General features: G+C 48.0%; 1 protein-coding gene across 2 annotated transcripts; it reads left to right on the forward strand.

The window, feature by feature from the left end:
- Positions 1 to 21,155: 21,155 nt before the first annotated feature.
- Positions 21,156 to 51,823, forward strand: PDPN (podoplanin). Of its 2 annotated transcripts, none has more exons than XM_066375107.1 (6): positions 21,156 to 21,500; positions 41,463 to 41,599; positions 44,280 to 44,406; positions 48,552 to 48,578; positions 49,153 to 49,264; positions 50,151 to 51,823. In XM_066375107.1, the coding sequence occupies exons 1-6, from the start codon at positions 21,434 to 21,436 to the stop codon at positions 50,155 to 50,157; spliced, it is 477 nt and encodes a 158-aa protein (XP_066231204.1). In that variant the 5' UTR covers positions 21,156 to 21,433; the 3' UTR covers positions 50,158 to 51,823. The 2 variants fall into 2 exon arrangements, with proteins under 2 accessions (XP_066231204.1, XP_066231205.1); XM_066375108.1 differs by having other exon boundaries at positions 49,153 to 49,258.
- The last annotated feature ends 19,533 nt before the right edge of the window (positions 51,824 to 71,356 follow it).

Below are 71,356 nucleotides of genomic sequence, written 5' to 3' on the forward strand. Positions count from 1 at the left end.
AACGGACCGTTTTCTTACAATAATTAAAAAAAAAATTACGTTAAAAAAAAAAGCTGAAAACCCATGAAATCACATAAGGTTATTTCTCTACATGGTACAATAGTTTCAATGTCAACCACCCTTTTCTGCGTAGTTTCTGAATTTGGAGCACTAGGTGAGGCTTTTCCATATGCTGTTGAATTTAGTTCCCAGCCCTAGTGGGTTGGCTCAGCCATAGAATGTCGGCCTGGCATGTGGAAGCCCCAGGTTTGATTCCTGGTCAGGGCACACAGGAGAAGCGACCATCTGCTTCTCCACTCCCCCTTCTCACTCTTCCCCTCCCGCAGCCATGGCTCGAATGAGGAAGTTGACCCCGGCTACAGAGAATGGCTCCATGGCCTCACCTCAGGCACTAAAATAGTTTGGTTGCTGAGCAACAGAGCAGCGGCTTCAGATGGGCAGAACATCAGCCCCAGATGGGGCTTGCTGGGTGGATACTGGTCAGGACACATGCGAGGAAGTCTGTTTCTCTGCCACCCTGCCTTTCCCTTGATAAAAAAAAAAAAAGTTTTTTTAATTCCCACGACAATCCTGTGATTTAGACATTATTTTTCCATTTATTTTTTTTGATGCAATAATAAAGTTTAAGGACATTATATAACTTACCCACATTCATGGATTGGAAGTGGCGAAGCTGGAATCCGAACTAGGTTTCTGGACGACTCTGAGCTTGGTATACTTTCTCCTCCCTGCCTGGTTTAAAGGTCTAAAGTAAGAAACCAAACAAACAATTGTGCCAACAACAACCTCAGCTGCCAAGACAAAACAGAACAGAGCCCCAGGTTCTAACAGGTCCCTTCACGGGAGTCCTTTAGGATGGGGAGAGACCAGGCACACCTTTTGCTGTGTTTGGGGAGGGAAAATTTTCACTTCTTCCCTCCTGGGTACTTTGGCAGGTTTAATAATTAAATTGACATAAGACAGATTAACAGGAGAAAATCAAATTTTATTTTATAGGTATTGAAGCCCCCAAAATATGGGGCTCAAAGAGGCGACTAATGCAGGCAGCAGTAAAATATACGGCTCACAAAAATTAGGGGATCAGGCCCTGGCCGGTTGGCTCAGTGGTAGAGCGTCGGCCTGGCATGTGGAAGTCCCGGGTTCGATTCCCAGCCAGGGCACACAGGAGAGGCGCCCATCTGCTTCTCCACCCCTCCCCCTTTCCTTCCTCTCTGTCTCTCTCTTTCCCTCCCGCAGCTGAGGCTCCATTGGAGCAAAAGATGGCCCGGGCGCTGGGGATGGCTCCTTGGCCTCAGCCCCAGGCGCTAGAGTGGCTCTGGTCTCAACAGAGCGACGCCCTGGATGGGCAGAGCATCGCCCCCTGGTGGGCGTGCCCAGTGGATTCCGTTCGGGCGCATGCGGGAGTCTGTCTGACTATCTCCCCGGTTCCAGCTTCAGAAAAATACAACAACAACAACAACAACAAAATAGGGGATCAGGGACCGTGCAGATACTCCAGTACTTTCAGCCTTTTGTACAGTGCATTTTCTCCAATGAAATAAAAGTTGGTTTTGCATCTCATTTGCATAATTGAACAACTTTCTTTGACTTGTTTGCTTTTCTGATGTTCTTATTGAATAAAAAAAAATCAAATGATTCTTTTTTTTTTAACACTTCATAGTCATTTTGAAATACCCCCTAATTTCTGTGAGCAGTATATTTTAAACAAACAATAAGCTTGTGAAGACTAGACAAAACAATAGGGTTCTGGAGGAGCTAACTAGTGAAGACGGGACAAGGTCGGTTCGTGTAGCCTTCTCAGTCCCGAGTTCCCTGTCTCTGGGGACGAGGCTGCCTTCCACCCTCCCGGTCTAGAGAGGATACCTTTACGTGGGAGATTTGTATGCTGCTTTCAGGGGGACAGACAAGGATCCCAGTGTCCTTCTTGTACCTGCTGTTTCTTCAATACCTTTCATCCAAACTAACTGGTACGCCCAAGTGGCGCATTTTGGGGGTGGCATATTTGGCTCCCACATGCCATTTAGATCTCAAGTCCAAACCATGTTTGAGATCTGTTGGCTTTCATAACAGTTTAGGTGAGGCTGAATGGGTGATAAGGCAAAGACCCCACCGCTCAAAGCCCACCTGGTAAGGAACGAGAGGGGACCATGTCTGTGAACCACACCTCAGCAGTGAAAGGGCTCAACTTCTGAAGCCCCCCGCCCCGCTCCCCTGCCCCAAGGCCTGTGGATCTGGGGGCCCGAGCTGGGGGGTCCAGGTCTTAGCTCTGCCGTCGGAATTTCTGAGGATGCCAGCATTCCTGTTCTGTAGTTGTGTGGCAGCCAGCTTCCCAGATGGTCCCCAAGGGGCCCCCTCCTGGTAGTCACACCCTGTGCGGTCCACACTGTGCTGAGGGTGTCCCCGTGACCAATAACGTATGACAGGCATGTCAATATTGGTTTTAGGTTATGAAAAGGCTACAACTTCCTTCCGGACATCACCCTTGCTCGTGCGCTCCCTCTCAAAACTCTGGGGGAAGCCAGAGAGTAAGGACCCTCAGGCAGTCCATAGAGAAGCCCACGTGACCTCCTGCCAACAACCACATCCGTGCGCTTGAGTGTGGATTTCCCAGCCCCAGACAACTGCAGCCCATGTGACACCGTGACTGGAACCTCCAGAGAAACCTTGACCAGAACCACCCAGCTAAGCCACTCCAGCATTCCTGACCCACAGAACCCACGAGATAATAAACATTTGTTATTTTAAGCTAAGTTTGGGGGTTACTTGTTTTGCAGAAATTGAAAAACAAAAACAAAAAACAAATACAGGTTGTTTTCTTTTCAAAGTTTCCCCATGGTTGCCTGACCAGGTTGTACCCGTCCTTGACAATTCCTCTCCTCCTTTCTCCAGCTCATTTACCTGCTCACTCCTTTTATTTTAAATAACTTCATTAAGGCAACAAATCTAAACTCAGAGCTCCTGAATCCAAAAATACAATTAGCCTTTGCACCTCTTCAGGGGACAGCCGGGTATGTGAACGGCGCCCCCTGCTGTACAGTGGACAGCCTGCACAGCTCTATGCAGCCCTGCCTGTACCAGAAAAAGTGCCCGATGCCAGGTTTTTCTGCAAAGATTACAGACAAGGGTGGTACTGATAAGGTGATTCATTTCCACTGGGGCTGGAAGACTCATCTTGAGGTTGCAGGTGAAGCCCAAGGATTTAAGTCGTTATCTTCTTCCTGCCTCAGGAAGGCACCTGTGAGGCATGATGGGGTGGTGGCCATGAGCTTGGGCACTGGTGTGACACAGAAAGGGCCAGTCTCAACTGTCTATGGGACTCCACACATGGCTTCACCCCCCCTGCAGGACTCAGATTCCTCAGCTGTTTCAAATGGGAATAGTAGTACCTCTCCCGCCCCCCGCCATGAGGTGGCTAGAGGTTACAGTGACTTCAAAACCGTGATTATCTTTGCTTATCCCCAGAAAAGTCCCACATCCTGCTTCTCACAGAGCAGATATTCAATAAGGATTTCTTGACTTAATAGGGTGAAAGGCTCCATTTCTCCAAGAGTGACACAGCCCTTTAGTTCTGGGTAAAGTAACAACCAAGAACAATAATGATGGTGATGATGAAGTCACAAGTTTAACTGAACGGTACAAAGCATACAGGGCGATTGGACCCTTTGTCTCATAAACCAAAGCCTCAATTCATTCATTTTTCCCCCCTTGTGCTGGTGACATTTCAGAAGGAAAGAAACTTCATCTCTTGGCAAAAGACAGACCGAGCGGCAGCAGCTGTGCCGCTGCAGATGCCCTTGGAGGGCCCTGGATAATCCTAACCTGAGGACGCACATGCGAACATTTAGTCGATAGCGTGAGCCTGACTTAACTTGAGTCAAGCTGCCAAACGCCGAGAAGCTATAAATAGTCCTGCCCGGCTGCCCGGTCCTCCTTCTGTCTCCAGGGTGGTGTCCGAAAGGCTCACGTGGGAGAGAAGATGCCAGTTGTTTCTTCTCCGGCGTCGGGACACAGGCTGGATCAACCGCTGACGTCAGAGGGGAATTCACTCCCTGTGCGCTGGTCTGGAATGTCACAGCCCTTTGGTGCCAGGAAGGACCGTACCACAGACTGGACACGCAGACAGAGCAGAGCTGTGTGGCCGAGATGGTGGGGGGAGAGGACTGCCTTGCTTGGGCCCGCACACGGGTGTTTAGCAAAGATGTAGAAGAAAAGAGAACAAGCCTCCTCTTCACACGGCCTCTTGCCCTGCGCCATCGGGCTCACGGCCACCCACACTCCCGCCAACTCTTGCACCGGCGCCCACAGGGCCAGCTCTGTGCTCTGAGCGGCAGGGACACAGCCGTGGGCAGGAAGCGTGAGCAGGAGGAGACAGACAACAAACATGGGGGGACCCAACAGGAACGTCATCCCAGACAGACAGGCATGGCTGTGCGGAAAATAAAAACGACAGTTCATGACCGAGGCGGGCCAGGTGAGGCTCCGCTGGACAGGTGGCCAGCGAAGCTCCAAGTAGGGGACACTGGAGCGGAAAAGACCTGGTCAATTAAAGGAGCCAGATGTGCCAAGCAAACGCAAATGTTCTATTTAGAGGCAGGACCTGCTACATGATTCAGGGGTCCCCTGGGCAGAATAAACATTGGGGGGGGGAGTGCTTGTTCAAAACCTATTAAGAATTTCAAGATGGCACCAGCAGAGCATGAGGCCCCCCATAAGCTCAGGGCCCTGTGTGACTGCAGGCGTCTAAGTCCCAGGAACAGGCCTGGGGAGAAGGAGCAGTCAGTGTGAGAACCCTAAGGCTTAGATGGGCTTGGAAATTCCCAGAATTAGAACGGCCAGGGTGAGTGGAGGGCAGAGGACTTGGACTGGTAGTCGGAAAGGCGTGTGTGTGTGTGTGTGTGTGTGTGTGTGTGTGTGTGTGCGTGCGCGCGGGGGGGTTGGGGGGGTGGGGGTGGGCGGGGCAGAGTCTGGTAGCCCATGAGGAAGGTGTGACTGGGGACTTGATCTGATTAACATTTATAAAGATGCCACCGGCCACTAGGTAAAGGCTGGTTGTAGTGGGGTCTGAGGGGAAGCAGCGTCCCTGGTTAAAAGGCAGAGATGGTCAGAGGCAGATTTAATGGCAGGCACACAGGCTGTGCACCCTGGGCCCCGGCTTCTGAAGGGTCCCACAAAACTCCAACTTGACACTTTTTTCTGGTGACATCAAGCTTGGTTTCATATGTGCAATTTTAACATTAATAGTACACAATCTTTTTTGTTTATTTAAAAATATGGTTAACGTGTATTTTTATTTTCCCTGTCTCTCTCTCTTTTTCAAGGGGCCCAATATTTTCTTCTGCACCCGGGGCCTCAACCGACATTCATCAGCCTCTGGAGATGGTGGCCGTGGAGATGGATGGGTCAGAACGACCCACCATGGTGTCGTAGTGTCGGTCCCATCTAAAGGTCTTCCCAAAGTCTCTCCCCTCTCTCGGAAATTCCCCGGGGGCCTTGCCTCCTCAAGACCTCTGTCTGCCTTGCACACTCACAGTCGTCATGTAACTACAAAGCCAAACTCCACCCCTCAAGGAGGCCTGGCCTGCAGGCTGGCACCGCCCCTAGACTGCGCCCACCTCCCCGGCTAGCTGGGGACATCCTTGTGTTTCTGGGGGTCCATCAGGATGCCCAGCACATGGTGGTGGTTCATGCTCAATAACTATATAGTTGTCAAGTAAGTGAATGAATTTAGCCATTCATTTTGGAAGAAGCAGGGTCCTGCTCCCACCAGGCAAGTCTGAGCCTCGACCTTGACCTGGAGAAGAGGCTTCCACTGCTCAGCCTAGCATGTTCCTCTCGCATTAGAAGTAAAAAAAAAAAAAAAAAAAAGGAAGAAAGAGGAGAAGCTGGCATCTGAAACTGTGGCACCCAAATTGCAGCCTCTGACTATTGTTTATGCTATATTTGTCCTGTCTCCAGGCGTCATCCTGGGGGACAGGAAGAAACATGCCAACTGTCCCTCCCTGCGGCAGCACCCCAGGAGGAATGTTGCCTTATTCCGCCCTCTAGTGGCCAGGATGGATATCGCATGCTCCCTAAAGCGATGTTTCCAAAAACCAAAGGAAGAATTGGATGATCTGGACCCTGAACAATTTAGCCAGAAAAGAGGCATGAGCTGCTCAGAGAGGCTGGGGAGCTGAGGGCCTTTTGGGCTGGTGGCCTCCATTGACCCGAGCTGTTATTTGCCCTGGGTCGTTCCACGATCCCAGGATTGCCAAAATGCACAGGCACGTTGGATGAAAGCCCTCCTGGACAGACGGCTTGAGGCCCTTGCCAGAGGACAGAAACACTGAGACTTTACACGGCTTTTTATGGCCCCTTCACAGGACTGTTTTATTTACCTGCAGCATAGATGAGGCCTAAGAAAAACCCAGGTCCACCGTATAATTTGGAGCTAAGTACACGCTGGCTGCCCAGAGATTTAAAATTAGCCTGTCAACGTAACAGCGGGGCATTCTGCCTGCTTTCAAGCGCCTAGGTGTCTGTTAAGGAGGCATCACTTGGGAAGGGCTCTTGATAAAATAATCAGGCTCTATCTTCTCTAGAGATTAAAAAAAAAAAAAAAAAAAAGAAAAAGGACCTGCTCTGAAGGGAGCCAGTTGTCCCAAATGTTCTCCAACCAAATCAGTAAGTAGAGCTGGTTGTCCGCGTGCATGCACGTCCAGCCTGAGTTGGTTATTTTGTGGTTTATGCAAATAAAAGTGAGGCTCAGGGTGATTTCCAAAAGGTAGATGGGTATTTGCTGTTAAATAAACACATCCCATTTAGCTTTCCAAACCGAGGCTCCCCTCTTTTCCCCACTCCACGGCAGGGTGAGTGGCACGTGGGTCAGGGGGCGATGAGAGGCTTGTCGCTTGGCACCTCGTTGCACGTTCACGATATGAAAGGAGGCCAAACAAAGTCGCGTTAAGAGCTAGCCTGGGAGGGAACACTGGTCCTAAGGCTCTTGACGTGCGTGATTTCATTGAATTCTTGCAGCCACTTCCTAAGGTCGCTATTATTACCCCCACTCACTGACTAAGAGATGAGACTTTGAGGGGTTAAATGATTTGCCCAGGGTCAAGCGGGAGGGAGTAACTATAGGGCCGGGATTCAAACCCCAGTTTGCCTGACAGGGGCTCCAACACCCGGTTCCGTTTTCTTTCAAAGTAGAAAGAGTGGCGTCTGCCTAGTATTATGCCTCAGACCCTGTCATCCATTGGAATTGTGGGGAGACAGTCAATCACACCTTTTACCCACTCCCCCCATCCCCCACTGGAGAACCAGATGATATTAGTTACCTGTTGCTGTGTAATAAAGTATCCCCCAATTTAGCAGCATTTCAAAGCAATACACATTCATTGTCTCAGTTTCTGAGGGTCAGGAATCTGGGAGTGGATTAGCTGGGATTATGAGTGAGGCAGGGCCTCTCATGAGGTTGTGGTCTAGAGGTCACTCAGGGCTGTGGCCAGCTCAAAGCTCAGTTGAAACTGCAGGATTTGCTTCTAAGCTCACTCGCTTGGTCACACGGACCACCCCTGATACAGCATGGCGTTGTACCAGGCATGAATGCCAGGAGGTGGGAGTTCCCGGGCACCATCTTAGAGGCTGCCTACCATATGGACAGAGAAGTTGGAATGACGGAAAACAAAATCACAATGGCCTTCAAACCGTAAAAGCTGCATCTCAAAGGACGTGGTACAAGGGACGTTTTAAGACTTCACCCCTGAAACAGACCCACTGAGCCACCTGGTCCCAGGTCCCCCCAGCGGGTCAGGCGGGGTTAACATGGGGAGGTGCCGAGAACAAGACATTCTGCACAGGGAACGGGCAGAGCTGGGAGGCTCAGCAGCGTCTTCCAACCACCCGACCAAAGTCATTGTGCCTTTGCAGGAGGCTGGCAGCGACCCCCAGTAGCCTCGCCCGCCTATGAGCATACAGCTACGGAATGGATTTGTCACTAACACCTTTTCCGCTTCAATCAATGTTCTGTTCCATGACTGCCTGTTACACACAGTGGATGCTTTACAGACTCCCGTGGGCAAGGGATGCTTCTCACTGACGCTGGTGTACCCAGAACCTAACATGGTGCATGACAGGTGCTGGGATTGTCATGACCTCCACCACCTCATCATCCATCCCCGAGCATCTAGCATGCCGTGTGCTAATTCCTTCACCATCTCATCCCATCACCACAACCCTCTGCAGTACTGTTGCTATCTCCACGTAATGAATGGAGAAGGCAAGTCAGCCTTGGAGAAGTTAATGTGCCCATGGTCACCCAGATAGCTGGTGGCGGAGGTGGAATTTGAAGCCAGCCTCCTCTGACTCCACAGTTTCTGCATGGCTGTCCAGTAAATATTTATTCAAATAGATGAGTTCAAAAATAACTATTGGCTTTTTTTAAAAGTAGAAAAGAAAACCTGAATAAGTAAAGTTGTTGGACCATAGCAACTTCTAGCAAAAACCTAATCCCCACGATGCTTTTTCTGGGTTGTAGGAATAAACTTAAGGTTGACAAAAGGAACAACATCTTGCAAAATAAATAATTTGTTTCCAAAACGTAGAACTTTGGTCCTGGAAGTGGCTTCTTCTTCAGTGTTGAGTTGCTTCTCTCACTCCCATTCACTTCTGTATATGTTGCTTCCATGGTTGTTCGGCTGGCCGGCCTGGCCTGTGGTGGTGCAGCGGATAAAGCATTAACCTAGAACGTGGAGGTTGCTGGTTCAAAAGCCTGGGCTTTCCCAGTCAAGAGAAAGCAACCATGAGAGGTAACTATGAGTTGATGCTTCTCGTTCCTCCTACCATCTCTCTCTCTCTCTCTCTCCTCTCTCTAAAACTCAATGAATAAAATCTTTTATTTATTTATTTTTTTTGTATTTTTCTGAAGCTGGAAACGGGGAGGCAGTCAGACAGACTCCCGCATGTGCCCGACCGGGATCCACCCAGCACGCCCACCAGGGGGCGATGCTCTGCCCCTCCGGGGTGTCACTCTGTCGCGACCAGAGCCACTCTAGCGCCTGGGGCAGAGGCCAAGGAGCCATCCCCAGCGCCCAGGCTATCTTTTGCTCCAATGGAGCCTTGGCTGGGGGAGGGGAAGAGAGAGACAGAGAGGAAGGAGAGGGGGAGGGGTGGAGAAGCAGATGGGTGCCTCTCCTGTGTGCCCTGGCCAGGAATCAAACCCGGGACTTCCGCACGCCAGGCCGACGCTCTACCACTGAGCCAACCTGCCAGGGCCGAATAAAATCTTTAAAAACAAACAAACAAACAAACAAACAAACAAACAAACAAGGGTTGTCTGTGAGACCTTTAGGAGTAGGTCAGAACTTACTCCTCTGAAGTCTGACTATGGCCAGAGCTTGTTGGCTTTGAGCACCAGGAAACGGGGACCAGTTTACACTGCACTTCCCCAAGACACAGAAGCCTAGAGTTTATTTGTAAATGAGACAAACAAACGAAAGGCCAAGACACAAGATGCTCAGGGTCTGAATGCCTCCACTCAAATTGTTGTTCTGTCCGCCCGGGAGCGGCGGCCCATTAGCTGTTCCCATTGGTGTTCTGCCTAACCCTTACGCCTGCGCCCAATCCCCGCCAGCTGTGTCCTTCTGGTTACAGCAACTCACTTTAGTGTCCACCCCGTCAGAGTTCACCAACTGCCACAAGAGCACCAACTGCGTATAAGCCATAGTCAAGGCTTATGGGGAGACAGGGGGAGAGAAGGACTCGTTGGGAGACAAAGAGATGTAGGGAGTCACTTACCCTGCGGGGAGTTGGGTTTGAGTCTTATTTGACTGTCCTCAGGTGCTTGCTTGAGTCTTGGGGTGAGTTAGGGGACATGGCACAGAACAGAGCGGTTATTACCAGGAGTCGGGCTGAGAGACGCTGGCCACAATGCTTTAGTCACTCCGAGGGGGGGAGGGAGCCCGTTGAGGTTGGGCTGAGGGGGGACGCTTTGAGCGGGGACATGGGGATCTGAGGAATTGGGAAGATACACTCCAGTGTTTCCCAACCCTCATCCTCACATGATATTTGCAATATCTAGTTACAGTGTATACTATTGTTTAGTTCCCATTTCCTTTAAATGGAATCATTTTCATATGTAAATTTATTCCTCTTTGAAGGAAACTTCTCATCATTACAGTATATGAAATCCCACGTCACTTTCCCTCATAAACTGTAGCATAAAAATTTTAAATTCTAGCTAGATACCCTTGCTGGTGAGGTCTCTGGCTCTTCGCAGGTGCTACAGAGGTGGTAAGACCACAGGAACATTTACTTCAGACTTTCTCCTTGATGTGATCCACAGATTAAAAATGAGCTGAATTCCTCCTTTGGGAGGAGGGTGAACCCACTCCTCTGAAGGCCCCTCCCACTAGGCTATTCCTTGATCCTGGAGAAAATCACACTAGACATATTTCTGTGATCATGAGGCTTTTATGGGTCCCAAGGTAGGTGAGCGATGGGGGAGGATACCAACACGACAGCTGAGTGGGAATAGTCAGCAAATGTGACAGTGGAGAGGGTGTGAGTCCCAGCCCTGGGATGAGGACACTAAGCCTTGAGCTCTGTGCAAGATGGGAAGACTAAACCTGAGGCTACTGCCATAGCCCTCCTTCTCTGAATAGAGCTCAGGTGTGCCCAGTGTGGTGACAACCTGTGGCTCATGAGAAAAGCAAATATAAATCCTCCGGGGGGGGGGGGGATAAGACGTCACCAGTTTAGGATCTCTACAGGGTATGTTTGAACAAATATAAGCTCAAAATAATTTCTTTCTTTCTTTTTTTTTAAACCAAATCCTCAAGGAAATAAGCTTCATTGAGTGAGATCAGCAGAATTAATAAGATGCAGACTTACAATCATATAATTTTCTGATATTGGCATTGCAAGATACAAACTATAAAGGGGAGGGGTGGAGAAGCAGATGGTGTGTGCCCTAGCCGGGAATAGAACCTGGAACATTTACACACTGGGCCGACACTCAACCACTGAGCCAACCGGCCAAGGCCCAAACTTTCAAAGAGCAAATTATTGGAGGAAGCATTTCTCAACTTATTATGTAAGACAAACAAAGTTTTGACATTAAAGCCAAATAATAATAAATGTTAGAAAGAAAAATTATAGGTCAATTTCACTCAGGAACATCGATGCAAAAATTATAAAACAAATATTACCAGACTCAATCAACAATCTATAAGAAAGATTTTTAAAAACTGAGTTGGGTGTAATCTAAAAATACAAGAGTAGTTTAACATGAGAAAATTTTATAAACAATTTGTTACCTCAAAAATTAAAGAATACAATCATATGGTTATTGTAATGGATACACAAAAAGCATTTGAAAAAGTTAATACCTATTCATTATTTAAAACTCTAAGCAGATTGAGAATAAAAGGTAATTGCTTATAGTAAGCATCATTCTAAATGGAGAAACATTAGAAACATTCTCTTTGAAATTAAGAACAAGACAAGGAGGCCTACCATCATTGTTTCCATTTAACATTGTATTGGTGATACTAACCAGGGCAATAAGACAAGAAAAAGAAATAAGACCTTATGGCTTAGAAAACAAGGTATCAATATTCCTAAATAATATAATTATCTGCAAAGAGATAGTTCAAAAAATTTGCAGACTTAACTATTAGAATTAGTAAAAGGATTTAGCAAAGTAGCAGAAAATGAGATCAATATGTGAAAATCAATTGCATTTCTATACACAAGCAAAAGTGAAAATATTAATTTTTTAAAAAGATGGTATTTATAACAGCAATAAAATAGAAGGCACATAAGAATAAATATAACAAAAGATAAACAAGAAGTTGATAGAAAAAAATTAACTTTTTCGAAAGACATTTTTTAAACTCTCAAAACTGTATTATGGTTACAAATACATAATATGAAGATATCAAGTGTCTCCAAACTGATCTATAGAGTTGGTGTAATTTTATAATCCCAACAGGTACATTTGTTTGAGAAATTTGAGAACCTGATTTCAAAATATACATAGACAAAGGGAAATGGGTTTAAAATAATCTAGAGCCTTTCTAAATTAATTTAGAAGTAATCTAAATTACATCTCTGAACCACAGAGCACAGAAAGTGTGATAGTTTTCTTTGCCCTCCCAGAGATGATCGTAACTGCCCCCATCCTAGATGCCTAAGAGAGAAGTAATTCTTCACATAGAACAAGTGGTTTAGGACGTTAGGGTGAAGTAAAGTTTGCTGAAAGGCGAGGTTGGAAGAATTTGCTTGATTCCATATCAAGATTTATTATGAAGTTCTAATAATTTTTAAAAGTGTGATATTGATGTAATTACAGAGATACTAATCAAGACACTAAAACAGGCCCCTCAATTCTGTGCAAACTTGTTACATGAAAAGGAGATACAGAAATTCTATGAGTAAAAGACCATGGAAAAAGTCCTGAGACAAACTGGTTTTCAAACGGGCATGTGTCAATTATTAAATCATTTTTATCAAAGACTCTAAAGGAGAATAACTGTCTCACTCTGTGATTCATTATTATTTAATGGGATAGAAAACACTTATTAGCAGAAGTCAAAATGTAGACATTTTTGGGGGGTAGGTGGAGATGAAGTTTTCTTCATTTTTTAAAACAAATGTCTTCACTTTGGTCCAGATACTGAGTATTAGAAGAACTTAATCTAATTATCGCTAATGTAATCTCTTCCGGTTTAGAGTAGTTCCCTAACATGTATCCATTCTCCTTTTGGGAAATAGATTGTCAGGATTTCTCTCCCTAAATATTGAGGCACCTGGGTGCAGGGGAAGTTTTCATATCCCATGGGGGTAATGGTGAGTGGTGGTCGTTCTTACATATGCTATGACTGTTCTGGCTGTTCTTGGGTATCCTGCTTGCTTTGAGCACGGGCCTCTGTTTTTCACTGAATAAGCTGGTGATGTCATTGGTCCTGCCTGCTCTTAAGCCTTGAACGGACATAGGCTGTTGCTGCCAATTCTCAGCTCTGCTATTTGCTCTGGTCATCAGGCCACTGCTCTCTGAGGTCATTCTGTCCTGAAGAGGGCTTTCTCAGGACTACTGGTCCTGTTAGCATCTCTCTTTCCCTCCAGGGACATGAGGGACTTCTCACTGTGGGGAACCAGCTGTGCCATTTCAGGGTCACCTATCTGGAACATCTCTGGACACTTTTCACTATGTCACCCTACTTTCTTCTCATCATGTTGAATGTTTCTGGAAGCAGAACACCAATCCTTATGTTCTTGGGATGTGCCTATAGCCTGTCTGGGTGGGGTTTCTGACCTTGCAAGGGACCTACGTAGTGGAGAAAGAGAGAGAGAGAGAGAGAGAGAAACATTAACTCCTTGTTCCACTTAGTTGTGCCATTGATTGCTTCTCCTATGTGCCCTGACCAGGGCTCAAACTGGCGACTTCAGAGCTCCGTGCGACATTCTACCCACTGTGCCACTGGCCAGGGCTCCCTTTTCTCCTCCCTTCTGACTTCTTGACTCATCCCTCTCACTTCAGAAACATCCCTCACTTCCTCCCAAGGAGAGAGGAACAGCCCAGTAGGCAGCTGGTCCTATGAGTCTGGGGTTTAAGTCAGATTCTGCCTGGAGACATCAATTTGGGAGTTGTCAGTGCCTCAAAACCATTATTCGGATGAGAGAAGTTTGCAAAAATATATGTCACTGACTCATTGGAGTCATTTTCAGTTTCTGCAAAGCACACCCAAAACATGTCACTAACACTGATGGAGTGGTGGCTAATTGCCCTGTTATTTCTTCACTTCAGGGCATTTTAATTGGTTAGACTGAAAAAAAAAAAAACAATTGGGGAAAATAAAAACATTTTTCACTGCAGGACACCTTCACCGATGTACTGAAAGAAATTGAGGTAATCTTATCACATAAGGGATAAATACGTACATTTCTAAATAAATAAATCATTTGTCTTTATTTTCACAAAAACCCACAGAGCCACAGATTTTGTTCATTAAATTAATGGAATATCTCTCCCAAAAGCCCTAACTTTCAGAGCTAGTGCCCTTTATGAAGTCAGTCAGCCAAATCCGATGTTCCTTCTGGCAAGAGTCTACCTTTATTTCTATACAAAATGACATGTTAAAAAAAAAATGACATGTTATTACACAACTTCTTGAGGATTCTTACTCTTCTGACTTCTATAGGGAATATAGTCAATAATACTATAATAGCTATGTATGGTGCCAGGTGGGTTCTAGACTTATTGGGGAGGTCACGGTATAAGTTTTATAAATGTCTAACCCCTATGCTGTACACCTAAAACTAATATAATATTGAGTGTCAACTGTATTTTTCCAAAAAAAAAAAAAAGGAAATATCCTTATGCGGAAAGACATGAAACTCTCCTGTGAGCTTAGGATACTGGACTTCAAGGAGGCTTGCAAGCAACCTCCCTTATCTGCCCTTGGAGGACTTTACCCCCTTAGGCAATGCCCTGGATGAAGTAGGATTAACGGTCATGAGGAGGTTTGTCTTTCTTCCACCTCACAGTGGAAGAAAAACAATGGCGGACAGGAGGTAGGCCACGTTAGCCCAAAGGACGCGTGTTAGCTGAGAATCTGCAAAGTTATGTACTTGGACCTTTCCTGCCCACGTGTCCCCCTGGGGGGGGGGGGGGTCAGCGCCGCCTCCCGTGGGAGAGAACTCTGACCTTCTTTATGCTGTTTCAGACACTCAGCACAACCTCTCCGTACCTCATTTATTTCCATCTGCCTCTTCCATGGAATAGGCAGAGGCTCCGAAACAGCCGCGTGGGCTCCTTGTTCCCTGCCATGTCCCCGAAGCCCAGGACACCGCCTGGCGCACAGTAGATGTTCAACAGATAGCTGCTGAACGAAGGAATCAGTGAGCTGTCACGGTAGCTTCCCGCTCTTAGCGCCAGTGACAAAAAGATGATCAGGCTCCCCGGCTCTGCTAAGGAAAACAGCTCCCTCCCACCCCCCAATAACATCTCCCAGTAATTCCCCTGGGCCCCTTCCCCATCTCTAGAAAGCTTAACCATGCTGCTGCAATGCCAGGAGAACCCTTGTCCTATCTGACGGCAGCTGGGGACAAGGGTGGGGACCAGGCTCTGCGTGTTGGGCTGCGAACATAAAAGCTATTTTCTTCTCGTTTTATTCACTTCTAAGCCTTTTCCTGTTTTCCTATCACGGCCAAACCCACCTCTTGGCAGACGCTAAAGTCTGACTCTTTGAATTAGATTCCTGAACGGGTGATTAAAACAGATTCGGGGCTTTGACAAAAGAGATCCCCCAAACGCTAACAAAATCCAGACTATTCTGAAGGGATTCGGCCCAGAGGCGGAGGGAGGCGGGCAGGGAATTCCGGGTTTGTGGCAGTGGTCTGCTGTCACCGTCCTCTGCACGTGGCAGGGCAGGAGTCCGCAGAATACAGGGGAAGTTGCTCAAACCCTCAGCGCACAGCCGTGCCTCACGGGCGGGTGTTCTCACTGACACACGGAGGTCTTACCACCAGCATTTTCACAAGCCCCCTTCCCATCCCAGGGAAACTGAGGGAGAGGAGGAGGGGGATCGATATCTTCAAGGCCACCGCCCCTTTAAGAGAGGAGCCAGATAAACACAAGCTCCCGCCTTGTCCCTGCTTGACCTCCAGCCTCCCACACTGGGATGTGTTCATTCAGATTGCTTTCCAGGCAGTCAGTGCCGAGGCTGCTGCTGCTGCTGCTGCTGCTGCTTCTCTCTTTTCTTTCTTTCTTTCTTTCTTTTTTTCAAATACAGGCGAAAGTTTATTTAGAAAGTCATAGAGGTAGAAGAAGTGAGCCAGCTGGGCTGCGTGGGCTCAGGAAGCACGAAGACCTCTCTGAACCCCCAATGAAAGGAGCTTTCTGTGTGTCCGGCTCTCAAGTGTAACAAACAACCCCTTCTAGTGCTTGGGTCTGTCCACGAACACTCAGTGTTGATCTGGAAAAAAGCAAACAACCAACAACAACAGTAACAGCAACACCCACCCCCTAGAAAAACAAAACAAACCAAAAAACAAAACACTGACTCTATGCTCCCAATCGATTAGTAATCAGTGACCTTTTTCTCCCACATCATCCAACACTTAAGTTTATACCCCATGGCTAGATTCAGCCAATTTTGGGGGGTGGAGTGCGGAAGGGTGGCGTGTAAATAAGTGAGTTGTTGTGGCGCAGACAAACTGGCCACTGGCCTGAGTGAGTTCTTTCTGTATTTCTTCGGCTCAGCGTGGATGCCGTCAGACTAGGATACATAAAAGGGGGGGGGGGGGCGTCATCCTCCCTGGGGAGGGGTCGCTCACACAGTTGGCCAGGTCGGAGGGAGCTCTCTGTTCTCTGAGCGTCTGCGGGGTTCCCCGTGTGTCCAGCAGAGAGGCCGCCGGCTGTCCCAGGAGGACACCGTGCACAGAAGCCCTGTTGATCGGCCGAGCTGAATGTTTTCATTATTGCTTCAAGCTCAAGCTCTGCTGCTTTTAATAGACCAGTGAGAAACCAAACATCACACCTTGTTCCTTGTCCCAAGGCAGCCACGGGGCCCCGCCTTGGCAACGAAGACTCAACCCTCCTCTACCAAAACGGGGGGCCAGGACTGCAGCTGCCGACTGTCAGGGAGAGGACCGCGAGAGGACAGCCAGCTGCAGCCACACCCAGGAGATGTCACAGCCGAGCTGCGTGCCAACAGCAGCGCTGGGCACCATCAGCAAGCGAGTCCCTGGGTCACAATAGGGAATGGACGGCAGCACGAACCCCGAGCTGCTGCTCGACCAAACACAATGAGGACATGGGCAAAGCATGCCGTTAGCATCCCAGGGCTTCCCCTTTGATATGCCTTGTCCTGCTCGGCAGTATCTAAGAGCTGAGTGCCCTTGACACCTTGTCCAAACCTGCTCTCTGGAAAGGGAGAGAAACCCACCCACATCCAACTCTGCGAGACTGAGCGTGCTCAGTGCCATCCTTCCCGGGTATATGTGCATCCTAAAGGGATCCGCCTTTAAGCTCAGGAATGGATCTCTGTCTATGGAATCTGAGCCATCAGCCAGTGTGCAAAGGGGCAGTGGTGCGCACCGAGATTTGGAGAGGTGCCCGCAGGACTTTCCTGCATCACAGCCATCACAGAAGCCAGCCTGTGCACAGTCAGGCTGGCTGGTGGTGCCCTTACGTGCCATTGACTCAGTCTCTGGGCAAGGCTGGGGGTGGGGGTGGGTGAGGGTCGTCAACGGCAAGGACCTTCCAGTCGGTCAGATAACATCCTAAGCTCTCCTTTTACACATGTTTGGGGCGGGCTCCAGAGCCCGGGCTGCACAGATGAAAGTATCTGTGCACAGTGGGCTCAATTCTTTGACTCCAGCAGGATGGGGTGAAGTGGCCCTCAGGCTGGGGCGAGGTCCAGCGGGCAGGGGGACAGAGCAGGGTCTTCAAATGAGGGAAACAGACAGATTTATCCCGGCCATGCCAGAAAGACGTAGGGTTCTCAAATCCTCCGTGCACATAGATTTCCCTCTCTCACCTCTGGGAGGACACAGTGCCTTCACAATGACCCTTCTCCCCTCTGTTCAAGAAGGCAGCTCCTTGTCTATCCCAAGTCTTACTATGAACCATTTTCTGGGGTGATAAAAACTCTTTCTTCCCAGGGTACCGGCGTGAAGCATTGCCTTTCCCTGTTTCGTGTGCTTGCTGTTCAGGGTGAAGGTGCGGTGTCCTGAATTCAGGATCAGGCCGCTGGGAGCCGGTGGACACAGTGAACACTCACATGTGTTGGGAACTGGCATCCTGGGCCTCCTCTCTGTGAAAACCCAACATTGCAACCTCTAGCCAAAAATGCCTACCTGCGTCTAATCGGGAGGGAAGGCCAGCCAAACCCAAGCTGGAGAATGGTCTACAACAGGGGTCCCCAAACTTTTTACACAGAGGGCCAGTTCACTGTCCCTCAGACTGTTGGAGGGCCGGACTATAAAAAAAAACTATGAACAAATCCCTATGCACACTGCACATATCTTATTTTAAAGTAAAAAAACAAAATGGGAACAAATACAATATTTAAAATAAAGAACAAGTAAATTTAAATCAACAAACTGACCAGTATTTCAATGGGAACTATGCTCCTCTCACTGACCACCAATGAAAGAAGTGCTCCTTCTGGAAGTGCGGCGGGGGCGGATAAATGGCCTCAGGGGGCCGCATGCGGCCTGCGGACCATAGTTTGGGGACCCCTGGTCTACAAAATACGCTAGAATCAGGTTAAAAAAAGGCATCAGGTTCAAGGCAGACAGAGAAAGACTGAGGCAGAGTTCTGGTATCTTCTGGAAACAGGACAGCCCAGGCAACGTGTGATCTTTAGATTCTGGGGTGGGGGGGGGAAGACAAAGAAACAAAAAAAACTATAAAGGGCATCATTGGAAAAATTATAAAAGTTTGAATATGGAGCGTGGATTAGATGATAGTTTTATTTAAATTTTAATTAGATTAGTGTTGTTTTATTTAAATTTTTAAAATTATTTTATTTATTGATTTGAGAAAGAGAGAGAGAAAAAGAGGGGAGGAGCAGTTCCTAGTAGTTGCTTCTCATCTGTGCCTTAACCGGGCAAGGCTGGGGTTTCGAACCAGCGACCTCAGCATTCCAGGTTGACGCTTTATCCACTGCGCCACCACAGGCCAGGCTGTTGTTCCAATATTAAATTTTGTGACCTTGCAATTTCTACTGTTGCTATGAAAGAGTACTTCTTGGGAAATTCACACCCAAGTAGTTAGGGCCAGAGGACAGTTGTCACCATGACACTCAAGTGAGTCAGAATGTGACCAGCATGCAAATATACAGCAGTACTGAGAGAAGGATGAAGCATATGGGGCAAAATATGCACAAATTGGGGAATCTGGATAAATGGTATGTGGGAGTGGTTCTCAAAGGCCAGCCCCAGGACCAGCAGCGGCGGCACCTGGGGACTTGTTAGACATGCAGATTCTCAGGCTCCACCCTGGCAAATCAGATGCACACTCCTTTGGAAACCATGTTGCTTTGGAAACCCATTTCCTCCTTCATAAAATGAGTATTATCGGTTGTTTTGAGGATTCCATGAGCTAACACTGGATTCCTGGGGTTCCCAGTGTGCGGGGGTAAACCTTGCTGCTCTCTCACTGGTCACCACCTCAGGCACACGAGCTGTCTCTCGAGAGCGGGGGACTTCCTGGCATGGCCCCTGCTCGTTCCCTTCTTCCCCTCTTCTGGGCTGGTCTCAGGCTTCCAAACCCCACCCAGTTCATTGCTACCTCTTTACCTATCCTGAGTCACTCAAGCGTGGCCTGGCTCCAACCCTGTGCCAAGCCCAGTGTCCCCTCTCTCCACTCTGCTGTTTGCATTGCTGAGGAAGTGCCCCCCACCCCAGGCCCAGCCACTCTTGCCCAGTTACTCAAACCAATAGCACGGGGAACCTGTGTACAGACTCCCCGGTCCTGGCCCCTCTCTCCAATCCCAGGGTGGCTTCCAACAGGATGCAACTCCCTGATACCTCCTCTTCCTCCATCCTCTACCAGAAGGTCAGGTGACCAACCTGGTAGCATCTAGACACACCCCTGGGAGGAGGGCAGGGACCTGGGGCAAAAGGTTAGGGGGGCCGTCTCCTTCCACAACAGCCCACCTCCAATCACCTAAATTAGCTGCATTTAACCTGCCTCTCACCTGGGCTTCATTTCATCTCCCTTTCCAGGGGAAGGTGGTCTTTTTCTCCCTGCCTTGACTCTGGAGTGGATTTGCGTCTCTTCTCCATCCAAGCAATACCCGCACCATTCAGTCTGCGTAACAAACACTACTGAAAATGCAGTGATGATAACGACATGTCGCAGAAGATGGGCAAGTCAGTTCCGATGATCTCCAGCCCCAGTTCTCCCTCTACATTTCCACCCTCCCGACCCTCCGTACCTCTCCTCTCCTTCCTTCTGCATCAGGGCCAGGGCCCGGCATCACCTGGGAGACGGTCAGAAATTCAGGGTTCCCCCAGATCCACAGAGGCAGCGCCTACATTGAGTCCACACTGAATATCCCCGTGGACAAGTTCTCCAGGGTCACTGGTTTAACGTCTGAATTCTGGAAGGGTCGGGCTAATGAGTCAGGGCGGAACCCTGCAGTCTGAGCTTTTACAGCCGTCTCCCCTGGCGATTCTTACGACAAAGCAAATTTGATAAGAATCTGAACAAAACCAGTTTTCACCCCAGCAGTATAGAGCTTTAGGGCATTCGTTTTCCGGTTGTTTGCGCTTGTTTGTTGAATGAAACCACTGGCATCTGGGAGGGGGGCAGAGGCCATCACCTCAACTCCTCTCTTTAAAAAATAAATAAAAAATCCCAACAGTTTATTAGGAAATAAAGTGAAAACTCTGTTATCTGCCTCTTGCAAGCATCCTGTACCTGAGACCAGGGGAAGATCGCTTGACCTAGTAGAGTACGGATTATAGGTCCCGACTATCTAGGATTAAAGAGAATGGGACCCGGCTGGAAGTGGACACTGGCTTGGTGACCGGGTTGTGCGATGACTCTTTTGGGGCTGCAAGCTCCATCCCACTGCCCATCGGGGGGCCCCAGCATCACAGTGCTGCACCCGCACACGAAGTCCGCGGGGTGCATCTCAAGAGAGCTCAGCTTTTTAATCCCCCCCTCCCCCTCAAACTTCCAAAGCCACCAACTCTGCCAAACTCCCTGGGGAGCCCACCCCCTCCCGTCCCTCCTGGACAAGGGCGCAATTTACCAGCGCAAGCCTCCTCTGGCCCACCCAGATGAAGACGGCCACTTTTTTTTTAAGCCATCAAATTCAATATTTACAAGAACAATCCCATGCTTAGTTCTAAATTTACTGGCCACACAAGGAACCATTTACTGTTCATAACATGAAAAACTTAGGCCTGTGCCTTGCGCTTAAAAAACAGAATAAATAAAGTTTAAAAAAATTAAAAAAAAATAGTTTATTACATGTGCACCCCTTCCCTCCTGTTGGGGAACAGCTTAAAAGTCCATTTTGCCAGGGCGGGGGCCTTCCGCACGGCTTGGCAACCCCCGCAGCAGCGGCCTTGTAACTTTAAACCTGGCCTGAGGTCATCGTTTTCACGCTGGCCAAACAGAGCAGGAGGGCGGTCCTAGTGAGCCCCAGCCTGAGACCACCTTACAGCGGGGACGCTCCCGCCCTTCTCGGCAGAGATAAATGCTGACTCCGCTCCCAAAGTTCCCAACTGCAAAGTTTGCTGCGCTGACTGCCGCGGGCGGAGGGAGCTCGGGACCCCTCCTGCGCTGGGACGTGGGCTCCGCCCGTTCCGTGCGCCCCTTTCACGCCCCGTCAGGCAAGGGCCTGTGGCTACAGAACCCTTTCATCTTCTCCCTCCACCCAGCACAGGAGCTAGCTGCTCTGCCCGGGAGAGAACCGGCTCATCGAGAAAGATGTGGACAGTGCCAGTCCTGCTGTTAATTTTGGGAAGAACACTGCTCTGGGTTCCGGCAGAAGGAGGTAAGACCCAACGCCAGGGGGTCCCTGCAGCTGCTGGTGCGGACCGGCGAGCCGGGACTTGCTGGGACGTCTGGGCCTGGCATTTGAGGTTGCCCGGGAGAGCAGGCGGGGGAGCCGGGAGCATGTGTGCCCGCGAGCCTGCCAGGCAGCGGCTTAGCTGGTGCCAGGTCCCAAAGAAAGAGCCAGGTCCCGAAGGACGAGGAGGAGCCCTCGAATCCACAGGCAGCAAAAGTGGGGAACAGAGGGGTTACCTCACAGTCAGCTCACCTCTTGTCATGCGCCGCTCAGCCCAGCTCTCAAGCGGTGGGGTGGCTGGTAGCAGCAAGGAGCCTTCCACCCCGGACTGGGCTTTCCTACAGGACTGTGTGTTGGAGGAACGAGTATCCATGACCTCAGAAGACACCGGGCCTATGGAATGGGGATAGATATTCAGGGGAGCTGTGGTGGAGAAGGGTTCCCCCTGTGCGTTGATGGTCTCCCTCTGGGTGCTGCCAGGTCACACACTCCCATGCACCTGCACCTGCCTGTCGGACACACTCAGAACCCCATCAATGGAGATGGGCTGGAGGAGGCCCTGGGATCCTCTGGATCCGGGATAGTGTGTGTGTGTGTGTGTGTGTGTGTGTGTGTGTGTGTGTGTGTGTGACAAATCTGAGGACTCCTGAGTAGCAGGAGGGTGTGGAGGATGTCTGTGCCCCTGAGGTTTAAGTTGGTTTTGGGGCCATATGTTGAACTTGGCCAACAATGCCAATGACTGACTACAGGAGGGTTAGTGACACCCCAGACTTCCATTCTATTAGCTCTGAATACGGGGCCCAGTGCCTGCCTGGTTATCTCCATCTTTCCCTTCCCTTCCCTTCTCCTTACTCGCACATCCTCGTCTCATCCTGTGCCGCTTTCTGCCCGGGGCAGTGGTATCCCTGAACATTTGTCCATATTTAATTTCTTTCCTGGGATTTTAAGGATCTGTTTCCCCAAAAGAATAGAAACTCCCAAGGACACAGCTCTGTCTTAGCTTTGATTCCCCAAGGCCCAAACAATGTCCAGCACATGGTCACTAAACATTGGCCAGAGGAGTTGTAATCTAGCCCATGATCAATCGGTGCTCTGAAAGGCAACCTGTTATATTTTCCAAACTGAGGGTCAAGGTAGTCCAGGGCCAGAGGAATTCTTGGAGGGACTGAGGAAGGAGTGGACCTAACCTCCGCTTCTGTAATTTCGTGCAAAGACAGAAATACCCAGCCCTAGGGAAATATTATAAGGGCTAGCTAGTGCTCTGCACTGAGCTGTCTGCTTCTGAGAGAGGGGGTGACTCTCTCTGCAGGCCTGTGGGCTATTCGTGGTGGCCCTATCTTTGGCACTTCTCTTTTCATGGTGTGCCATATAACCCAACTCTGCATTTCAGTTACATTTCCTTTTTGGCGAGACAGTGTGCAAATGACACCATTTTGTGCTCGCGGGGCAAGGTGTGGGAGGTCCCCACACCACGCCCCCCACCCCAGCGTCCTAGCCCTGCTCAGGAAAGACAGCAGCTGGGCGGCATCCTCTGTTTGCCCCGAGGGAAGTGTGAGTTGTAATTATCCTCAAGCCGGTTCCCCAGTGTCAAAGGTACCCCCGAAGGATGGGGGTAAACCTTGTCTGAAAGAGCCAGCCGGAGTCGTTAGTCCTGGAAATGGAACTGCCCCACACAGAACCCCCGGGGACTGTGGTGGCGGTGGCTGTGTGTGATGCTGATTTGCTGGTCTGCTGGCGAGGAGCTGAGGCCTCCTGAGGGGTTTTGTCTGAGGATAATGAGTGAGGCGACTTGCATATGGATGAATAACTTCATTGAGCTGGGCTGTTGTTGGCTCTGGTTGGGGGGTAGGGCTGGGGGTAATTATAGCTATGAATTTTATGATCCTTCTCCTAGGATCCTACTCCCTCCTGGGCCTCCCTCAGCTAGTGCTGCAATCCGGTTCAGTTTAATAATCGGGCCCCATGTGTGGTTGTCTCTTTGGATGTGACTGGGTTCAAAGGCGCTCCGTTGTCCACACATCTGGCATTTCTCTCCATGCTCGGGCCCCACCCTCGCTCTGAAATTGCATCCAAAACACGTAGGTCACGGGCCTCGCCGTTAGTTAGAGCGTTTATGTGATGAAGCCCTGCAGGCCGCTGCTTGCCGCAAACCTGCCCGTGTGCCCCCCCCCCCCCCTGCCCGGGGACCAGTCCACCCAGGATTAATCATGCGGCAAACAAACTTCCCTGTGATTTCCCCGGAATTCTTGCCAGTTTCAGAGGCCCTGAAATCCTCAGGCGTAGCTGAGAGTGTTTGTAGCACTTCAGGCTTCGACCAAACATTTCATAAAGGTCAGGTCTAGTGAGAGCCTTCGGGAGGGAGGCCTGCGTTCTACCCTGGTGTACGGGATCCAAATAACATTTACTATACGGAGAAGCACATTTTATAAAAGTGTCCACACGGGAGAGGGCTGAGTCAGGACCAGGCGCACAGGGAGGAGCCCTGGCTGGGAAGAGGCACGCGGCCCCCTCTCCCCTTCTCTGGCCTGAAGTCAGTGGCCCGTGAGGAATTCTACCAGAGACTCATAAAGACCCCGGACCTTGGTGTTGCAGTGGATTGGATGGTTTGGCCACGTAGGAAGGACCCCACCTCCCTCCTGTTCTTATTCCCCACCGCATGCTAGGAAGGTCCATGATCTCATTTAATCACCACAACACCTTAAATTCTGTGTTATTATCTTCAGAATATGCCGGAATTGGGGTTCAGAAATGAGTTTGACTCCCAATCCCAAGCTCTTTTTTTTTTTTGCTACATTACATTGCAAACAAAACAAAACAAAGAAAAAGGAAAAGAACCCTCCCCCCCATACACACCAAAGATTGGAACTTGAAATTAAAGGTTAGTTTAAGTTCCATAAACAGGAAAACAAGCATTTCAAAGAGGTGTAAGAAGTCCTTGACACTTAATGCTTCCTGTGCTGTCCCTTTAAGAGTGAAGGTGTCACCGTATATCACAATAGGATTTTAAAATTCATCCCCCAAGTGGCAGTCCAGCATCTCCCGCCTGCTTGGTGCGGCACTGGGTGCGGCCCTCTGCGCACACCTCCCGTGGTGGAGCGCCCTGAACTCTTCACCAGCGCAGCGGCAGACCTGTGCTTTACATTCCATGGGCTTATCTGGATATTTGTCATATTTCTGGCTGCTAAGATTAGGCATGCCAGGTTAGAACTTGTGAAGCTATTACAGGGGCGCACAGAGAGATGGAGGGAGAGAAGGCTCCCATACTTTGCGCCACCCGGTGACACTCACTTGAGAAATCCGAAATAAGATCCTGCCACCCTGACACCTCTTGAAGAAACAGTTTTTTTTGGCTGAGGACCTAATGACTTGGGGTGTGGGGGGGCGGGTACTTCTGGGTCTTAGGGTTCCCGAGGGGTGAGTAAAAGATAAAGGAACTCTCCATTGAACGTTTGAATCCTTTCCTAACTGATTTCTTGAAAAAATTCGGGAAAGGAAAGTGATCAGGCATTTTATCCCAGGGCTATGAGATGGAGCCAGGTGCCATATTCGTCCAAGGCAGGAAGACAGGTGGCCGTTTCCTCGTGTGTGTGTGTGTGTGTGTGTGTGTGTGTGTGTGTGTGTGTCTCTCTCTCTCTCTCTTTCTCTCTCTCTCTCTCTCTCTCTCCCTCTCCAGCACCCATCAACCAGCCTGCTCACGGAGGGCCCGTCTGAGCAGGTCTTCCTTTCAGCTTCAACATGCAGGGTGAGCGGGCTCTCCTTTTCTGCTTTCCTGGTGCCTTTGCCCCAAGGAGATGGCTTTATCCTGTGAGGGTGGGCAGTCCAACTGTAATTAAGTTCAGGCTGGAGGGAAACCCACAAACCTGGCCACCTCACTCACCTGGGTGCCTGAAGCCCGGCAAACTGAAATTGTTAGGGCAACACTACAGTTCACGCCGGGTGGGGTGGGGGGAAAAACCCAAAGCAACACACCTGCCGAAAGGATCATCCCTTTTCCAGAGGAGGATGTGCCCCTGACCTCTGTGCAGAGGGCCAGAGCTGCCAGCAGGAGAGGGAGAATGTCACTGAGGTGATAGTGGCCATTGCGACTTTTGTAGCGTGCCGGGGAATGCCCGTTACATAGCGGATGGATGAGAAGCAGGAAAGTGGGGAGTGTTAGAATATGTGTCAACATATGACAGATGAGAATGGAGCATTTCCTGCAATTCATCAAGGTGTCTCCATCCGGGAGAATAAATCGCCACTAATATAAGCAAAGCTGTGACCCCAGGAGCACTGTCCTGCCTAAAGGATTTGATGATGTCAAACCTTCTTTGCCCAAGGAATTCACTGACTTAACAAACATCACTTGAGAAACTGCTTTGCGGGTCAGGCAAGGCAAACGTCACACCTGCTTGCAGCTGGTAGGCAAGATGTCATGGCGGGTGACGGTGAGGATTCTGAGCTCAATCACGGTGATTCTATGATGAATCAGAGATGCATGTTCTATCATAGTCTGGAAATGTTTCCACCCAAGGGCCTCACCCTCCTGTGTCCTGCAAACACCAAATAATGCCTCAGGTATTTCTCTTTTGAGAAGGGCAGGACTTGTGTAAAGCATTGGAAGCTATTTCCTGTTCTAAGGTAAACTGCTTGGTTTCCTCGCCTTCTTGTGCAGTTCTGTAATGTGAAACATTTTCAGCTGAGCTGGATCGCCCCCTAATAAGGTTACATTTCTGCAGCTGTAAAGCTAAGGGAACTCGGTCTTGGATGGATGGTGTTAATAGTAGTAATTCTGTAACAACAGCTAACATTTACTGAGAGCTCAGCGTGCATGGGAGCTCTTTCCAAGCAAGCCCTGCTTCCCTTTATTTGCACAACGGACCTACAAGGTAGACCTACAAGGTAGCGACTAATTGTATCTTACAAAAGAGTAAAAAAGACTCAGAGAGGTTTAGTAACCTTTGCACAGACACAGCAGCATGCAAATGACAATGGTGAGAATTAGATCCGGGCAGCCCGTCCCCCGAAGCCCATACCTCTAACAATTTAGCACAACTGTGCTTGGGGTCGAGACAGCCAAGGACCCCCAGAAAAGTCAGCCAGCTGATTCCCCCGAGTACCCTGTACAGCATTAACAACACTTGTTATTCGTTAGATGAATAATAATTCAGATTGAAGAACTGTGGAGTTAAGGGTCCCAAATTGAAAGACATGGCGCCTGTTCCCTTAAAGCATTTACAAAATACTTGAGAGTTTGAAGGATTTGAAGGAAGCATGAAGTAGGACCGCAGCTCACAGAGAGAGGCAAAACGAATATGTGTGTGACCCAATGAATAGGATCCTGTATACGGAAAAGAACAGGCGAGGGAAAAGGGCATGGCTCGAGCAGCTCACACCATTTATAATCCGCTGCTTGGAGTGTGGAGAGGGGATTCCTGTGGCCGTACTTGGGAGCCAGAACAAGCCTCGTGGGGAAGATGGGCCTTGATCTTGGCTGTGAAGAAATGGTGAGGTTGGTCGGACAAGGTGTCAGGCAGGGAAGGGCTGCGAAGTCTGGCTGGTGTCAGGGCTGGTGTGCTGGGGAGTGGCAGGAAATTTGGGAGCAGGATGAGTCCTCGTTGAGCAGGAGAGGTGGACCTTTTTCTGTCGGCCATCGGCAATAATAGAAAGTGGGAGTGAGCGGGCCGTGCAGAGTAGTTATCAGAAGAAAATCAATAAATAACCAGCACCCGATGGGATTGAACTGAGTTTGTGGGACACGGCGGGAGGTAAGGAGACGGAGTGTGGTTGTTGTTGGTGACAACAGAAGGAAGGATGAGATCAGATTTGAGGGAATGAGAGCCAGCAAGACCTCCAGCTCAGAATTTCCTGATTGTTTTTGTTCTTTCATTTCCTGATTTCTTAGTATTCACCTCTTACAACACTCAACACTGTAATAAAAAAAGAATTGATGTGTAATTCACGTATCACAAAATTAACCCCTTTAAATTGAACATCCCAAGGGGGTTTAGTGCAGTATATGAATAAAGAGTTGTACAACTATCATCGCTGACAATTTTATAACATTTTCCTCACACACCACTTCCGGCAAACCCAAACCATCAGTCGTTGCTCCTACGCCTTCTCCTCAGTTCCCTGGCAACCACCAATCCGCTTTCTGTCTCTACGCATTTGCCTGTTCTAGGTATTTCCATAAATGTCCTCTTATAATATGTGGCCTTCTGTACTTGCCTTCTTTCACTTAGCATGATGTTTTTAAGGTTCATCCATGTCGTAGCATATGTCAGAGTTTCATTCTTTTTTTATGGCTGAATAATATTCCACCATATGGATATACCACCTTTTGTTTATCTGTTCACCAATTGCTGGGCATTTGGGTTATTTCCATGTGGGGGCTATTCTAAACACAGCTGCTGTGACAGAATAGTCATGTGCAAGTCTTTGTGGACACCTATGTTTTTATTTCTCCCAAGTAGATACCTAGGAATGGGATTGCTGGGGTATATGGTAACTCAGTGTTTTAACTTTTTGAGGAACTGCCAACTGTTTTCCAAAGTGGCTGTACCACTTTACATTCCCACCAACAATGCAGAAGGGTTCCAATTTCTTTACGTCCTTGTCCACACTTGTTATTTTCTGTTTGTTTGCTTTTGAGACTAGCCGCCCTCATGACAATGGAGTGGGTTCTCATCGTAGTTTTTTAATATTTATTTATTTATTTATTTATTTATTTTTTACAGAGACAGAGAGTCAGAGAGAGGGATAGACAGGGACAGACAGACAGGAACGGAGAGATGAGAAGCATCAATCATTAGTTTTTCGTTGCACCTTGCTACACCTTAGTTGTTCTTTGATCGCTTTCTCATATGTGCCTTGACCGTGGGCCTTCAGCAAACTGAGTAATCCCTTGCTCGAGCCAGCAATCTTGGGTCCAAGCTGGTGAGCTTTTGCTCAAACCAGATGAGCCCGCGCTCAAGCTGGTGACCTTGGGGTCTCGAACCTGGGTCCTTCCGCATCCCAGTTTGACTCTCTATCCACTGCGCCACCGCCTGGTCAGGCTCATCGTAGTTTTGACTTGTATTTCCCTGCTAATGATGTTGAGCATCTTTTCATGAGCTTATTGGCCATTTATATATCTTCTTTGGAGAAACGTCTATTCATATTCTTTTTTTTTTTTTTTTTTTTTTTTTTTGTATTTTTTCTGAAGCTGGAAATGGGGAGAGACAGTCAGACAGACTCCCGCATGCGCCCGACCGGGATCCACCCGGCACGCCCACCAGGGGCGATGCTCTGCCCACCAGGGGGCGATGCTCTGCCCCTCCGGGGCGTCGCTCTGTTGTGACCAGAGCCACTCTAGTGCCTGGGGCAGAGGCCAAGGAGCCATCCCCAGCGCCCGGGCCATCTTTGCTCCAATGGAGCCTCGGCTGTGGGAGGGGAAGAGAGAGACAGAGAGGAAGGAGGGGGTGGGTGGAGAAGCAGATGGGCGCTTCTCCTATGTGCCCTGGCCGGGAATCGAACCCGGGTCCCCCGCACGCCAGTCCAACGCTCTACTGCTGAGCCAACCGGCCAGGGCCTATTCATATTCTTTTGTCCTTTTAAAATTGGATTGTCGTTCTTTTTTTTTTTTTTTTTTTTTTTTTTTGTATTTTTCTGAAGTTGGAAGCGGGGAAGCAGTCAGACAGCCTCCTGCATGTGCCTGACCTGGGTTTACCTGGCATGCCCACCAGGGGACGATGTTCAGCCCATCTAAGGCATCGTTGTTCCATTGTGGCCGGAGCCCTTCTAGCGTCTGAGGTGGAGGCCATGGAGCCATCCTCAGCACCTGAGCCAACTTTGCTCCAATGAAGCCTTGGCTGCGGGAGGGGAAGAGAGAGACAGAGAGGAAGGAGGGGGGGAAGGTTGAGAAGCAGATAGGTGCTTCTCCTGTGTGCCCTGGCTGGGAATTGAACCCGGGACATCCACACTCTGGGCCGATACTGCTGAGCCAATCTGCCAGGGCAAATTGGGTTGTCTTTTTATTGTTGAATTCTTTATATATATTCTGAAGTCTAGATCCTGGACCCTTATCAGACATGTGATTGCAAATATTCCTCCCATTCTGCGGATTCTCTTTTCTTTGGGTTCACTTGGTTGTGTCTACTGAGGCACAAATTTTAAAAATTTTGATGAAGTCCAAGTTATCTCTGCTTTTTCCTGTAGTTGCCCAGAGCATCGGTGTCATACCTAGGAAGCCATTGCCTAATCCGGGGCTGCAAGGATTCACGCCTATGTTTTCTTCCAACAGTTGCATTATTTTAGCTCCTATGTTTAGGCCTCTGATTCATTTGGAGTTAATGAAAAAAAATTTTTTTTTTGATTTGTTGATTTTAGAGAGAAAGAGAGAAAGATAGGAAAATCAATCTGTTCTTATATATGCCCTGATCGGGGATCGAACTAGCAACCTCTGTGCTCAGGCTGTCACTCGAACCAACAGAGCTATCCAGCCAGGGCTGTAATTATTTTTTATATATGGTGTGAAGTTCGGCTCCAACTCCATTCTCTTGTGTGTACAATAGATATGCAGTCGTTCCCAAGACTGTTTGTTGAAAAGATGATTCCTCACTAAATTATCTTGGTGACTTTGTCAAAACCAATTGTCCCTGAATGTATGGGTCTATTTCTGGACTCTTGGTTCTATTCCATTGATCTATAAGTCTGTCCTGATGTTGGGACCATACAGTCTTGCTTAGGTAGCTCAATATTAAGCATTGAAATTGGGATATGTGAGTCCTACTTGTTTTTGGTATTGTTTCGTTTTTTCAAGATTGCTTTGGCTGGTCTTTTCACTGTCTTTTAACTATCTGTGTACACCTTGCCCCTTCCAGACGTGAGGTAGACCCGTGTCTTCTTCAGCCCTTAAAATAACACACGGTTGATACCTAGTTAAACACTTGGCAGGAGGAAGAGGGAAGAAACTCCGTGACTCAAGCCTTTTGCCTGGAGTGACAAGAAAGCACGTGACAGGACTTGGGTAGGAAGGAGGGATGAGAGATTAGGAACCAATCCACCGGGGAAGGAACATGAGTGGACGCACTCTGCTATAGACACGGTGACTTTGCGTTAAGAGTAAGACATCCAATTTGATGTGTCTGACGGGTACCTGAGTGTCAGACACTCTACTAAAATGACATCAGAAAGAAGCCCTGGAGACAGAGTTTGCTGCCTAAATTCCCCATTCATTGCAACAATGGAGGAAAGAGAGACACCTCCCCCCCACTCCACAATCTACAGCCCCCATCCCCAGCTAAGAACAATTCTTTTCTTTTCTTTTTTTTTTTTTTTTTTGCATTTTTCTGAAGCTGGAAACAGGGAGAGATAGTCAGACAGACTCCCGCATGCGCCCGACCGGGATCCACCCGGCACGCCCACCAGGGGGCTATGCTCGGCCCATCCTGGGCGTTGCCATGTTGCGACCAGAGCCACTCCAGCGCCTGAGGCAGAGGCCACAGAGCCATCCCCAGCGCCCGGGCCATCTTTGCTCCAATGGAGCCTTGGCTGCGGGAGGGGAAGAGAGAGACAGAGAGGAAGGCGTGGCGGAGGGGTGGAGAAGCAAATGGGCGCTTCTCCTGTGTGCCCTGGCCGGGAATCGAACCCGGGTCCTCCGCACGCTAGGCCGACGCTCTACCGCTGAGCCAACCGGCCAGGGCCTCTTTTTTTTTTTTTTAAACCCACTACAGCACACTTGAAACTGTCAAACCAGGCGTAGGATCAAGGCCAAGGGCCGCTGGTGGAGATGCAGCACATTCTGCACATTCCTGTGGGGCCTCATCCTCCTGGGCGCCCAGCTGGGCAGTCTGCGAGCCGCATGGGTGGACGGTGAGGTCAGGTCCAGATCGGCTTCTCTTTTCATTCTTGCAAAACCGGGGCCTGCTCAGCTGATGGCCGTGAGTCAGCCAGAAGCTCCGTTTCCGAGCAGATGGCAAGTGTTTCCACGAACTGACCTGCTTAGAGCAGCACTCCCAACACAGCCTTTAGTCATTCGGCTATTTGAGCACTGAGCTGTCCTTCCTCTGAGGTGGCCCCTCGTACAGATCTTCAGCCCCCCAGCGGGGTCCAGGACAGTTCTTACAGAGGTATTGATCCCCGTTGGCAGAGCTGTGAACTCACTTCCTCTTACGAGAACCTTCCGCTCTTGATCAAGAGAGAAAGCTCTCCCCAGGTTGAGTAATCGTGGTGGTGGTGACCACCGACAGCCTCTGGTTTTAACATGTGAGGAGTTCTGAAGGCCTGTTTGTGGTTGGGGGGTAGGCTGCGTGGCCAGTTGATTCACATCCCCTTCGCCCCCTGGCCCGGAAACCCTGAAGAGTGTGACTGGTTATGTTTTTATCCATTCAGCTGTCAGACGCTCTGCTTGTGGCTGGCCCCTAAACCCACAGCAGAATGGGACGTGACCCGTGAGGAGCTTGTAAATGCTAGGAGGGAGAAAACAGTGATTGTCAGTGATGTCAATGCCAGTGATGTCAAGCCCTAGACGGGTTCAGAGGAGACGGCTTTCTCCTGGCCTCTTGGGAGAGCTCTGAGGGCAGAGGTGTTTCACCTGGGTCAGGTAGAAGTGTAGGAAGGGTTTGGATGGAGTTGTGTGATGAGCCTGCAGGTGCCCTTGGCATCTGGAAGTCCACCATCAGAGCAGCTTGGGGCTACTCCAGCCCTTTCTGTGCGGGGGCAGAGAGGAGTATGAGTAGAGGGCTGTATTGCACAATGGTTAGAGTAGGGGTTTTTGGAGTCTGACGGAGCCTGGTGACTCGTTGTGGCATCACCACTTGCTGGCTACAGGGGCGGTTTACCCCATGCCTCATTGTCCTTGTCTATAGAAGGAGGGTGGTATTAGTTTGCAAGGGATTTGTAGCAGTGACGAGAGAATGCTTGACACCACGTTTTGGCTGTTCTCCTATAGATTCAATGAAGAGTGGCCATTACAGAAATGTCTACTTCGTGGGTCACGGAGATTCACTGCAAAGATTTGTGGTGGTACACAGCGGCTCTCGGTCCCGTTTGCCCCATCAAAGGTGACGGAGAGCGGACGTGATCGGCAGGCCTGGCATTGTGTCTCATGGCCTGAGTGTGCTCCTCCTTCCACTGCCAGTGACCCAGACACCGTAGGTCCCTCTCCTTTGTTGCTCATGTTCCGCTACCTTCAACTTGGGGAGATGACTCTGAGGGGCCACCCCACCCAGACCCCCAAAGAAAATCGCCCCCCCCCCAGTACCTTAACCACCTGCTCTGATGTCAGGGGATACTTACTGCTCCAAATCTTTATATGTAGCATTTCTTCTGGTTTCCCCAAAGGAACCAGTGACACTTGTCTGCTCGCCTCAGCCTTGACAGAGTTCTCTTGAATCGTACGGGAGAGGGACGTGTCCCCAGTGCCACATGGGGCTGTCAGTTCTCGTTGTTGGCCTTGGCCTGCAGGGGCTGCACGGGGCCTGACACCGTGAGGGGACAGGCTGCTGCTGTTCATGAAAAAAATCACACCTCAGAGCAGCCAAAGTGAGCAGCACTTCCAGCCACGCCGTCTCTTTATCACGGGGAGGGATTCACAACTCCTGGGTGGGGTGCAGTGGACAGCGGCAGGGATATTCCAATGTAAGGGGTCATTTAAAAGAAGTGTTTTTCTCAGCTACAGGTGTACGTCTTCCATCGGTTGCTCAAGACATGTCTGTGAAACACGTACCAGGATGCCAGGCACTGGGAATACAGGACAGTGTGGGCTTTAGGGAGAGCTTTGCTGCCTGGGGGGAAATTGAGGGTGCCGCTTCTGTGGGAGACTGAGCGGCCAGGCCAAGCCTTCCCCGCGTCACCTAGGTTTTTCCATAGACAAACTTTTGATCCAGTAAAAGCACTCTCCCAGGATCGTGGAAAGGGTGAGGGTGGAGGAGAAATCCATCAGCCACATCAGGGATCAGATTGACCACAGCCAAAAGTCTGCCTGGAGCTGACAGTCCGACCCACAGCTCTGGGCCAGGGAATGGCTTTTAGTGTTTTAAGAAAGCCGTCTGCACCAGGGGAGGAGGTGGGCAGCCTGCAGAACCACGAGGAGGAACTCGAAAGATGTGGTATATAAAAGCAGAGTCCCAACACCTTTCCTCCCACCACAGAACCCTGCCTTGTGGTAATCAGACAGCTGAAGGGGATGTTGTGAATTGGGGTGAAGGATTGTACAAAGGTCTGAGTATCTCAGTGATTACTGTGGGTGGTCTTCATGGTCCTGGGAAACACTAGGGGGTTGGTATCTTTCTCCAGTTTGGAGTGTATTGATTTTCAGGCGTCTGAGCCCAGTATTGAAACACGATAGAAAACTAATTAGGCTGAAGTCTGTGTCTGGATTAAGACTCAAGTGAACATTTTTTTTTTAATTAAGTGAGAGGAGGGGAGGCAGATAGACAGATTCCTGCATGTGTCCTGACTTGGATCCACCCAGCAAGACCCCTACTGGGCCATGCTCTGCCCATCTGGGTCTGCTGCTCCGTTGCTTGGCAACTGAGCTATTTTAGCACCTGAGATGAGGCCATGGAGCTATCCTCAGCAGCGGGGACCAACTTGCTTGAACCATTCAAGCCATGGCTGAGAAAGCAGAAGAGAGAGAGAGAGAGATAGCAAGAGAGAAAGAGAGAAGGGGAGGAAGTGGAGAAGCAGATGGTTGCTTCTCCTGTGTGCCCTGACCAGGAATCGAACCCAAGGACTTTCACATGCCAGGCCAATATTCAACACTGAGCCAACCGAGCAGGGACCAAGTGAACATTTTTATTTTTGTTTTTCACATAGATTTTTTTTTACCCTCCCCTCTCTCCCAAAGCATTAATTTATCTCAGATATAACTGGGAGGGGGATGCTAGAATGAAATGTTTATTAATTCTCCTACAGGGGAAAACCAGAACTTCCTAGGATGTCGTAAGAAAACAAAACAAAACAAAACAAAAAACCAGATTCTACTTCTCAATGGCTGCAAAAACCCATTCCAAGGCCATGTAGCCAACCATCTTTACAGGCTTATTTGTGTATTTAGACACCGGAGCGGCTCAGATGCTAGAGAACGCCAGGCAGCATGAAAGATGCCTCACTCTGCTGGCAGACATCACAGGTTTTCTTTGAAAACCCCCGAGGGTAACTTGGCTTGCATCGTCTTTAAAATCAACTTTCCCATTGCAAGATAAAACACCATCCAAGCTGCCTTGTGAAGCTGTCTGATTCTGAACCCTCAGATCAGCAGAAAGAGGCCCGCCCCACAGGGCTGGCCTCCCCCATGTGGAGATGGAAACGGACTGATGGGGGCCCTGTACCTCAACTACTGGAGGGGACTTCTGTGGCTATCCCAATAAAACAAGGCGGGAGGCGGGAAAGTCCAGTGGAGAACTGAGCATCATATAGAAGGGACGTCCTAACTTCACTCAGTACACCTAGCTGGATGTTGTAATCCACAGAGCTATAACAGACGGTAAAACGAATACTTAGCTGTGAGATTTCATATTGACTTCTTCATTATGGGTGGGTAATGACTTCAGACACTCCCTGGCTATTACCTGTCCAGTTCTTTGCCTACGTCCTGCCACTGTCTGGTATGGCTAGCACCCACTCCTGCATCACAACAGAGATAGCCTAAGTGGTGCCCCTGTTCTGCTCGGATCCCAGCGTCGTGCCCGGTACACACACTCCATTCCCACGGTACCCAGAGAGGCCTCTTAGACTCAGGTTGTGACACTTCCTTTCACACTCCTAGTGAATTCAAAACCCCTTCCTTGCAGAGCGCCACTGGACTGGCTCTCTACCCCTCCCACTCTTTTCTCTTACTACCCAGCCATACTGACCACCCCCTGTGTCTCACGAGGTACAGCGCCCCAAGCTCATTCTGGGCTTCGGGGTTCATTAGCCCTAGCTCTTCACTGACCTGCAGCTCACTCACTTGTTCAACAAACGCTTAGGGAGTGCTGTGTGCCAGGTGTCCCGGGCAGTGGGGCATTGCAATGAAACAGCGTTAAGTTCTCGTGGGACAGTAATTAGTAAATATCCAGTGTAGCAGGTGGCAAGTTCTCGGGCCTGTGTGAGTGTGGGGGAAGGGGTACTGATTTCATGGAGGTGGAGAGGGAAGGCCTCCCCAGAAAGTGCCCTTGGAGCAGAGATCTGAAGGGGGTGGAGGAGCACTACACTGAGATGGTCCTGGTTTGTTTGCTGGTTATGAGCCCCCCACCCCACCCCGGCAGAGAGTAGAGACCTTGCCTTGTCCACTCCTCTGTCTGTGCTGCCCAGTGTGTAGTGGGTACACAGTAAATATCTGGGGCTCTAGAGGGAAAGTTTGGCATAGTTCCAGTCTTTTTTTTTTTTTTTTTTGCAAGAGAGAGACCGACAGACAGATAAAAGGAAGGGATAGAGATAAGAAGCATCAACTCATAGTTGCAGCACCTTAGTTGTTCATTGATTGCTTTCTCATATGTGCCTTGACCAGAGAGCTCCAGCTGAGCCAGTGCCTCCTTTACTCAAGCCAGTGACCTTGGGCTCAAGCCAGTAACCTTGGGCTTAAGCCAGCAACCTTGGGCACAAGCCAGCGACCTTGGGCTTAAACCAGCAACCTTTGTGCTCAAGCCAGTCACCATGGAGTCATGTCTGTGATCCCATGCTCAATCTTGGTGACCAAAGACTCAAGCCAGATGAGCCTGCGTTCAAGCTGGTGACCTCAGGGTTTTGAATCTAGGTCCTCAGCATCCCAGGTTGACACTCTATCCACTGCACCACCGCCTGGTTAGGCGGCATGGTTCTAGTCTTGATGGTTGCCACTACCTTAACCTGAAGAGCGGGAAGGCTAACTACTGCTCACGGAGGCACACGTGTCTTCTAACCTGCCACTTCTGGAAGCTTTATCCTGGAAAGGGGTCATTTAAGGACATGGAGGTTGTGGCCACTCAATAAGGAGAATGGAAGTTCCTTATTGGATGAGATGTCATAAGGGGAGGTGGGTTACTGGAGGAAGTTGCTGCTTCTAACAACCAGGATTTTACACGCGGGTGGGGGTGGGAGCCAGGGAGGGAGGCTGTCAGGAAGGGGAAGGGGGCGGCGGGCTTCCCAGTGCACAGCTGCCCAAGGCACAGGCATGCTTCTGGGTCTGTGTTGGTGAACTCTCACCAACCAGGCAAACTTGGCGAGTAATTTATTATTCTGACATTTGTTCAAACAGTTGGTACACTTTATTCAAGACAGAGTTGAGAGATGGGGCTCAACTCTGAATACAACAAAGAAGCTGAGGATTTGTAGCCAAGGAGCAGAGCTGGGGGTGAGGTGGGGGTCAATAGATGGAAAATTACTAGAAGGAGACATCTAGAGGAGGGGGATTTTTTTTTTCTACAGTGGTCTAATAAAATTCTTGCTAAAGGCTGGCCAAGGGCTTAGACATCAAAGGAAGTGGGTAGGGAACTTGGTCAAATATGAAGGATGGTGGATTCTCTCTAAACTGACTTTGCAGGGTTCTTGCCAAAGCTGAATTCTGCAAGGATGAACACAGAAGCCCAAGGTCGCAGCTTCATGGAGAACAGGGCTCAGAGGAGCCTGACCAAAATCTGGTCCAGGAGAGGGCCAACTTCACTTCCCGTGTCTGATAAACAGAGATGGTCATGCTAGTGTAGCTGCCTGCAGGGCCGTTGTGAACTAAAGTCATCCAGAAGGCCCCAGGTGGACCCCATGTGGCTGAGCAAATGTGAGAGGGGTCTGCTTCCAAGGCTCTGCCCCTGGTGCTAATTAGAACCTTCATCTCGGGAAGACCTTGGTGCATTTCTGTTCTAGTAGCCCACTCATCCTCCTGCTCCCTGTACCTGGTTCTCTTCTAGCGACATTTTGGGCTCCAAATTAACTTGGCAGTGGTCAGCAGATGTGAGGAGGAAGGCACAGCTGACGGTGAGGGGAGTGCAGACTGAGTAATCTGTTCTGGAAAGAATCTGTAGACAGGGCAGTGAAGTCCAGGGGGGCAGTCAGCCCGCAGTGCTCGGGCCATGTAAGCAGCTCCTTGTGCCGAAAGGTCTCTCCCGTGACTGTGACACAGTGATTAGAAAGAAGACATTGTCTCAATGAGAACCCATTTTAAAGCTGTGGGGAAAAGAGGATTTGTTAAAACAACAGCCTCCCTCATCTTTTGAGAGGAAGTCAAATTATATTTTTATTTTACCTCATGCTTCCAAATGAACACAAGACACATAGAAATATTAAGTGTTAGGACAAAACCCTAAGGAAAATGTAGCTGAACATTCAGGTCATTGTGAAGGTAGCATTGGTAATTGTGACGTCAAAGGGACAAAACAAGCTTAATAATTTTTTTTTTTTTTTTAGTGAGAGAAAGGGAGGTAGAAAGACAGTCCCACATGCACCTGACCAGTATCCACCCGGAAAACCCACTAGGGGACGATGCTTTGCCCATCTGGGGCATTGCTCTGTTGCTCAGCAACTGAACACTTCTTAGCAACTGAGGCAGAAGCCATGGAGCCATCCTCAGTCCCCAGGGCCAGTTTGTTCCAATTGAGCTTTCGCTGCAGGATGGGGAGAAAGAGAGAGACAGAGACAAGTGAGAGGAGGAGGGGTGGAGAAGCAAATGGGCGCTTCTCCTGTGTGCCGTGACTGGGAATTGAACCCGGGATGTCTACACACTATGCCGACGCTCTACCACTGAGCCAACCGGCCAGGGCAAGCTTGATAAATTTGATGAGCAACGGAACTCACCAGTTACAAAAGAGAATGCTGAAGCCAACTAGTAAAAAAAATTGTTTGCAGCATTTATTCCAGAGAATATATTCTTAAGGTTATAAAGAATATCTACAAGACTACAAAAATGATGGAATACCATGAGAGAAAAATGGTCACAAAAAGAAGACATTCCTGGTGGCCAACAAACAGATAAAACAACTCACCACTACTGTTCAAAGAAATGTAAATAAAACCAAAAGATTGGAAACACTTATTCAAAGATTTTTATCAAGAATTTGAGATATTACATACAATAACAGCGTGATTTAATGTTGCATTTAAATCCCATCCCACAAATGTATATGAACTAGAATAATTTATTTAGAGCTACAAGGCTTTAATGGCAAGATGAAGATGATTCATAATGAGCACATTCATACCAATCAGCATCTCTTTAGCTCTCGTTTGTTCTCAACCTGAAGAACCTGAGGGTATCATTGATGTATCTATCCATCTCGTCTTCTCACGGGTCCTAGAAACTTTGGCCTCCTTTTTTTTTACAGGGACAGAGAGAGAGTCAGAGTCAGGATAGACAGGGACAGACAGACAGGAATGGAGAGAGATAAGCATCAATTATCAGTTTTTCATTGTGACACCTTAGTTGTTCATTGATTGTTTTCTCATATGTGCCTTGACCGTGGGGCTACAGCAGACTGAGTAACCCCTTGCTCAAGCCAGCAACCTTGGGTCCAAGCTGGTGAGCTTTTTTTGCTCAAGTCAGATGAGCCCACGCTCAAGCTGGCGACCTCGGGGGTCTTGAACCTGGGTCCTCCGCATCCCACTTCGACGCTCTATCCACTGCGCCACCACCTGGTCAGGTTGGCCTAGCTTTTTAAAGAATAACACGCACCAAAATAATTCCAAAGTAAATGGATAGGATGCCACTGTATTTGGAAACTTCCACTGGTTCAGAGCCACAGTTGGGTGGGGCTGGGTGTGACAGGAAACGGTGTTCCCGTGATCATGAGGGCACACCGTTTCAGACCGACACTGTTATTGTAGGTTCATTTCTGCACTGATATAAATGGTTTCAGGCGTTGCCTGTGCACGCACGTGTCTTAGGAAGGAAAAAAAAAAAAGGAGCGGAGAGCTGACTCACCAATCCACGGTTTGCATTTCACCGTTCAGGGGAAGAGGTGGGCAAATGCCGTCTGGGACCTCAGCAGCTGGGCTGGAGGGACCCTTCACCCAGGAAAACCTTCAGCCAAAAGCAGAAGAGAGACAATTGCGGATCTCTTGTTCAAGATTAACTTTCCCATGGAGCAGAGAGAATGCCTGGGCAGGGAGACAAAGGACGTGCATCTTAATCATGAGTGTCATTCATAAAACGCCCCTTTGTCTATTCAGAGCCGGTTTAGGGCTCAGCTCCACGGCCGGCCGGAGAGCAGAATAGAACCAGAAGGAATCTTCATCGTTACGCTTTCAATGAACTGAACTTTCTATGAAAGAATTCAGACCGACTTCATTCAGGATTGGATTTCTTTTCTTTTCTTTTTTTTTTAAGCAAGGGGGGTTTGTTTTTGTGTTTTAAAGTTAGGGGATGTCTGTCCCTCAGTAAGTGATTTTGCTGAACAACACCAGAAAACATTTTAAAAATAGATGATTTGTTAACTTGAGTTCAAAGCAGGAGAGGGAGAAAAGAAAATTAAATAGTTAGTTTTTTTAAATTATTATTATTATTTAAAATAAGGACTGTTTGCCACGCAAAGGAATACGGCCCCCTGAGCTCCTATAAATAAATTCAACATTTGCCAACACCGCACCCATAAATCGTTGTGGGAACCAATCACCGTCCCCCACCTCCACCCCAGCAAATGGCTCAGAGGGGCGGCAACCATTTGCATGCCCTGGGGTATTCACTTATTGCTAACTGGTGAAAGCGCCTTGCCACCCAGATGAAAAATAAATGCCTAGGCTTAGGAGGGTCATTCCAAGCCACTGATTAGCAGCACCGGAGTAGGTCTCTAGGTGCAAAGAGAACAAACGAGTATACTCTAGAGACTTTCTCCGTCTATGCATCTGCAAAGAAGCTGTGATCAAATATTTATGAGCCATGCCTTTGGCTGGGGCACAAAGCATTGGGAGGAATACGGTATCTTAAGGCAAGGATGGGCTGTTTGCTAACTTGAGCACTGCCCGGATATGGACATCTGCTCTTTAATGACATATTCCAAGCCCTCCCCAAGCACCCCCTCCCTTTTGCTCCTGGGAGGCGTATGCTCCCTTATTTTGCAACTGTCCTTAGTCACAGAATTTCCAGAATCCCCTCTTGAGTCTGGGGACGGAGCCTGTGGCCAATGAGTCAGATTTTTAACGAGCGAAAGGGTTATTTGGTGAGCTGAGATGGTGCCCCTGTTCAGTCATGGTTAGTTCAGACCATTGCGACACAAGTTGAATAAGCGGCCACTGTTGTCTGTCCTCTGCCCTGTTGTGGAATTCAACCTGCTGTCCCCACTCCACCTATCTCCTGCTCCTCCAGAAACCTTTTTCCTTGGCACAACGGGGTCATTCATTCGGTATTAATGCAGAAGAGCCTGGGCCACGGACAGTAAGGTCTCTTGTTAGTATAGCTCTTGGTGCACGAAGAGTTAGTTCTGTTAGTTCTCTCTGGCATCCTTCAGTATATTACTGATCTTCTCCTCTAGACGTCAACCCAACCGTAAAATCAGAGGTTGAACTCGATGTAATCTCCGAGGCCAGTGGTCGAAGCCGACGCTCCAGTCTTAGAATTAAATGGAGAGCAAAGGATGGAGACACCGCTTATGGATGTTCTGATTCAGTAGGCTGGGGGCAGAGCCCGCAGAGTGCTTTTAGAACTCTTCTGAGGTGACTCTAATTTAGGACTTTTCCTAGGTCTAAAGGATGTTCTGTTAACCCGAACCCATGAATTCATCGTATGAAATAGCACCAGGAAAGATCTGACTGTTACTGAAAGGGGAAGATGTGCATCCCCCTGTCCAGTCTGCCTCGGTGGGGTACCAGGGAGGCGCTGGCGGCTTCTCCTTTGTGCACTTCCTTCTTCCTTTCTGTGGCCATGGAGACAACCAGGCCATCGTATTGGCCAGAGGTGAAGCAAGGAAAGAATGGTGGTAAACAGGGACGGTAACAACATGAAATCTCCACAAGAAATGGGAAAAATATAATCTTCTTGTGGCCTGCCCAGTAGGTCTGCCCATACTACTGAAAGGCCTGAACTCAGTCTTTCTTTTTCAGCCATCACAGTCCGGCCAGAAGATGACATTATGACCCCAGGTGTGGAAGATGGCCTGGTGACCCCAGGTGTGGAAGGTGACACGGTGACCCCAGGTCCCAGTGAAGAGCCCTATGAGTCTGCTGGCTTCACAGCTCGGGTGAGTGTCCCAGGAAGAGAGGAATTTGATTCGTAGGCTTGCAATCGCCTGCAAGGATATAGGTGTATATTTATATAGAGAATAAGCGGGAGCCACTATACAAAGGAATTGTTACATGGCTTGCAACAAAAATGGCATCCCAGTTTCATCCAGCTAACTGGTGACTGGCGTGCTGATCACAGGTGATTTGAGAGTATACCCCAGGGCTTCTCAGACTGGTAAGGAAGTAGGTTTATAAGTGTCCAATTTGTTACAGCCCACGTTTCAATACAAGCAAAGTCTTGGGTCTTGCTGCACTGGCATTGCTATAACAGTTTCTGGGTAGATATTCACAGCTCCTTGTCTTTTTGTGGTTGGTAATAAACACAGATGAGAAGAAGCCATCCACGGACCGCAGAGGTCAGCTAACTGCTCAGCAGATTTGGCCCACCCTCTGTCTTTGTAAATAAAGTTTTATTAGAATACAGCAATGCCTGTTCTGTTGGGAATGATCTCGGGCTGCTTTCTGTAAGAGCAGATTTGAGTAGCTGGTTGCCACGGAGACTGAATATAGCCCACAAAGATGAAAATATTTACCATTTGAACTTCTACAGAAAACTGTGCCAGCCACTGTTCTAGCATATCCCCAGCATCGGGAACCGTGCCAAGCATATAGAAGATGCTTATTAGCATATTTTTTCATTGTGTTAAAAAAAGCATGTAAAATGTATCATCTTAATAATTTTTAAGTGTACATACAATTCACTAGGATTAAGTCTATTCACCTTGTGAAACAGCTCTCCAAAATGTCTCCATCTTGTAAATCTGAAACTCTATACCCATTAAATAACAATTCTTCTTGTCTTCCTCCCTCCAGTCCTAGAGAACCTCTGTTCTACTTTTTATCTCTATAATTTTTGACTACTCTAAGTACCTCAGATCAGTGGAATCATACAGTATTTGTCTTTTGGTGACTGGCTTATTTTACATAGTATAATGTCTTCAAAGTTCATCCATGTTGTAGCATGTGTCAGAATGTCCTTTTTTTAAGGATGTGTAGTATTCCATTATATAGATAGACTACATTTTATTTATCCATTGAGTGTTGATGGACATTTGGGTTGCTTGTCGCTGTTGTGATAGTGCTGCTATGAACATTGCTTTCAATGATTTTGGGTATATACTCAGAAGTGAGATTTGTGGATTATATGGTAGTCCTATTTCTAATTTTTTTGAGGACCTTCTATCCTGTTTCCCATAGTGGCTGTATCATTTCCAGTCACACCAACAGTGCACAAGGGTTCCAATTTCTGCCAATCTTGCCCACACATCTTTCTGTTTTTCTGATAGTAGCCATGCTAACCGGTGCGAAGCAAAAATCTCGTTGAGATGTTGATTTTCATTTTTAGTGATATCAAGAATCTTTTCTTATGCTTGGTAGTTATTGTGTATTATCTTTGGCTAAATCTCTAAGTTCTTTGCTCATTTTTAAATCAATTTGTTTGATTTTTTTGTGGTTGTTGAGTTATATTCTTTATACCCTTCTCAGGTATATAATTTGCAAATATTTATATTTTCTCCTATTTCCTAGGCTGCCTTTCTACTTTGTTGTGTTCTTTGATACACAGAATTTTAAATTTGATGTGGTTCCGTTTATCATTTTTTCTTTTGTTGCCTGTGCTCATTAGCATATTTGTCGAATGTTACAGGGGTATGAACTTTGGAATCAGCAGAACCACTTCCAAGTCTTGTTCTGTCGCTGGTTGGCTATGTGAACATGGACACATTTCTTTTTTTTTTTGTATTTTTCTGAAGCTGGAAACGGGGAGAGACAGTCAGACAGAGTCCCGCATGCGCCCAACCGGGATCCACCCGGCACGTCCACCAGGAGCGATGCTCTGCCCACCAGGGTGATGCTCTGCCCACCAGGGGGCGATGCTCTGCCCCTCCGGGGCGTCGCTCTGCCGTGACCAGAGCCACTCTAGCGCCTGGGGCAGAGGCCATGGAGCCATCCCCAGCGCCCGGGCCATCCTTGCTCCAATGGAGCCTTGGCTGCGGGAGGGGAAGAGAGAGACAGAGAGGAAGGAGGGGGGGAGGGGGGGAGAAGCAAATGGGCGCTTCTCCTATGTGCCCTGGCCGGGAATCGAACCCGGGTCCCCCGCACGCCAGGCCGATGCTCTACCGCTGAGCCAACCGGCCAGGTCCCATGGACACATTTCTTAATCTCTCTAAGCCTTGTTTGTACTGTAGGACTAATAATATGATTTACTGCATCGGGGTTGCTTTTATGGAGTAAATGAGGTGTTTAAAGGGGCTGGCGCACAATAAGCTCTCAATAAAGGCTATTACTCTCACCGGCAGACAGAGGGCATTGAAGGATGATACAGCATAATATGTGCCCCCAAAAGTGTTGCAGGGAGGAAATGCCATTCAAATTCAAGGGAGGAAAAAAAGATTAAAACCTAATGACCTGATATTTTCTGAAGAATTAAGACCCCAGGAAGTTGACACTTGGCATTCATGTCTAGAGTCTTGATTTTATGCCTGGTCCCATTCTTCTGTTTGTTTCTTTGTTTTCTTGTTTCCACTTGAGATTCATGTCATTGTGTATTTCCTATATTTATGCCACCTTATAGGGCAGCGTATGTATTTTAAAACATTATGTAATATTTCCATCTTGCCTCATTTACATCTCCAATAGGTGCCCACAAATACAAAGAGCAGAGACATTCATATAGAGGATCTGCCAACTTCAGAAAGCACAGCCCATGACCAAGAAGAAAGCCAGAGCACCACAGTCGCAAATGTGGCCCCTGGTCACTCCGTGGGTAAGAAAACCGGTCATCCCAAATAGGGATTGATCTTGTTTTGCGTAAATCAGTACATTCCAAAAAAAAAAAAACATGAACAGATGCAGTAATCAATAGGGCATGTATTGGAATGCAAGAGTGGACCAAGCTTTATGTGGTAGTTTCAGAATTTGATGTGTGAGGTCGTTAAATCAAAGTTGATTTATTGGGTTGCTGAACACTGCCCTCTACCTGGAATGACAGCTAGTGATAATAGTTAAGTAGCTACTGGTGTCCTATGCTAACCCTAAGCTGATAGAATGGTACACTAAGAACTTGGGTGTTTTCACCCAAGAGCATAAGACTCAGTCAACGTATGCAAATCTTAACAGATTAGATACTATTATTTTCCATCTTCTATCAAGTTCATGTCTGTACCCATGGAGCAAGACTCTATTCTAACGCAGTCTTACCAGGATTGGGGGCTGTGCCTGTGAGTCACGGCTGACACCTGCAGCAGTGTGAACGAAACATCTTGGAGAGAAGCTGTGGAGAAGAAGGTTGGGTCTTTGCCAGTACTAGGAGGGTCAGACCATCGCTGATAAGAATGAGGCAAGATCATTGCCATTACCGCTGAGCGATAGAAAGAGATAGCTTCCTATTTTTAGAGCTTTCTTCAAAGAAATTAAGTCATTTTTTGTTATGATATGCCCTAATTTTGTAGTAGATTGGGGTGAGGAGAGAAAAGGAACTAACCTCCCAATTACTTCCACAAGGGCTTTTCAACTTGAACTATTTTGTGTGAATCATTTTGTCCAGACAGGTATTTGCATCCTGAAGTGAAAGCAAACACCAGGACCTCGCCTAGAGCAGGGGCCCCTCAAACTGAATGCACATCTGAACACCCAGAAAGTTGTTCTTTAGTGTCCATAGGCATTTTCAGACCAAAAAGCCAATCTGGGTTTTACAAAATCTATAGCATTTCTAATGATTTTTTTTCTTCTTTTCCAAGTGAGAGGAGTAGAGATAGAAAGACAGACTCCCGCATGAGCCCTGGCCAGGATCTACTTGGAAACCCCGTCTGGGGCCAATGCTTTGCCCATCTGCGGCCATGCTCACAACTGAACTATTTTTGGTGCCTGAGGCACAGGCTCCATGGAGTGCCTGGGGCTGATGCGCTCAAACCAATGGAGCCATGGCTGTGGGAGGAGAAGAGAGAGAGGTAGAGAAAAGGGGGAGGGAGAAGGATGGAGAAGCAGATGGTTGCTTCTCCTGTGTGCTCTGATCGGGAATTGAACCCAGGACAACCACACTCTGGCCTGACACTCTACCACTGAGCCAACCAGCCAGGGTCCCAAGAAATTTTTAAACATGCTTCATGTTTATACATTCCTGTTCATAGCAGCATTATTTACAAGAGTTAAAACATGGAATGTATTGACAGATGAGTGATAAACAGAACATGGTGAATACATACAATAGAATATTATTCAGCCTGTAAAAGGAAGAAATTTCTGACATGTGGTACAATGTGTAAACCTTGAAACGTTAGGCTAAGTGGAATAAGCCAGTCACTAGAAGACAGATGCTGTATGATTCCGCTCAGATGAGGTACACAGAGTAATCAAAATTATGGAGACAGAAAGTAGAAGGGTGGTCGCCTGGGGTCGGGGGGAGGAAGGATAGGGAGTAATTGTTTAATGGGCATATTGTGTCAGTTTGGTGAGACGAAGAGTTCTGGGGATGGGGGTGGCGATGATGGCACACCCATGGGAAAGGGACTTTGTACCATTGACTTGTACGCAGAAATCATGAAGACAGTAAAGTGTGTGTTGGGTGTATTTTATCACAATAGAAAATAAAAGCTTCGTCAAAGTGCTTTGAAAATAGTGCCTAAAGGTCACTCCATGATGCTGAAGAGTTGGTTAACATTTATAGATCAGAGAAAACCCAAAAGGGCTAAGCCGGAAAAGAATCATCAATGTAATTTGCTCGTTGGAAGGCATTTCAAATTTTTGGAAACGTAGTGATCATTGGTAACACGAATTGACCGCTAATTGGCAGCAGAAAATGGGAACTTTCTGAGTGAGTCTTCTTTCTAGCATATCAGGATACCTCTCCTTACTCTTAAAAAAAAAAAAAAATTCTCTATTGCCTGGAAAGTACCCTTGCCCCCTGCCCCTCCCTGCCCCCCCCCCCACAAAATGTGACTTAGAATACATTCCTACGTCATATCTCAGTGTCCCAAGAAATTTTCACATGCGTTAAAATGTAATGATAAGCAGGTGGGTTTTTTAAAGAGGCCGTTTTATTAGGGCAGTAGATGTCTTTCCCGTGAAACACCCAAGTTTAATGATGTTCTCAAGGATGACACGTTTTATGATCAGAGTCACATAACTGGGAGGGAGCTAGAGGATTACAGACCTCATAAGCTCTAATTTAGTAAGGAATCTTGCATAAACTTTATTTTGGGTATTTTCTAACCGATGGTGTCACGGGTGCTGATGATGGCGTGTTAGGAAGCTGGAATTGGCAGCCACCATGTGAAGACATAACAAGCCAATGATTGGCTGGTCTCTACTGGTATTTGGCAGCCAGGGATGACAGTGTGGAACTTGATGTGATGATCCTTTTGTTCCGGGCAGGACTCCGATCCAGCAGTCACCCAGCCACTGCTTCGTGGTGGGGCTAGCATGGTCAACGGTCAGCTGGAGCCCCCTGTAGATGCTCCGACGCTGTGGGTTCAGCTCGTGCAGGGAGAGCTGATTCGGCTGGAAAAGGTGTCTTTCTGAAGACAGCCTTGGCACAAAGGGGATAGCCGCTTTTAAACTCAACCATGAGAAAGGGCAAGCCTCTAGTCGATGATGGCTGGCTGGTTTCCCCTTTGCTTAGGAGAGCTATTGGGTATCTGCACTTTGCAAGTTGTGAGTTAAGGGCTCAGGTTGTAGGAAGGGGCCTGATTGGTTCTCTTCTCTTCATTCTATCATGAACTCTAGGCACCCAGAATTTTCTCCATCTGCAAACTAGATAAACAAATACCACCACCACTGCCCCTGCCCCGGAGGGGTTAGGGACTCTGTATCTGAAGAAGTTGATGGGAGAAACAAAACAAAACACCTTTATTTTTAAATAGGAATTGTGTAAAGTTATCTGAAACTCACAATTTTATTACTTGCTCACAGGAAGAGACTTGTAGGTAAATATATCTGATACTCATGTGATAGGTAAATGGAAATATTTACATTGTAAGTATTAGAACTAGGTTTGGCTTCAGGGAAAAATCCTAAAATCACAAGGGGCATAAACACATAGGGCAGGGGTCCCCAAACTACGGCCCGCGGGCCACATGTGGCCCCCTGAGGCCATTTATCCGGCCCCCACCGCACTTCGGAAGGGGCACCTGTTTCATTGGTGGTCAGCGAGAGGAGCATAGTTCCCATTGAAATACTGGTCAGTTTGTTGATTTAAATTTACTTGTTCTTTATTTTAAATATTGTATTTGTTCCCGTTTTGTTTTTTTTACTTTAAAATAAGATATGTGCAGTGTGCATAGGGATTTGTTCATAGGTTTTTTTTATAGTCTGGCCCTCCAACGGTCTGAGGGACAGTGAACTGGCCCCCTGTGAAAAAAGTTTGGGTACCCTTGACATAGGGCGTATTCTCTCCTTACACAGAGCAGGGGATTAATATCACAAGACAAATCACAGTCTTGGCCACATCTTTCAGAACAAAAGCATATCACTCTCGAAATGAAACTCCTTCAAAATAAACCTCATCCCAGCAGCTGAGTTTTCCATGATCTTGACATTGGACCAAGGATCATCGGCCTTGGATTCTTTTGTTACTGTAACCTCTGTAACGTTTCGATCATTTGTTTAAGACCTCTGCAGGTCATTTGCTTTGACTCTGCTCTCTAAAGTGGATAGGAGAAAAATAATGTACCTAGAAGTACTTTGAACCCACAGGTTTAAAAAAGTGTTCATAAATGCAATAATGATAGTTTTGAAGACAGGATCACGTCAGAACCTGCTTCAAAATCCCCTGATCCAGTTTATTTAAGAAATTATCTTCCTTGCTTGTGTTCTGCTACCTTCCACTTAGGGTCAATTCATCTTCTGCCAGTTGTAAAATTACAGTTATTAAATCCTAATAATTCTATACCATTACGTCTCTCTCTTTTCCAGAAGTCACAGAGCCAACAGTCGAGAAAGGTAAGCTAGATTTTGGTATCAAAATGTTCTTTGGGGATTAAATAAGGAAAAAGAGGTCTCTTTGAGCCTGATCTTTGTGATGAGTTGTGTTCTCTCCTGGACTGGAGTCTACAAGCTCAGGATAGAGAAGCTTCCGAGAGCAGGATTCCAACTTCTTTTTACGAAAGAAAAGGGACTTGCCTGTATTTGAAAATAATCAAACCACAAATGAGTTTATTCACTGATGACAACTGGGGAGAATGGTGTCACATTACTATTTATTGTCACTAAGAATGAAAATGGGGGCTCATTTGATAGCCCTATACAAACGCTACCCAGTAATTAACCGTGAAGCCACCCAGTACCAGGGGCATGCGTCTTCAATCCTGAGACGCAGAAATCTTTTCATTCACAAGACGGGATGAGTATAGCCCAGTGTCTCCTCTTCTAAAACAGCTTCCACTGGGTACAGGAGAAACAACACGGAACAGTATTTGCTGTCTGCAGGGGGTATTGTATATACATGGCACGTTATATCACAGGTGTATTGGTTATCTGGAGCTCATGGGTTTTTTTTACCCCCCCTCTCTTTCAGATGGCTTAGCGACAGGGACCCTGATTGGAATCATAGTTGGGGTCTTACTAGGCATTGGAATCGTCGGTGGCATCATCACTGTGCTTGTGCGAAAAATGTCGGGCAGGTACTCGTAAGTAAATAACTTGTCCCCCTACCCCCACCCCCACCCCCACCCCGTGTGATAGGTAAATAAAGGCGGTCCCTTCTAGAGCTCTGACCTTTAAACTAATGGAAACCTTTAAATGAAGTTCATGGTCAGAAGCCCCTACCTCCATAATAAGTACTACATCGGAAATTTCCCGGAAGAACAAGTGTCTGTCTACATGGGCTTTATACGTTTCCAAGCAAAGAGAGTCAAAGCCAGCCATGGCTCTCTGATTGACTTCTGTTGAACTCTGACCAAATTTGACATCTTGCCTTAATTTTCTGACTAACTGAACTTAAGAGAAAACCCAAACCAAGTTTTAACTTGATACTAGTCACCCTGCTCCCCGATCATCAGAGGTGGGAGGTTTTCAGAAGACCGTCTGCTGCAGGGGCCCCGGATCCATAGTGATGAGGAGGTCCCCTGGACACAGCCGCACACAGGAGCTAGCGTACGCCTCGCACTGGCTGTTGATGAGGGGGAGAAATGTCTTTATTAAAATTCCCTAAGAATTCAGAACATTCGAGTTCATAGCCAGAGGAAACCGTTTTCCTATTTCTGTTGGGGAGATGACGTCCGACTGGGGAGGCGCAGGGGAAGGAGGAGGACAGGTGCTCTATAGAACTAGGGGACCAAGGGACACGGTTTACAGTACAGTCGCAGATTCGTGTCCTTGGAGTTGCCTGGGACTCTGACCCTGGCTGCGGGGGGACCAGGCACAGAGGACAAATGATCAGGAAAGAAGAGAACCACGTTCCAGAACTGGAAGACTTAGACCAAAGGACAAGAGGAACAGGACTCGGGATGACTATTCATAGTGCCAGTAACAACAACAAAAAAGTGACCGTCACCTTTCTCTTGGTTTTCACAGGCCCTAAAGAGCTGAAGAACTGTGCCCTTCTGCCAAAAGAGTGTCCGACCTCCCCTGTCCCCGAGCGTGTGGGAGAAGATGACCCAATGGAAATGCGTGGCCGCCCCATTCAGAATCCATGGTGATCCCTCCGCTTGCCAAGAGAGTAACTGAAGGAATGGTGATCACTCACCGGACTTGCTCCTCTAAGCACTTGTCTTTTGAGAAACTTCTCTAAAACATAGATATTTGGAAAAGATGCTCTATGAAACAAAACGCATAGGGAACGGAGCAAAGCTGTGTAAATCAATTTGTAACTAAGATAGACAAATGTTAACGCCATCCGCGTTAGCAACTGTAACTGTGTCTTTGTTCTGACCATCATCTGTTATTGTTAACATGCAAAGGAATCTGGAAATATTTATACCAGTGGAATCCTTGGGTCTAGTGCTATGTCAGTAAATGGCATAAGCATGTTGCAATTTCTTATCTGTTGAAACTTACGCATTCCAGTCTAGTTTGGTCTGATTTTCTTTTACTTTTTTTTAATTTTTTTTTTTTTTGAACCCTGATTTGGTGTGAATAATCAAGTAGAGACATCGAAACCTGGGTAATCTATAAATCCTCACAGCAAGGCCACAGGGCCGCGGTGACTTGATGACTCAACGGTTTGCTCCTACTGAGCGTCGGCTTCCCTTAGAGATTGGGGAGCCCGTGCTGGTCTGCGAGTAGGGGGTGGCCTTCTCTCATTCCCAGGACGCAAGTCCTTCAGATGGGCTGCTTTGTTCTAGAACATGCAGACCTCAGCCCTGATGATTGGGAGGCTGCTAGGGGTCCTGGTGGTGCCAGAGGCTCATCTGTTCCAGAACCCAAGATCCACAGTGGTCCCCAAACAGAAAGAAGCCCTCTGCGTGCCACTGGCACGGGGCATAGAACCTGCTAGCTGTCTTACATGTCCTTTCTGCCTCCTATATAATCGTGTGAAGTATTCGCTTTTAAAAAGCAGCTGGATTTAAAGACAAAAGCTATTCCCCCATCTTCATGCTTTATCCCGCATATTTCTGTGGGGCTGTAACTGAAAAGATCAAAATAATGGAGCCCAGGCCACTGTTCTGTGCTAGCACCAGCCAGCTCAGTCCTTTTCTTCCCAGAGGTCCTCTGAATGCTTTCTCCTGAACAACAAAAAAAAAAGTCTTGATCCTGAGCAGAGGCTCTGTGGTGACTGTGATTGTACCGTTCTGATATCCTGTAAACTTGTACAAGTTAATAAAACAGGAAAAGGTAAACTATGCTTCAGAAAGCACAACCCACTTCCCTCCCCCTTTTTTTAACAGTAGCATGTGGACGTTATTTAAACTGTGTGCCCTTCTGTTGCCTAAGCCCAGCTGGCCCACCAGCCCAGGTTCTGTCGTCAACCATCACCTGGTTGTGAGAAGGGGGCGTAGAAGAACTTGACAAGCTCAGCCTCCTTCTGTTTCATCACTCAGATTCCCGAACAGGCGTTGGGAATAATGTCCTTGTCATCTTTTCTTGCTTTTTCTCTCTCATGGTGAAAAATAACGGTCCATCCCCAAGTTGTACACTGGCCCCTTCGCCTGCTGGGACAGGGCTGTGGGTTTCTTAGTCCCATCTGTGTTGATGATGCTCAATGCAGTGTGGACATGCCTGGAAATAAAACAGATGATTGCGTATCACGTTGAGTCAGAGCTTCCATTGGAAATCTCGGTCGTTCTCGGGGTCATCCTGAAGAACATCTTCAGATCAGCTTACAAATTATGTCAACATCTGCCTCTTGACTCGCCTGGGAGGAAATTCTAAATGGTCAGAGGAAGTACAACCATGGAAAGAAATGTAACTACACCTCTCACCTAGGGCTCTGCCAGAGTAGAGAGGTCAAGGTCAGGCAGACGGACGCGACGTGAAGACAAGTGGCCCACCTCGGGGCTGCTTTTGGCCTCTCCCGTCCTAATGGGTTAATGAGGTTTTGCGTGGCTCCCGATTTCTCTGCCCTGGAGAGAGGAGCCCGGTGAGGGAGGGCTACACCTTCTCCTGCGGGTCCTCCGTGGAACCTGACCTCAGGTGTGTTGGCCTTGGTTACACAAAAATAGGAGGTAACATCCCAGGCTGAGGGTGTTCCAACTGCCTATGGGCCTGGGATCATGTTCCAGAATTTCTGTTCCTGGGACAGCTCACTGCTCCTTGGCCCTCAGCGGCAAATGCTGTTTGGCCTGGAAGCTGCGGTGTCCAGGTGCTCTGTTTCAGTCTCTCTCTGTCCTCCATCTACTCCTCCCTGCCTCCACCTTCACTGCATAAGAACCCCAGGGCCAAACCCTGGGCCACCTCCCTGCCACGCCTATCCCACTCGTAAAAGTTGGATGCTGTGAGAATCATGCCTTCCTCATTAAACACTCCATTTTCGTTAAATCCTGACTGTTGAATCTGCCAGACAGATATCAGGACCATGGAAAAGAACAGGACCCAAGTCCCGTTCTGCTACTTTACCGTTGTAATCCCCCGATGAGTCGACGACCAACTTTTGTGGGCCAGTTTTTCCCTAAGAACTTCCACAAGATGGTTCAGTAAGCATGCCTGTTCTAGCAGAAAAATAACCGCACCTCCCTGGTCCCACGGACTTGGAAAGGGAACGGGGCCTCAGCTGTGCCAAGTGTAAACTTACGTTCCCTTGCATGCTCCCCGCAGGACAGCACTGGAAACTGTCGGAGCTGCCAAGGGGACTGGAAGTTAAGGAGACACATCCGTCCACTTCCATTAGAGCCATCTGGGGAGCAGGCTCTGAAGTTAACTGTTTGTGTCCTGCTAAAGCCTTGCTTCTTGTTTTCCTAGTAAAGCTTTGTTTTAACTCCAGTCTTTTTTTTTCTTTCAACCTGGGAGAACCAATCGAACTCCAAGACATAGTGCTGTTTCTTGAGCCACTTGTAACAAACGGGGAACAGATAAGTAACATACTGCCTCTCTGTCTCCATCTTTATTTTAATCCATATTTATTTAGTGTTCAGGGCTTGGGGCTGCTTGTGACTAGTGCTTCAATGGGGAAGAGCGCATACACTAACATACAAACTTTTTTTTCCTAATTAAAATTCCAGTAGGTGGGAGAAGTGTCTCCCTGAAATACAGTGAGTATTCACACGTATTCTCGGAATATACCTCTTGTGTCATCAGAAGACCTGGCGTTCCTGAAAGACTGGATTTCCCTTTGCTCCTTTCTAAAGTTTAAAATCGGGTTAGAATGTATCATATATCCCAGGTTTTAAATTCAATAATCATAAAGTTTGTAACTACAGTTAAGGGCAATAATGCAGAATAAATTTAAAATCGTGGAGGAGGAGAATGAAGACTTTACCGCTGGCATGGATAGTGTAAGATTTTCAGCCCATGGGCCCACATATATGTGCCCTGACACAGGCCAGCGCCGGTCTGGAACATTAGTCCTCAGCACTTTCACTGTCTGGGGGTCATGTCACTAGACACCAACACAGAGCACATGGGTTCCATTTCTGCAGAGAGGCCACAATACAGACAGTTCTCTCCACAGTGCAGAGAGCTTGTTCTTCCCTACCCCCTTCTCTCCTCTTCCTCCAGTTTCCTTTGAGAAGACCATCCTACGCCAGTCGTACGGGGATGTTTCCAGAGTGATGGTTGCCCCCTGGATACCACTGCGGTGATTGTTTGATATAAGTGCTTGAACAATCAAAACCACTTACAATGCCCCGAATATAACCTCAGGAAGGATGGGAATGTTCTGACTTAGGGAAAGCTTAAATTTCCACCCCCATCCTGCAAATTAGAATGGGGCTGTGGCTGGCACAGGGGCTGTTGCAAAAGACTGTATGGTGTGTCCAGCAAGACCCAGGGACCAAAGACACTCACTTGGGCCAACAAGGTAGGGTGGCTTGCTGGGAAGATATACTCTTATGGGATAGGAATAATGTGATCATTTATTCATTCAACAAACATTATTGCCAGGTCCCATTCTAGGTACTGGGGAAACGGAACAAACCCACAAACCTCCCTCATGGAGTTTTTCATTCCAATGTGAGACAGACTGTACATAAAATAAATAAGCACATTACAGAGATGTCGAAGATGAGAGGGTGGTCAAGGACATGGCGAACAGCAGCAGGGGGAAGTAGGGAAGAGAAATGGAGGGCGGACAGACTGCAGCATTGAATCGGGGGCAGGGAAGACCTCACTGAGATTTGAGCCAAGTTCTTTTTTTTTTTTTTTACAGGGACAGAGAGAGAGTCAGATAGAGGTATAGATAGGGACAGACAGACAGGAACGGAGAGAGATGAGAAGCATCAATCATCAGTTTTTCGTTGCGACACCTTAGTTGTTCATTGATTGCTTTCTCATATGTGCCTTCACCGTGGGCCTTCAGCAGACTGAGTAACCCCTTGCTCAAGCCAGTGACCTTGGGTCCAAGCTGGTGAGCTTTTTGCTCAAGCCAGGTGAGCCCGCACTCAAGCTGGCAACCTCGGGGTCTCGAACCTGGGTCCTTCCGCATCCCCGTTCAATGCTCTATCCACTGCGCCACCGCCTGGTCAGGCTGAGCCAAGTTCTTGAAGAGGCATGGGGCGGGGGAAGCATTCTTGCTAAGAGACGACCCAAAGCCCCAAGCAGGAAGAGCATGTGTGCCACACGCGGGTAGGGGCTGCAGGAAGCTCAGAAGGCTGGAGCAGAGTGAGGATGGGGGTGAACGGTAGGAGAGGGACATGATCTGATTTATATTCCCACCTCCCCTTCCCCAAACACTTTTACTTCTGGTTGGGAACTGGCTAGTTACAAACCCAGTGTGATAATAATCCAAGAAAGAGATGTGGGTGACTCAGATCAAGATGATAGCAGCGGGGTTGCATAAAAGCGGTCTGGTTCTGGTTATAGTCTGAATAGAGCCAACAGAATTATCTGATGGATTGCACATGGGCTGTGAGAAAAACAGAGATGTCGCAATGGCTTCCAAGGATTTTGCCCTGAGCAAGCAGAAAATGCAGCTGCCCTCACCTGGCCGGAGAAGGCTGTGGGTGTTGCAGGTGTGAGAGAGAAGGGCAGGAGCTCTGGGTTGAACCTGTAGAATTTGAAACATCTGTTAGAGACGCAGGTGGAGGTGTCAGGCAGGCAGCTAGCTGGGCCTTTGAGCCTGGAGCAGGAGTAAAGGATCTATCTGGCTGGAGACAGAATTTGGGAGTTGTCAGGACTGAACAAGGATGCTATTGAGATCACTAAGGGTGTGGGTATAAATAGAAAGAGAAAGTCCAAGGTCAGAGCCCTGGTGGTCCTTCAGGCTAAGAGGTCAGGGATATGCAGAAGGGTCAACCGAGGTCTCCCACCATGGACTGAATGGAGTACATCAGGATCAGTCTTTCCTTTTGTCTTCTTTTTACACCAGCTAACAACCCTCTGATTAATCAGTCAGCTCTCCAAGTAGCCGAGTGCTGGGCTGGGGGTGCCCTCGATAGTGGACACGGATACTCCTATCCCTGGAAAAGAATCTTACTCATTGTAAATTAGCAACCTGGGCCCTGGCCAGTTAGCTCAGCTGGTTAAGAGAGTGGTCCCAAAATGACAAGGTTTCAGGTTCGATCCCTGGTCAGGGCACATACAGGAGCAACTCAATGTTCCTGTCTCTCTCCCCCTGCCACTCTCACACACACACACAGAAAATAAAAAAGGAAAGGAAAATTAGCAACCTGGTGTGTGGTGTTGTAAATCAGATTCTTATTATGAGTTTGACTGGCGTGAGTTAGGCCCTAGAACCTGTTCAACTCATGCAAAGATGATTTCAGAATTATAAATCTGGGGCCCAGAGCTTTCGAGAATGATGTCCACATCAAGGCTTCACTGCTAGACTGGATATTCAGCTCTGCTCCCCACACAGCACGTTGTGACAAGTCCCCATGTAATGGTGTCCACGTGACCTCCCACCATCTAGCCTCCACCCAATCCACTGGCTTGATCTGTCCAAATTTCCAAATGAACTCCCATCGGCCAACGCCATGGCCTCTTCTCAGTCTAGTTCTCAGGAATCAGCAGCAGCCATCAGCTCTGTTGACCCCCTTCTGGAAGCCACCCTCTGTCCCTCGGCTTGCAGGCCATGTTACCATGCCAGTTGCCCTCCTGGCTCTTAGCTTGCTTGCTTCACTTTCCCCTTCCCCCTGCTGGGGTGACCTAAGGCTTGCTTTTCAATTCTCAATTAAGAGAGAAGGTACCACTGTCCCCTCACCCCCAAGTCATGGCCCATTCCTTGTTGGCAAGGGGTGGTTCTGGAAGGAAGAGCGTTGGGAAAACCACAATTTTCTGTGAAGCAGTGCAGAAAATAATACTGACATCCAGTGCGGTCATCAGCCCGAAAGTAAATAATGACTGTTTAGTGCCCAACTGAGAACATGGTAGCGGCTCCATCATTAGCAGCAATTATTCCAGCAGCCACTCCTCCCTCCTGTTCTTATCGCTCATCTGCTCTCACAGATCCCTAGGAAGTGGGCGAGACAGAGATCACCCCCATTCCGCAAGTGAAGAGATCGAGGTTCAAACAGTTGCCTGAAATTACAGAGTTACGCAATGCCCACACAGGTGTCTTGACTCTTACTCTCTGACCCTTCTTGCCTTTGTTCAGTCCGTGTCTTGTCTGTTCAAATCAGTTGTCTCCCCACCAGCTCGACAGTAGTGCATGTCAAAGACACAGTCTCTTCAGCCAGGGGAAAAGAGGAAATGTTTTTTCATTGTAAAATATTTTAGCCCTGGCTGGCTAGCTCAGTGGTAGAGCGTCGGCCCAGCGTGTGGAAGTCCCAGGTTTGATTACCGGTCAGGGCTTCCTGTGAGAAGCGCCCATCTGCTTCTCCACCCTTCCCCCTCTCTTTCCTCTCTATTTCTCTCTTCCCCTTCCGCAGCCAGGGCTCCATGGGAGCAAAGTTGGTCTGGGCATTGAGGATGGCTCCCTGGTCTCTGCCTCAGGTGCTAGAATGGCTCCGGTTGCAACAGAGCAACGCCCCAGATGGGCAGAGCATCGCCCCCTGGTGGGCATGCCGGATGGATCCTGGTCAGGTGCATCCGGGAGTCTGTCTCTTTGCCTCCCTGCTTCTCACTTCAGAAAAATACAAACAACAACAATGACAAAACACACATTATCTCACAGTTTCCATGCGTTGGAGATTCGGAAACAGTTTAGCTGGGAGGTTCTGACTCCAGGTCTCTCATGAGGTTGCTGTCAATATGTTGGCCCAGGCTGCTGTCAGCTGAAACATTGTAACTCTAGCTGGACCACCCTCTTCCAGGATGGCTCACTCACATGTGAGTTCCTTGCCTCCCAGCTTCTCATTCAGAAAAAAAAAATGTTTTTAAACATACAGGAAGACACAGAGAGTAATGACAAAGCCCCATTGATCCACCACTGCGCTCTAGCAAACCCTACCATGTTCTTGTATTTTTCTCTATAATTTGTTGTTGTTGTTGTTTTTTAGAAATAAAAGCTTGCATATATTATCTCTTCTGATACCAGTTCCTTCATCCTCCCCTTCCCAGAGGGGTCATTCCCCAGGAAAGCGTGCATTTCATTTGCAAACATATAGATTTTTTTGCCACTGTTATTTTATGGGTCTGTAGCCATAATGAAGATTTAATAGCATTGTTGTATATGTTTCAACACATACATCCATGGACTCGGGCTCTGAACCTTGCTTCCTCCATCCCCGTTATTTGGGGGAGGTTCATCCTCGCTGGTGCACGAGGCTGTCTCGCAGCTGTGCAGCTGGTCTAGAGCAGCAATTTTCAACCTTTTTCATCTCACAGCACTCATAAACTACTAATATTCTGCAGCACATGAAAATATACTGCTCACAAAAATGAGGGGATATTTTTAAATGAATATGAAGCGATAAAATATCCCCTTTTTTTTTTTCTTTTTTTTTTTTGTATTTTTCTGAAGTCAGAAACAGAGAGGCAGTCAGACAGACTCCCGCATGCGCCCAACCGGGATCCACCCGGCATGCCCACCAGGGGGCGATGCTCTGCCCATCCGGGGCATTGCTCTGTTGCAACAGAGCCATTCTAGCGCCTGAGGCAGAGGCCATAGAGCCATCCTCAGTGCCCGGGCTAACTTTGCTCCAATGGAGCCTTGGCTGCGGGAGGGGAAGAGAGAGACAGAGAGGAAGGAGAGGCGGAGGGGTGAGAAGCAGATGGGCGCTTCTCCTGTGTGCCCTGGCCAGGAATCAAACCCAGGACTCCTGCATGCCAGGCCAACGCTCTACCACTGATCAACCAGCCAGGGCCTATCCCCTCATTTTTGTGAGCAGTATATTTATATGTTTTGCCTAACCTGTGGTGATGCAGTGGACAGAGTATCAACCTGGAATGCTAAGGTTGCTGGTTTAAAACCCCAGGCTTGCCTGGGCAAGGCACATATGAGATGCAACTACTATGAGTTGATGCTTCCTATTCCTCCCCTACCCCATTTCTCTCTTTCTCTTTTCTCCAAAATCAATAAATAAAAGCTTTAAATATATATATATGTATGTATTTTGTCAATCTGACCAAAAAATAGGCATAATTTTGATTCATTCACACCAGATAGCTATTGCTGTGTTTGTTGTCATTTTTTTTTTAATTTGACAATCGAAGGGAAGAGGTCAGTACCCTCAATTAAATAGTCAGGTGTTGCTTATTTTAAAAATTCTTGCAGCACACTGGCTAGAAATCACTGGTGTAGAGTTAGATCATGATTACTCCCCCATTGACTTAGGCTTTTCCTGCTGATGGATATTTAGGATGTTTCCAAATTAAAAAATTACAAACAGTGTTGCAATAAATGGGACCCTAATAAAAGCACTTCCATCTTTTCTAGAGAGCAGGATTGTGTCCTCTAGGAAAAAACAAAAGTGGAAAGGAGTTAATCTTTCAGAATGCTCAAATATTAAGACCTGGCTAGGAGTTACCTGCAAGTTGTCCTACAAGCACGACGCTCATAGAGAGAGGTCTAAGTTAATGGGATTTAAATGGGCAGTAACTTCACAGTCGCCCTGGTCTCTGTTCACTTGTTTCTCTTCAGGTAGCCAGCTGATCTGACTTTTTTAAAATATGAAAACATTTGAATAAAATAATACATTTATCATTTCTTTTCAAAATGATATGTCTCATTTATATTCCAGGAAAACATTTTATGAAGCTAATTTATTATTTCCAATAAAAATACAACTTAGTAAATTTCAAAGTCAGTGTGTGTGTATCTATCTATCTATCTATCTATATATATATATATATTTTTTTTTTTTTTTTTTTACAGAGACAGAGAGAGTCAGAGAGAGGGACAGACAAGGACAGAAAGACGGGAATGGAGAGAGATGAGAAGCATCAATCATCAGTTTTTGGTTGCAACACCCTAGTTGCTCACCGACCGCTCTCCCACATGTGCCCTGACCGCAGGCCTTCAGCAGACCGAGTAGCCCCCTGCTCGAGCCAGCAACCTTGGGTCCAAGCTGGTGAGCTTTTGCTCAAACCAGATGAGTCCGCACTCAGGCTGGCGACCTCGGGGTCCCGAACCCTGGCCCTCCACATCCCAGTGCGATGCTCCATCCACTGCACCGCCTGGTCAGGCTATATATATATATTTTTATAAAGATTTTATTTATTGATTTTACAGAGAGAGGAGGGGGAAGCGAGAAGTATTAACTCACAGTTGCTTCACTTTAGCTGTTCATTACTTGTCATATGTGCCTTGACCAGCCAAGCCCAGGGTTTCAAACCAGCAACCTCAATGTTCCAGGTGGATGCTCTAGCCACTGCACCACCACAGGCCAGGCAGTATCTATATACTTTTGATCCTGCCTTAGGTTTATTTGTACAAATAGCTCATGAGGACACCAGCTCCATGCAGACAGCAGCCCAGGGGTCACACCTGTCCTTCCATCCTCGCTTTGGCAGACAGAGGCCTCTACTCTGGAGCCTCCATGGGGGCCTGGGTACCATTGGGAGCTTGAGCCCGAGCCTTATCCTGAGCTGCAGCTACAGCCTCAGCCTGGGACTTGGTCTGAGCCTTGGCCTTGACCCTTGGCAATGCGGGCACGAGCACCTTTCCCAAGTTCGGAGTGAGTGATATGGGTGAGTCGACTGAACTTGCAGCTGCTGCCCTTTGGGAATCTTGGGCTTGACATCCTTGGGCTTTATGAGGGGCCTCAATAGCCTTGGCAGGTTGATGACCTTGGCGTGGTTAGCCTGAGTCTTCTTCAGGCCCCTCTTCTTGTGGCTTTTGGCAAAGCGCATGCTCCTCAGGAACTTGGGGCTACTCCCTTAAGAGATTCATAACTTGGTGACTGGGGTTATGGATGCTGTTTCTGTGCCATTTTGGGGACCGGTCGTGCATGGTGTGGTTCTTTTTATTTTTTTTACAGAGACAGAGAGAGAGTCAGAGAGAGGGATGAATAGGGACAGACAGACAGGAACGGAGAGAGAGATGAGAAGTATCGATCATTAGTTTTTCATTGTGACACCTTAGTTGTTCATTGATTGCTTTCTCATATGTGCCTTGACCGTGGGCCTTCAGCAGACCGAGTAACCCCTTGCTCAATCTAGGGACCTTGGGTCCAAGCTGGTGAGCTTTGCTCAAACCAGATGAGCCCGCGCTCAAGCTGGCGGCCTCGGGGTCTCAAACCTGGGTCCTCTGCATCCCAGTCCAATGCTCTATCCACTGTGCCACCGCCTGCTCAGGCACATGATGTGGTTCTTGGACATGGCCATGTCTGCACCAAAGTCCATGGCTCCCAAAGCATCTGGGACCAGAAGAGAAAGAGCAAAGTGTGTGTGTGTGTGTGTGTGTGTGTGTGTGTGTGTGTGTGTGTGTGTGTATATATTTTTTTTAGGTACAAAGTGATAGATTAGTCATTGGAAGAGATTTTCCAGTATATGTGTGTAGGGGTGGGGTCGGGTGGGGTGGTGGGGAGAACTTAAAGATGTGAAGTAGAATCCTGAAAAAAAAACAAACCAATTTTAGGTACACAAATGAAATTCAGCCAGCATTTTTTTCTCTTAAATAAGAGATATGCTCGATGTTGGTTGGGAATTTCTCAACGATCTCCACAAATCATTTTGTCAGCATCGCTTTCAAAGAACAATGGGGGCTAACCCCCTGTAGTGGGTTGAACTGTGCTTCCCCCACCCCCCTGGCCAAGACAGGTCTGAGTCCTGACCCCAAGTCTCTGTGAAGCTGACCTTATTTGGAAAAAAAGGGGTCTTTGCAAATGTAATTAAGTAAAGGATCTCAAGATGAGATCATCCTGGCGTAACTGGGTTTGCCCTAACTCCACCAGCAAGTGTTCTTATAAGAAGAGGAGGAGACACCGTGTGAAGACAGAGGTAGAGCTTGGAGTGATGCTGCCACAAGCCAAGGAACAGCAGGAGCCACCGGAACTGGACGAGGCCGAGAAGGCTTCCCTGGGGTCTTCCTAAGAAGATGTGCCTGCTGAGATATGCCTGGCTTTCCAACTGGTGGCTTCCAGAACTGTGAGAGAATATACTTCTGTTGTTATAAGCTGCCCAGTTGGAGGTCAGTTGCTCCATCTGCCCTCGGAAACTACCCCCTCCCCCAGTAACTCATCTGTGAGGGCAGCTCCCCCAGCCTGTGCTGCCCACCCCCCACAGAGAGCAACACTGGCTTCTTCCACTCTTGACCTTGAGCCATTCCCTTGATTTTTTCCAAACAATAGGTTGGCAGCCACCTTGCTTCCTTTGTGACAGACAGATGTGACTAGAGCTTCCCATACCGTCATTCTCATTTTACACTCAGGCTGGAGGAATCCGTGGTGAAAGACATTTGGCCTCCACAATAGGCGAGGCCAACCCCGGTGGCAGAGCGGAAGACCACGGCAGGCCCAGCTGCCCTCGTCGCCGCCCCCTCCGTGGTGACCAAGCCTGAAATGCTTTTGTTTCTCTCACCCCTCGCCTCGAGGGGTCAGAAATGCTTTCGCGAAAATAAAATCCCAACGTCTGTTGACTGTGCGTTTCAACACACGTTCACTGAGCACCTCCTGTGAGTCAGGCACTGTGCCATAGATGTTAACAGTGAGGTGAAGATATTCTGATAATTCATAAAAGCACGCCAGTGAAAACGTTCCTTTGGGTCTGTGGTTTGTTCGGGGTCTGAGGCGCATTCTTCATTCACTGCAGCGACGGTGTTTCCAGACTCCTTCTATCAGCAGGCCAGCACACAGCAACACGCTTTCAGAGACGCTTGTGGCAAAATTAAGAATTTCTTTGGCACCCTCCCTCCTGCCTTTGTTCACTCCCGTCCCCCAGGCCTCTGGTCCGGGCCCCACTGATGGGTCTGCCTTCAGCAGGTTGCCAACAGACCTACCTTGGGCTTCAAGCCAGTGACCTTTGGGCTCAAGCCAGTGACCACGGGGTCACATCGATGATCCCATGCTCAAGCCTGCGACCCTGCGCCCAAGCCGGCGACCTCGGGGTTTCGAGCCTGGAACTTCAGCATTCCAGATCAATGTTCTATCCACTGCGCCCCCACCGGTCAGGCAAAGCATGACTATCGATAGGGGAAAGCTTTGCTCACCCAGATCAGGCCATTTTTAGTGACTCAAACCCTGAAATCACCTCCAGCTAATCCCAGCCCAGTCCAAGTCATCAGCCTGTAGGTTACGAAGGGCTTCCATGGTGAGCAGAGAGATGGCAAACATGCAGCCTGGGGGGCCACCCAGAGGAGGTGCTGGCAGTGGCAAGGCTCTGAGTCCTAGCCTTGGGCTGCCTTCTTAGCCATGGCCGGAGTCCACTCAGTAAATAAAGCCCACATCGCACACGCTATGTGTCTTTTTTTTTTTTTTTCTTTTTTTTCTCTGAAGCTGGAAACGGGGAGAGACAGTCAGACAGACTCTCGCATGCGCCTGACCAGGATCCACCCGGCACGCCCACCAGGGGCGAGGCTCTGCCCACCAGGGGGCGATGCTCTGCCCCTCCGGGGCGTTGCTCTGCCGGGACCAGAGCCACTCCAGCGCCTGGGGCAGAGGCCAAGGAGGCATCCCCAGTGCCCGGGGCCATCTTTGCTCCAATGGAGCCTCGGCTGCGGGAGGGGAAGAGAGAGACAGAGAGGAAGGAGGGGAGGGAGTGGAGAAGCAAACGGGCGCCTCTCCTATGTGCCCTGGCCGGGAATCGAACCCGGGTCCCCTGCACGCCAGGCTGACGCTCCACCGTTGAGCCAACCGGCCAGGGCCCGCTATGTGTCTTTTTGTCTGCGTCCGTAGATCTAGGCATCGGACCAGGCCCGCAGACCCGCTCGGTAACAAACAGTGAGGATGAAAGTACAAAGATCTCCTTTCAACCTCCTTGCTTGTTAATTTCTCTGCGCCCGAGGACAGAAACACCTGAAATCCCTGTGCAAATCAAATTTGAGGGCATTTTTAACAGGCCAGGTCCTTTCTATTTCATACACTTTCGGAGGATCTCAGGCATCCTGGTAAATGAGCCTCCTGGGCACAGTAGGAAGCAGTGTGGGGGAAGGGGAGCTGGTGAGTGTTATTTAATTGGGGGGGGGTGTCCGCTGCATTCAGTAAAGAGGTAACATGTTAAGAACCCCAACCTCCTGCAGTTCTACTTTTTTTTTAATGTTTATTTTATTGATTTTAGGGAAAGGAAGAGAGTGAGCAGGAGAGAAACAGGAACATCGACGTTTCTGTATGTGCCCTGATCCAAGGATCGAACTGACAACCTCTGTGCTTCGGGACGATGCTCTAACCAACCGAGCTATCCGGCCAGGGCCCTCCTGCAGTTACTGAAATAAGAACATATCATCAGTGGTATGTGTCATTGATAGAGGCTGTGGAAACCAAAGATTTTTCTGGGAAGAAAGCTCCAGTGTCCTCTGGGACTTCACTTCAGAGCAATGGGAGGGGAGTCCCACCAGCTGCCACCGTGGGCCTCAGTTTCAGGCAAGGAAGCAGGTGGACTTTTGGAGCCTGGGCTAGACAGACTCTGACGTACCATCCCTGGGCTGACATTCTCATGGGAGCTGCAAGCACAAGGGAAGCGGGTAGAAATGATCCTGACAGTCAGAGTATGGGTGGCCCTGGGCACATGAAGCCAATGGTTTCCACAGCCTCTATCAATGACTCATATCACTGATGATATGTTCTCGTTTTGATAACTGCAGGAGGGCCCTGGCACGTGAAGCCGACCGTGCACACGTTTTCTGAAGTCCTTAGAAGACCACAAGAGTTTACATTTCTCTTTTCAGTTACCCCTTCCTTTGGTGGCACATGATATACCGTGTTTCCCCATGTATAAGACACTCCCATGTATAAGACACACTTTAATCTTGGGACCCAAAATGTGAAAAAATATATATTACATAAAGTTATTGAACTCAAGTTTTATTCATCATAAAATTCATGCAACTCCTCATCACTGTCAAAACTCCCATCCATTAGCTTGTCCTCTTCTGTGTCTGATGATGAATCACTGTCTTCATATATTGCCTCGTCCTCAGTTCCATCTATGACATTTGAAATGCCACAGCCACTACATAAGACTCACCCCATTTTTAGACCCCAGATATTTTGCAAAAGGGTGCGTCTTACACATAGGGAAATATGGTACTCTGGCATGCCACTGAAGCTTGGGCTTTGTTTTCAGGGCTCTCTGGCTAAAACGTTTGTACCAGGATTATTCCACCTCATTATTGGAGCAGAAAAATAAAGTCTGGCCCCGAATGTTGAAAGTCTGGGAGTGCACTGCAGACCCTGCAGAATGCACCACTGAGCGTGAAGATACAAGCCCAGGTACTCGACTTATTTGAAATAAAGGAAGTGATGCTATATTTTCAGAATATATCTTCATACTTGGATCCGTCACCACGCATTCTGAGAAGCTCTAGTTGCCTTTAAATAATTTTCAATGGAAGAAACAGAATTAGGATTTTCTATGCATTTGGATCAGAGCTGACAGGACCAATTTTTAAAAACACCCTTCATTTTAAAGTGGTCCGACTGTAGAGGACCGGTGTGCAGCACGTGCCACGTGTGGCTCACCACGCAAGGTCAACAGTACCGCCAGGCTGGTCTGTAGTAGAGGCTTCCTACCCGCTGCAACAAGACCCGTCTCGATCGTGAGCTTGGATGTCACGGCGGTGTTAGATTGTCATAAAAGTTTATCGGTGTCTTCTCTCCATTTCCGTACTTTCTGATCATGAGGTAGCAACAGTTCCTGGATAGGCAGCAGTCCATAAACTTTCATGTATTCGGCAAACAGCAGCTGAGCGGCAAGCATGCCCTCGGCTCTGGGGCTATGGCAGTAAGAACTGCAGACAGGAGGCCGCTACCCTCATGGCACCTACTCTGTCGTGGGAAGACAAATTATAAACACCAATATGCCACCTCGTGCAGGCTCCGACAGCTGCCGTGCAGACACACAAAGCAGAGAGGACAGGGTAGAGCAGGGGTCCCCAAACTTTTTACACAGGGGGCCAGTTCACCATCCCTCAGACCGTTGGAGGGCTGGACTACAAAAAAAACTATGAACAAATCCCTATGCACACTGCATATATCTTATTTTAAAGTAAAAAATAACACAATGGGAAGAAATACAATATTTAAAATAACAAACAAGTAAATTTAAATCAACAAACTGACCAGTATTTCAATGGGAACTATGCTCCTCCACTGACCACCTATGAAAGAGGTGCCCCTTCCAGAAGTGCAGCGGGGGCCAGATAAATGGCCTCAGGGAGCCTCATGTAGCCCGAGGGCCTGGGCTGTAGTTTGGGGACCCCTGGGGTAGAGAGTGCAGCTGGGGAGAGGGGGCGGGTCAGAAGCACGGGGGTTGTGGCAGGTTTCCCTGAGGAGGTGGCAGGGGTGAACAGCTGAGCCAAGACACCAAATGTAGCGTGGGAAGGAGCCACACAGGGTTCTGGGAGAAGTTTCCAGACAACACGGTAAATCCAAAGGCGGGTGGAGGGATGAAGGGGGAATGGGTGGGTGTTTCAGGGAAAGAGAAGAAGGTCGGTGTGGCTGGAGTGGAGTGAATAAAAGAGGCGTAGGAAACAAGGATGAGGAGGTGGGAGGGGCTAGATCACAGAGACTTCACATTGATGCTGTTGTGGGAAACTTTGGAGGGTCCAGCAGGAGAATCGCTTTGATATGCAAACAAGGGGCTGGGTCCCTGTTAAAGTTGAGTAAGTCTATAGCAGTGGCTTCCAATGATCCTCACCTGTGAAAGTCACACCTGTATGAAGACCCCCTTCCACATTAAAGAGATCTGACCTGTGTCACCAACAGAACATTATGGAGATGGGAGACTATGACGTTAGAGGTGAGGTCACAGAAGGCTGTGCGGCTTCCTTCTTGCTTTCTCTCTCAGATCACTTGCCTGAGGTGGGGGTGGGGGTGGGGGGTGACGTTGGTTGCCATGTTGTAAGGATGCTCAAGCAACCCTGTGGCGAAGACCAGGTGATGAAGGACTGAATCCTCCTGATGTGATGACAGCTGGCACTGACTAGTTGGACATGTGAGTGAGCCATCCTGGAAGAGGGTGATTCAGCTAGAGTTACAATGTTTCAGCTGACAGAAGCCTGGGCCAACATATTGACAACAACCTCATGAGAGACCTGGAGTCAGAACCTCCCAGCTAAACTGTTTCCAAATCTCCAATGCATGGAAACTGTGAGATAATGTGTGTGTGTGTGTGTGTGTGTGTGTGTGTTGTTGTTGTTTGTATTTTTCTGAAGTGAGAAGCAGGGAGGCAAAGAGACAGACTCCCGGATGCACCTGACCAGGATCCACCCGGCATGCCCACCAGGGGCAATGCTCAGCCCCTCTGGGGCATTGCTCCATTGCAACCAGAGCCATTCTAGTGCCTGAGACAGAGGCCAGGGAGCCATCCTTAGTGCCCGGGCCAACTTTGCTCCAGCAGAGCCTTGGCTGCGGGAGGGGAAGAGAGAGACAGAGAGGAAAGAGAGGAGGAGGGGTGGAGAAGCAGATGGGCACTTCTCCTGTGTGCCCTGGCCAAGAATTCAACCCGAGACTTCCACAGCTGGGCCAACGCTCTACCGCTGAGCCAACCGGCCAGGGCCATTGTTGTTGCTTTTTAATATATAAGATGTTAACCTTCGAAGGAATTTGTTATGCAGCAACTGAAAACTCATTTGAGGAATATTTTTGGAATCTCACACAGTGGAGAGGATAAGGGAACCCTGAAAGGGAAGTAATGTTCAAGTTGAGTCTGAGGGGCTAGTAGGATTGGTTGGGCAATGACAGGGCAGAGGAGCATTCCAGTGGGCAGGTGGAGACAGCAGGTAGGAAGGTCTTCAGGCAGGAAGCTATCGATAGTTTGAGGAACCCAGTCCTTGACGGGGGAGGGGGGAACAGCAGAGGAGGCTGGGTTGGTGGGTTGGGGCTAGGCCACACCCAGACTTGTGGACATGTTAGGGATTTGGGTCTTTATGTGAGGGTCCGTGGGAAGCCAGAGGGCTCTGGTCCTGTCCTTAGGTCCCACTCAGATCAATTGAGAGTATAGTGACTCTTCCATTCATCTGTGTGTTTTCTTCCCAACAAGGTAACGCATCCACATGGGACATTAACCACGTCCTAAAAGGAGAGGCTCACTGGTGATGATGGGAGAAGTCGGTGCCCAAAGGACAGCTATTTGCCTTTGGTCACAGATCAGCGTGTGCTTTGAGTTACCGACGCCGCAGCGCCTCCAGAAATAACACTGGAGAAGCCCGGGAGAAGCAATTTGTGGCCTGGCAGCATCGCTCCGGGTTTGACCCTTTGGGTGAAATTCAATGCACATCTATGGGTATTTCAAAGAGGCTCCTTCAGAATAAAGGCTGAGCGTCTCCAGCCTGGTATCGAGCCCTGAGAACCCAAACAAATATTTACGTGTTTGAACTTTTCTAAATTTGCCCGATGAGTTTTCACATAACCTATGGTTGATGTTAATTTTTTTCCTTTCTTCAAAGCGCACACAGTTTTCTTGCTTCTGGATGTGCATCGAGGGAGGAGACACTCGATCAGCTGAACTGATGATGCTCTGGAAGATGATGAAACACATGCTGCTGTGGGGACAGCCGACAGCGATGGATTGGGGCCCTGTGAAATGTCACCGGGAAATCAATTAGAGCTGTCGTGAAAGGACTTTGATATCGCCGGCAATCATTCAAACGTCAAGCCTGGCTGTCAAAGGGGACAGGGGGGGGCGCAGGCTGCTGCTGTGCCTGGACTGCCAGCCAGCTCGTCGGTGACCATCTCCAAACACTGAGGGCTGATAGCGTGACATACACGTTGCCGTAGTCACTGATAATGATCTGATCCGTCCGAGATGCTGCACCTTCCTCTGGCCTCCGTCACTGTACGGATTCGTCATTTACACAGAGAACAGACAGGTTGCGGTCGACTCCGCAGCCTCCATTGTTCCTAAGCAGTCAGTCTGGGTCAGTCACGGGTCCCATTCTCCCTGCTGGGCGGTTGATTTAGACCAGGCATGGGACTGATCCCAATTCCAGGGAAGACAGGGGAAAGCTGCTGGGGCCGGGCCGCAGGACAGGACGTGTGACCTCTGAGACGCCAGTCCTCCTCTCTGTCTCCTTAAAGGAGTGTTGGTGAGGATTGTTTCTTGGTTACCTAGAAAAGGCTAGGTAGGCCTAGATTTTTTCTAGAACAGCGGTTCTTAAACTTTTTTGATCTCAGGATCTCTTTATACTCAAATACTATTCAGCACCAACAAACAGCCATTCCTTATATGATACATTTGCCAATATTTACCATATTAGAAAAATAAAACTGAGAAAAAAACACCTGATGTTTATTTATTTAAAAATACAATCATAGGCCCATCACATAGTAACATAAACAGCACATTGTTAATGAAAAAGAATTATATACCCTCCCCCCAAATAAAGCAATTTTGTGAGAAGAGTGTTGTTTTACATTTTTGCAAGTTTCTTTAACGCCTGGTGCACTGGAGGACAGTTGGACTCTCACGTCAGCTTCTGCATTCAGTTAGTCTTTTGTTAAAATACGTGAAGAAGATCCTGCTTCACACATAAGAGTTTTTGAAAAACGAGAGTCTCTGGAAAGGGCTCCCAGGATCCCTCAGGAGTTCCTGGACCACGCTCTCTAGTGCGCTGCGGGTATTTTAACAATACAAGGCCACTTCCCATAATATCATCGTCTTGGCTAACTTAAACAAAAAGCTCCTTAGCAAGAATGACTTACTCAGTCTCTACTCTGATTTTTCACTTCCTCCAATTAATTGTTATTTTTGGCTCTTAAGTCTTTTTTTTTTTTTTATAATCGAGAAATCCTCCTCCCCTTTCACTCTCATGACTTGTTTAGAAACTGGATCAGTTTTTCTACAGGATGTCCCACATTCTGCATTTGTTTGGTTACTTTCTTCTGGAGCCATTGAACTGGTTGATCTGTCTCTTGTTTCTCCTGTAAACTAATTGTTAGTATAAAGCAGTGGTAGTCAACCTGGTCCCTACCGCCCACTAGTGGGCGTTTCAGCTTTCATGGTGGGTGGTAGTGGAGCAACCAAAATATAAATAAAAAGATAGATTTACCTATAGTAAGTTGTTTTATAAAGATTGATTCTGCCAAACTTAGCAAAAATCTGACAAGTAATTGGTAAGTAATTATTATTATATGCTTTAACTTGCTGTAACTCTGCTTTATAAATTTTATAAAGTAAAGTTACTTCCCTACTTTATAAATCACCATTACTGTGGAACTGGTGGGCGGTTAGAAAATTTTTCTACTAACAGAGATACAGAAGTGGGCGGTAAGTATAAAAAGGTTGACTAGCCCTGGTCTAAAGCTTTGATTAGATTCTTTGGCAACAAGAGGTCATGGTGGTACTTTCTGTTGTATTCTACAGATAGGGGTGCTTTCTATCATATCCCATCACAAGGCACATAATCTGCCTGTCCAACATTTAGTGATGCTGAGATTGGACAGTCCGGGGGATGAGGGGTCTGGTTGCTCCATTGTAAATTGTCAACCGCTAGGTTTTGCCTCCATTTAATCTCTGGACCAATTATTCAATTAGGAGTTGAAAATGGTAATTTTTTCCCTACCGTTTTTATTTTATGATTTCTTCTGAATTTACTGGCTAGAATTCTCCTGTCAGGAAGAACTTTCCTTCCTCAACCAGGGCTATTTAATAACCCAGAAATACAGTTCCTATTGGATCACACAGGCTAAATGCTTACTTCTTTCCCTTTAATTATTACCAATTTTCAGAGTAAGGCACTTGTCTTAGTCTGCCCAGGCTGCTGTCCCAAGATGCTATGGTCTAGGTGTCTTAAACAATAGACATTTATTTTGCACAGTTCTTGAGGCTGGGAACTCCAAGATCAAGGTCCTGGCAAATTCCATGTCTGGTGAGAGCTCTCTTTCTGGCTTGTCAATAGCCACCTTCCTTCTTGATGTATCGTCATTTTGGAGAGAGAGAGAGAGAGAGAGGAAAGCAAGAGAGAGAGAGAGAGCGCCTTCCAACGGCCCCATGAACATGGGGGGCATACAGAGCCAACTCAGTGGTACATAACACACAAACATTAAATCCAAAACAGAATAACAGTTGGTGCCTGAGCTTCCTATAGTGGCTTCAACAGTGTCCTGTGAATTTTTTGAGCTGCTACTGCTGTTCCTTCTCTTGCCTCCTCTTGCTCTCGCTTGGATTATCATTAAGAACACATTGATTCTCACATATCTGTTATGTGTTGATCAGTTACAGTCATTATTCTTTTCGATGCTCAACCGGTCCCACCTTAGGCCGTGGTAGCCCCACACGCTGGCTTTCTGACATGGCCCTATTAGTGTTTGAGGGCGTCCTTGCTCTCTGGCCCAAGGAACCCCAGAATCAGCTCTGATGTTTCCTGCCTCCAGTGTAGACTTGCTATTTCTCTAAGAAGCCCTGCTTCTTTTAGCGGCAAATGCTGTGCTCATTACTATTGAGTTGTTATTGCTTCTGTTAATTGATTTAGAAAATACATATTTTCAAAAGGCAAAAAACAAAAACAAAAAAAATCCTCAAATAATCGTGGTAATATTTCTGCTGCGAATTTAACATCATTGGGTTTTCACTGAATTTCTTTTAAGTGTACATGCGTGTGTCTTTTCTGTTAACACTAAAAGTCTTGATTCCTGCCTGACCAGGTGGTGGTGCAGTAGATAGAGCATTGGACTGAGATGCAGAAGGACCCAGGTTTGAGACCCTGATGTTGC

Source organism: Saccopteryx leptura, chromosome 3 (genome assembly GCF_036850995.1).
Source record: "Saccopteryx leptura isolate mSacLep1 chromosome 3, mSacLep1_pri_phased_curated, whole genome shotgun sequence".
NCBI classification, from domain to species: Eukaryota; Metazoa; Chordata; class Mammalia; order Chiroptera; family Emballonuridae; genus Saccopteryx; species Saccopteryx leptura.

Excerpts from the sequence above, each read along its gene's own strand:
- PDPN (XM_066375107.1), top strand. The coding sequence starts at position 21,434 with ATGTGGACAGTGCCAGTCCTGCTGTTAATTTTGGGAAGAACACTGCTC. Across the intron at positions 21,501-41,462 it reads CTGGGTTCCGGCAGAAGGAG|CCATCACAGTCCGGCCAGAA; the intron begins GTAAGACCCAAC and ends TTTCTTTTTCAG. Across the intron at positions 44,407-48,551 it reads GGCCCCTGGTCACTCCGTGG|AAGTCACAGAGCCAACAGTC; the intron begins GTAAGAAAACCG and ends TCTCTTTTCCAG.